General features: G+C 42.5%; 2 long non-coding RNA genes across 2 annotated transcripts; both read right to left on the bottom strand.

The window, feature by feature from the left end:
* Window positions 1-23,904: 23,904 nt before the first annotated feature.
* On the bottom strand, window positions 23,905-28,032 carry LOC119704534. Its single transcript, XR_005257995.1, has 3 exons — window positions 27,850-28,032; window positions 27,528-27,573; window positions 23,905-24,774 (listed from the first exon to the last, which is right to left on the bottom strand). It is a non-coding gene; the product is annotated as an uncharacterized LOC119704534 (long non-coding RNA).
* Window positions 28,033-59,007: 30,975 nt separating this feature from the next.
* LOC119704661 lies at window positions 59,008-62,283 on the bottom strand. Its single transcript, XR_005258017.1, has 3 exons — window positions 62,132-62,283; window positions 61,131-61,192; window positions 59,008-59,761 (listed from the first exon to the last, which is right to left on the bottom strand). It is a non-coding gene; the product is annotated as an uncharacterized LOC119704661 (long non-coding RNA).
* Window positions 62,284-72,089: the final 9,806 nt, after the last annotated feature.

Below are 72,089 nucleotides of genomic sequence, written 5' to 3'. Positions count from 1 at the left end.
GGGAATGGCTTCACACTGACCCAGAGTAGGGATTGATGGGATATTGGGAAGGAATTCCTCCCTGTGAGAGTGGACAGGGTGCCCAGAGCAGCTGGGGCTGCCCCTGGATCCCTGAAGTGCCCAAGGCCAGGCTGGACAGGGCTTGAAGCACCTGGGACAGTGGGAGGTGTCCCTGCCATGGCAGGGGTGGCACTGGATGGGCTTTAAGGTCCCTTCCAACCCAAACCAGTCTGTGCCCCTCTGGTTTTGAATTCTTAGCTCTGCAGGGTCCTGCTGTGCTCAGTCACTGAGAATTTTTATCCTTTTTTATCAGTGTTGTGGGGCATGCAGGAGCAGGACAGACATGTCAAGCTCTCTTCCATTTTAAGTATTATTTTATGATTATTCACAAGCCTCAAGGGCTAGATAAAACAAAAGATCAATTTAATTTTCAGGAAGATAAAATTGTGATTATTTCTTTATTTAGCTTTGTGTACCACTCTCCTAAAAGGATGGGAGGAGATGCATCTTGCAGCAAACCCACCTTAGGTGTTCCTACACCATCCTCAAAGCTTTACCTCTTCAATAATTTTTAAACATGGAAACAGAATGACAGACTTGAAACCAACCAAATACACAAAACGTAATCAACATTTAACTGTGTGGACTGACCAGGCAGAGCAGAATCCATTTTCTCCATGTTTTTCCCCTGGAAGCACTGGAGCCAGCCAGTGACAGCAACATTCCAGCTGGCTGTGGAAAGGCCTCCATCCAAGCAGACACACACATGTGCTCCTGCTGGGTGACACATCCCCCAGAACGGAAGAAGAAGAAGAAGAAGAAAAGCAAACCTCATTTACAAAGAAGCCTCAGCTTAGGAGGCAATTTGAAAGATTAGAATGAGGAAACATGTAATCGACAAGGCTGGTAATTAGAAATGATTTATTGCCTTCCCTTGTTAAGCCTATTATTAAGACAGAATATTTTCCTACTCCTACTGCTCCCAACGTATATAAAACCTCAATTATTTATGTCTTTTGTTCTTTACAAAAAGTGCAGGACAACCTGGTTTAGCAACTTCCACTTAACTGAGAATCAAAGCACTGTTAGCTGTATTTGCTCACTAAAAATCTTTCATGAAGCCAGCAAGTCCGAGGAATTTAAAAAACCCAACTTTATTCCCCAGTGAACAGCAATCAACTGCTCTCTCTCTGTGTCTGCATTTTCTGTGCTACCAAAGAAAAGTGTTGCCCAAAATGACTGTGCATCTCAGCACGCTTTGCCTGCAAAGCTTAATTTTTCCTGACACTTGTCCCAGGGTAAATTTTTCAAAAGAGGTTGCCTTAATTTTAAAATTGACTTTTAATGATACTCATATTTCAAAAGGCTGGATTTTAAATATACTGATTTTTTTGGTGTCACTTGGATAAATTCATGAAAGGACACAAGCCACAGGACTTAAAAAAACAAGAAAAAACTCAAACCCAACCAGAACCAAGCACCACAATTCCCTGGCTCCATGCATCACTGTCCTTAACTCACCACACAGCCAAGGCCCCTTGTGTAAAGACCTCATAAATTAGGATCACCTTCATAAATTAGGATTTTTTTTTTCCTCAGCTAGCAAAAAAATAAAAAGGAAAAGCTGGGGGAGAAAATATCACTTCCATTGATTTGGCTGCTCATTGTTAGTCAAAGGCACAGGAATATCTGCATCAATTTTCTTACCCAAAAGAGATTCAAGTCTGTATCTCTGCTTTTTGACAGGTTTTAACCTCTTGGTCCCAAGCAGCTGAAGCCTGTTCTGGTGTAAGAGCAGCTGTCAAAGCTAAGCAATTTTACAAGAAATTATGAAATGCTCAATAGGTTAAAATCAGAGAGCAGACACAAGCAGAGTTCTCCAGCACAACTTCCATGATATTTTTGTTAGTGGTGACGCCCATACTAAAAGCCAGTGCATGAAATTTTAAATGCTTACCTGAGAACACACCTCTGCCACAGCCCCCAAACTCCCTGTGAAATTCCTGGGACTGAATTCAGCACTGTTTTCCTCCAGCTTGTGTCAGCACAACTTCACCAATTCCAAGTGAACCCAGCTCAGAGCTATTTTTCCCAGCCGGAGTCCCCTGACAGCTCCATCAGCACAATAGCAGGTATTTTCCACTTCTGCACAACTTCCCTGCCTGCTGAGCAGCAGCCTCACAGTGCTGCCAGCTCCTTGAAACAATACAAACTGTGGCATGCAGCACACCCCAGCAGCGCCCAGGATCTGCTCCATCATTCAGGTGTTTGCCTCAAATCAGCTGAAGAAATAAATGCTACCTGTCATGGACTTGCCAGTGCTTTCTGCTGAAGTTTCCCTGTGCTCCCACTCCACTGGGCTGCAGGGAGTGGCTGCAATAAACCAGTGCTGGTGGGGAGAGCCCTGATACAGCACCTGAACACACTTTCTTTGTTTAGGAGAACTGATGGGGATGGAAAAGAACAAATCACTTTTGGGGACCGAAGAGCAGGAAGCTCAGAAGCACATCATGCTTTCAATCATGAAGCCATTCCAATTTAAAAAGTACTGCCTACAGGGCCTGGATCTCTGGTCTTGTTTTTTGGGGTAAATGATGTGTATTTCATCCTCCATGCATGATTCTCATACATAACATGTATGCTAAATATCCTTTAATGCCATCTCTTCCCACTGGCCACAAACAGCCCCTCCATGACCCCACCAGCTGCTGTGAGACCATTTCCCACCTCTCACAATGAATCCTCCCACCACAAAACCATCAGGGATGAACCAGTCCCATCAGAAATGCAGTCTGTGGGGTCAGCACGAGGCAGCACCACACAAACTGTCCCTTTCCATGGAGTTTTCATCCATTACAGGGCTGGGAAACCCACTCAGGTGGGAAAAATCCCCTCCATCCTTCCTGGCATTTGAGAGCTCCCAAAGAGAGCTGCAGAAATGGGAACTGCAGTAAATCTGCTCCTCACCATCTGTAGCTCATCGCTGAAATCATCCCAGCAGGATCAAAACCAGTAAGGAATTGATGAATTTAAAACATTCTTGTTATTCCTCACCTGGACACAAACCCTTTCTATGTCACTTTTCCCACACTGCTGATTTGGTGATGCACTCAAGACTTGGCAAGAAAACATCCAGCAATATTTAAATAATGTTTAAACTAGTACCTACTAAAATTAAGAAGTAAACATTTCTGTTTCTCTCTACTCCACAGGCAAATGTATATTTTCACAGATAAGCCAATTATTTTAAATTTGCAGATATAAAAGCATTTTACAAATCATACCTCTGTACCCAGCAATTAATTCGAGGTACTCTCCCTGTGCTCATGCACTACAATTATACACTAATAAAAGATAATTATCCCAGTTTCAAGTGTCAGAAGGTTACTTTTCTCTTTTTCAACCTAAAATACGCTTTGTTTTTAAATGTAAGGCTCTGAATGGCATTTAATATGATCTAAACTCATTTCTGGGGTGTCCTGGACCAATAATTTTGTTCTGCAGCAATGTTGGAATAGGAACATGTGTGTTTTCTATCCCAGGCTGCTGCAGGCTTACATTTTTTCTAGTTTTTATAAAATACCCCTCTATGACTTTTGTGATTTCACAATGCAGAGGTGAGAGAGGTGCTGGCCTGAATTGCTGATCAATGAGGGTTAATCAATATGAAAGTTTCAGGTTAATAAAGCATATGGGAAGAACAGGATTCACAAGTGAACTGGTGTCTCAACCCTGTAAAACTCTAATTAACATTTCTCACAAGACTTTTATGAGTTTAAGTAACAAAAAAAAAAAAACCTATCTGGAATAGTTTAATATTACTAGACATAGAAATATGAAATATTAGCAATACTTTCTGCAAGCAGTTCCCATATGATACTGCAGATTACAAAGCCAAAAAACACCATGATACCAATATCTGACAGTGTGAGTTCCCCAATTATGATCAGTGAGCACCATGCTGAGAAAGGATGAGGCATTGAGAGGTTTGTGTCTTGAATGAATGCACTCATCAGACAAAGTAACTTGAATTTACACAGCTTTTTTTGGAGACTTGTAAACTGTATCAAGATCCCATTTGCCAGGTTTAGGGTCTGGCAGCAGAGCCCAGCTGCTTTCCCTATGGAACTCCTGGGTTTGGGAAGGGTTGTGCCCACTGCTTGAGGTTTTTACAGGGAATTTAATTGAATTAACCCTCTCACAGGTGCTTACCCAATCCCATCCCCAAATGCAGCTTTAGCAGCACACCCTGTGCTGGGAAATGAAGCAATTTCTGCTGTTTGAGAAACACCTCCCGAGTTTCCCAGCCCTGGCAGCTCCAAGCCATCACTGCCAGGCTGCCCTTTCCCCGTGGTGCCTCAGCACAGATCCCCCTTTTCCTGACTAAGATCCCCCTTTTCCTGACTAATGACAACTGCTCAAGATGGGATGTTCTTCCTGCTCATTTTCTTTCATAGGTGGCTCTGTTCCCAGCGCTCTAGTGTGATTCAGCCTCGCAGCCAGGCTGCTTATATTTCTCCTGGAGATTGCAATTATATTTCTAAACTATTCTTTGTGTTGCTGCGAGAATCAAACAAAAGGGGGGGAAAAAAATGTTAACGTTTCAATGAAGGAAATTTCCATAATATGTGGTGGCTGTCACAATCTTGCTGATAGAAATAATTACTCCTCCTGATGTAACTACACTAAACCACTGAGAAATGGGGATAAAAACTGTTACCCATCTGTGCAAAGCTCTTTCATACATGCATATGAAAGAAGAGCTAAATACAAGATTAGAATACTCTGGGATGTGCAGCAGGACACAGATCCCAAGGTGACAGGCACTCCTTACCTCAGGCCCTGAGAGGAAGGAGGAATTACCTCTCTTTTTAACAGCTACAAAGGATATTGGTGATTCGGGATAACTTTTCTTTGGCCTCCATGTGATCCACTAGATTATGCATGCAAATCCCCAGTTCTGGCTGATAAACTGAAACAAAAGCACGCTCTGCTGTAGCACGAGCTAATGATATTTTTCTGAGTGAGAGAAACCCACATTCTCTGCAGACAGCACACATTGTTTGCAGATAAACCACCGAGAGGCTGCACGGGTGAACAGGAGAACAAATCAAAAATTAAAGAGCATTTCCAGGGGTGCTGGGGTTCTGCTCTCACCCAGACACCAGCCAGAGGACAGATCAATTTATTACCAGGTGCATCTCTGCTCACTTCAGGATATGGCTTGTGCAGCTGCAGAATTCAGCGTGGTTGGAGGCACCTGGGCACTGCTGGATTTGCTGTCTCAGGCACTTGTAAAGGTTTCAGCAGCAAACCTGCCTGAAAGCAAAGCAAATCAGCAATGAGGCAGCAGCTCCTACAGAATTCCTGAGCAAAGCTGAATGTGGGAAATGAGTTAAAAGTTAACTCAGAAAACATGGCTGAGTCCCTGAGGGCGCGCAAGGGGTGCCATAAAGACATCAGAGCATTGCAAAAATGGGAGTAGAGAGACAGTGATTGCTGAATTACAGAATCAGAGAGTGGTTAGGGTTGGAAGGGATGTAAAAATCCCCTTGTAGCAATCCCCCTGCTGTGGGCAGAGACACCTCCCACCAGGCCAGGCTGCAGATCTGTTCTGCTACGACCTAAGCCAAGACTTAGTGTTAAACTACTCTATAACTGCACGGCCAAATTAGAAAGGGCCCCCAAAGTTAGAAAAATTCCACGTTTCCAACTCCACGTAGCTACAGGCAATCTGTTGTGGAAACTCCTGCACTGACTCCTCTGAGCACAATGACCTTCCCTGCCCAGTGCCAGCCAGAACCCATCAGCACAGCCCAAACCCAGGGGATATTCCAGCCCTTCCAGGAGCCACAGAGCCCTCACACCACTCCTGACCCCTCCACAGCCACCCCAGCCCAGACAGCTCCAAACTCCTCCCAGCAGGAGAGAAAGCTGAACAGCCTGGATTGCCCTGGGGGGGAATTGCACCTGCAGCCCAGAGCAGCAGTGAACTCCTCATGCAACAGCAGAGCTGCTCAAACCCTCCCTGCAGAAAACTCAGCCCAGGAAATGATGGCTCAGGTTTTGGCTTTTCTGTGTTTCAGGTTCTGTGCTGCTTTAGTGTGTGGGTCTGAGCTTCACATCAGGGGATGCTGAGCTCTGCACAGAGCAGGGAGACAAAACAATTCCTGCTCCAGCTGGGCACCAAGGACAAATGATCCAAAGCTCAGCCCAGGAGCACAAACAGTGTGGGCTGCAGAGAGAAAAACAAGCAGGGTGGGAGTGCCTGGGCTAAAGCTGGAACTGGACAATGAACTGCAAGGTGCAAATGGAGCAGAGCTGAGCCAAGGCAGAGACCCCGGGAGCGCTCGTGCATTTTGGGACCATTTGGGTTCCTCTTGGGGGCAGCCCTGGCTGGGCTCTTGTGCTGCCCAAGGTGGATCCATGGAGGAGATGCTTTGAATAAATCCCTGCTTTATTCTGGAGCTCTGCCCAGCCTCTGCTCCAGGGCAGCCTGCACAAGGCTAAGCCCAGGCTGCCATCTCCAGACCCCCACTCTGACTGATGGGGGCTTCTCCAGGGCTGACTGCAGGAAATTTATCACTTTTTGGGAAAAATCCCTAAAAAAGAACTCAGATTTCCACAGGGTTTTCAAGGAAGAGGGGGACGTGTAGGAGCAAGAGTTACTGGGTTTAGAACTTTGGGTGCTCTGGTCACAATTTTATTAAGCCTGACCATCATGATGGCACCATGCACTGAGCTGGTTTTTTAGGGATTTTCCCTTTATCACACATGGAGGTTTCTACAGTGGACTTTGGGTCCATCATGGTCAACACAAGCTCCTCAGAGCAGTGCAGGAGAAAATGATGACTTTGGTGACCTGCTGGCCACTCTGGGACATCCCAATGAGTTTTCCCTTCCCAGGGGTCCTGTGGTGCCATTCCTGAGAGTGGGAAATAGTAAAGGTAAGGAGATTTCCAGAAAGCTGTAAAAGCAGGCCTTAGAAACAGAAAGAAAACTTAAAACTAGCTGCAAAGTCTGAAAGTAGAAAAGTTACAATAGTACAGCAGGCAAGGACGTGAACCAATAGCTTGAGCTTTAGGCTTGGCTTAGATGGACCTTAAGACTGCAGAAAAACATGCTCAGCAAGACAGGAGGAGGTTTTAAGCTTGATAATGGAGCGTTGTGTGTTGTTAATAGAGAGCAAACAGCGTGGGTGAAGCAGGTGTAGGTGTGCTTTTAGTGATTGGCTGGAACAATGGTCTGTGAGCTTGAGCAATGTGCCATTGGCTGGAAAGATTTGAAAATGCTCTGGAACAAAGAAATCTTTACCTGCTGCTGGCAGGACGTGAGCTTTGCCATCTTCCAGTTGTCTCAAGCCTGTCATGAGGCTGATGCTGCAAGGAAGCTCCAAGAACACATCCCAGCAGTCCCATTCCATTCACAAAAACACACCGAGCAGGGGCAGCAGCAAGGCTCCAGCCCCACATCTCTGAGCCTCTCGGGCTCCTCCTCAGCCCTGTGGCTTGGAGGATGCTGCCACCAAGAGTTCCCAAGCCATAAGTGGCACGGTGACAGCTGCTGTCAGTGAGGACAATGAAAATTGGCAGATTTAGCCGAGTATGAAGCATGACAAATTGCAGGAAAGCAGAGGGAAGGCAGTGCTCCACTCGACTGAGGAGTCAGATGACATTTGCAGGGAAGCTTGTGGGAATTCTCCAGACAGCCTACAAGACGTGCTAAATGTTATTTGCATTAGAACAAATCATAAGGTATCGACTGCAAAATCATTTCCCTTTAATGAAGACTCGGAGGGAAAAAAAATATCAGAGTCAATTAGGAGACTGAAACTACAAATATGTTGTGCTTTACACATCTCTGAAGCATGAAGGAGCCAATACAGTGCATTTGATAAAAATGAACAACAAAATTGCTGACTGCATTCCTGAGCTCATGCCACACTTAGGAGGCTTCCCCTCCTCTCCTTCCATCTACATGAGTGGTACATTTCCCAAAAACATGTTCTTCTGCATGAAAAGAGAGATCCCACACATGCCTGTTGTTTCTTACCACTGAAGGGGAATTGTCACTTCATCTGGTCTCACAGAACAACCCAACTGCACTGCACCAGTGCCTCACAAATCCACGGCTGAAACCACGACCTACATTTGCTCAGCATCCAGAGGAGGGGCCCTTTTATTTATGACAGATTTGGGGGGGTTCTTTTACTAAATGATAAATCGGTTTTGTTTTGTCTGTTGTCTGTTTTCTCCTTTCACAATATTTGGTTTCTGCTGCTTTGGAATCTGAACATAATTCTGATTTTTCGTTGCACTGTTGTCAGGCGACGAGTGAGAAAAAAAATACAACAAACATTTTCAAGTTCTACCTGCCAGCCTAAAAGAACTCTGCAAACTGATATTGAAGAAGGATTAATTTTCCCGCAAAACACTTTTAGTAACACTTAAACAGTGCATTCCACAGCTCTAACAGAAACCAGAATGCATCTGAATTTCAGCTCGCATTTAAAAAGCAGCACAATCAGTAACAATGTTATGCTATTTCTTCATGATTTACTAAAAGGCTCTATCTAAAAATTACCTTTTTTTCTTATCAATTTGACTGTCATGTAACTTACCTGGAGATAACCAAGAGAAACGTTGTGGGCCACCCACAGACATCCCTTATCTCTCAAGTTTGAGCTGTTCAGATAAGCTCAGGGGGTGACAAGGTATTCCAGGAGTGTCTGGATGCAATCCTGTGCTTGAGCAGGGAGGGAGGTGGGACAGAGGAGCCCCTGGGTCCCTTCCAGGCTGACCCCTCCTGTGATTCTGTGACAGCTCTGCTGCATTCTGTCCCCCTCCTTGGCCCGTGCGTGGCAAGAAGTGACCATTACAGCACTCAAAGTGACATTTTTAATTAGATACCACACTTTTCTGAGCCAAGCAAGTGACCCAGAACACCTCAGCGACAAAAGTGGCATTTTATTGTAACATGAAACCAGGTGAAAAACATGACTCTTAATTTAAATGTCTATTTTTTTTCCTGTTAGGTAGATTTTTAAACACTTAGCTCTGAGGGATGGAGGGTACACAAAGGAAAAAAAAACAGATTGGGAGTTTTTTTTCTTTTCCTTTAAATTATTTAATCATAAAATATGAAGTTATTAGAGACCAATTCCAGCACTTCTTTCCTCTCAAATTTCCCACCATCCAGTTGAGTCACAGCACCTCCATCCTGCTGGACAGGAGGATTTCTTCCAATATTTCAGAGCAAGGAGTTTGAGCTGCTTTATAAAACCCTGAAAAACTTCCACATTCCTGTGGTAGAGCAGCCGAATAACAACAGAGGCCACTGGATTGCAGGAGAATTAAACTAAACCCTGTGAGAGCTGGGTGTCAGGGAAGATAAAAAGCTAAAAAACCCCTCAGCATCCCTTTTCCACCACCCCTGGTCACACAGGCACAATTCCCAGACCTCACACACCCCAAGGAAGCTGCATCCACACAAGGGGGGAAGAAAAAAAGCTCAGAATCAAGACTATAAATGTTCTATATACTGGAATTCTTTACTTTTGAAACTCACTTAAAATAGAAGCAGATGGTTCCAAATCCAATGTCTGTAACAGCTGTGGATGGAGGGAGGAATTGTCTCAGGCTGGAAGAAGCAGGAAAGGAGAAAATCATTGGGAAAAACCCTTTCTTAAAAGTTTTCAACAACCTAACAGAGTTGGAGAACATGATGTGGACAATAATTATACATTAGGAACACTGGAGAAGAGATTTTTTACGATAGCAACCCACACAACAGGCTGTGTTTGCAGCAAAAAAAAAGAAAAAATAAATAATAAATCAGTAAATGTTGAACAAATTTTCATCCACCTTTCTACTCCTCACATACAAACGCTGCTGTTCCCCCCAGAGACTGAGGCATCTGCAAGCTCTGCTGTACATGAGGGGGAAAAAATAGAGCAAGACAGTCAATATTTTTGATAAAAGAGAGTTAAAAGGGAAATCTGAAATCCCTAATGTTGTCCTCCATGTCAAAGAGGAATACTTTTATCTTCCTAGAAAGATTACACCAACAAAAAGAAAATACTCCAAAGTCGTGATTTCTCAGGACTTCCAAAGATAAGGTGGTGAAAAATAAACTTTTGGCAAGATGTAGGAAAAAGGTTATTGCTGTGTGTCTGAATTCATCTGCAGCTCAGCAGTTGCCAGAAAACACTCAAGGTTTCAATTAATTCTTTGTTTCCTGTTGAGATAAGAATGAGCTGCAAGCTCTGCCTGGGTTCCTGGATCTGGGTAGAATCTGTGCTCAGTGCTGGGGTGGCAGTGGGGACAGAGCTGAGCATCCTCTGCTGAGTGAATCTGGGTGAAATCTGTGCTCAGTGCTGGAGTGGCAGTGGGGACAGAGCTGAGCATCCTCTGCTGAGTGAATCTGGGTGAAATCTGTGCTCAGTGCTGGAGTGGCAGTGGGAAGAGAGCTGAGCATCCTCTGCTGAGTGAATCTGGGTAGAATCTGTGCTCAGTGCTGGAGTGGCAGTGGGGAGAAACCTCAGCATCCTCTGCTGAGTGAATGCTTCCCTGGGAGAGGAACAAGATCCCCCTGCTCCTCTCCCCAGGACAGGATTTGCCATCTTGGATCATTCATTATTTTTCTAGGGGTTTCTCCTCCTCAGGTTTTTCCTCTGCCTAAAACCGCAGAATTTCCAGGCAAAGCAGGGTGACAAAAACTGGAGTTTAGCCCAAGCAGATGGCAGTGAAAGAGCAGTTACACCATGCCATGGAATAAAAGCACAACAGGGTGATTTCAGGCTGCTCAATTCAAACGTGGACGGGGGTTTTCTTGAGAAAAACTGTACTTCTTCAAAATAAAATACTCTCAAAACTCACTTTTCCCTTCCACCCGTTCTTCACCCATCCTGAATTCCTGGAGAATTCTCACACACCTACAGATTCATCCAAAGGAAAAAGCCAGACCCCTTCCTAGTCATAAATTTTGCATTATTAACTCTAAAATTCTAAGTGTCTTAGAACACTGAGCAGCACAACAGCACCTTGAAAAGGGATGTGAAACTATCAATCCACAAACAGTGGAAGGTCACAAATATTAAAATAAAAATTGAATACTCAAAATCTGCTGCAAAACTTGGGGGGAAAAACCCACAGAGTTTGAAACAATTTTGATATTCCCTTTCAAGAATCTGAATTGATGGAAACAAGGTCGGAAAAAAAGATGGAGTTGAAGTCAAACTTCAATTTTACAGGCTCAATATGTTGCAATTTCTTCTGAAGTTTTCAAGACAAGAACTTCAATTTTTTTAACTAAAAACAATCTCATCTGTCAACTGCACAAAATATTTTTTCAAGATGGTTGGCTGGAGAAACAAATCAGAATAAAGTGGCTGTCATCAGTAAATCAGCTTTGACAGAGCAGTACATATCCCCAATCTTCCTGGGAAATACCTGTTAAATTCCCTTCTCTCAGGAACTGTTTTTCTCGAGGAAGAAAAGTGGCCAAGGTAAGAGAAGTAATTGATGTATTATCCATGATTATCTCTCATTATTTTCATCCTTGCTTAACGTGCCTCTCCTTACTGCTGCTCAGAGTGATTGAAACCACACACAAATCATCTCTGCCTTCCCCCAGACACCCATCCTGATAAAAACAGGATTTTCCAGCAACAGAATATCAGGGAGAAAAATCTCAATAACCATCAACCACCTGAAGCATGGTAGCTCTGCAAATAAGATGTTTAACAGCAAGGTTTCTGCTGTTCTGCACAATCCTGAAATAAATGTAAAGTGTATTTATTGATTTTGCAGTCGACGAGTCGAAGTCGCTGTTCCAACAGAAGAAGCTCAAAGAAAAATATATTAACAAAGGAAAATACAGCAGATATTTATATTTACTTACATTTCTGAAAGTCAGCACTACAGGCACGGGATACTGCTGGTTGAATTTTAATTGCACCTTATTAAAAATGCTACCACTGATGTAAATACCCCTGAGAATGAAGTTCTTTAACACGCAGGGCAGCACAGCTCTGCCATGGTCTGGTGCCAAGGCAAAAGTCAACAGTTCTACAGAGAAAGGCTCCAGCACAGCTGAAAACACAAGTGTAAAACCCAAAAAGAACCTGCCATTTCATCTGTTCAGACTCTATCAGCTACAGAACATATTTTAAATTTTTTCTTTGGTCAATCTACAAGCTGTTCTGCTTTCAGGATCTCTAAAACTCACTATGCCACTTCAGAAAAATTTAATAAAAAGAAAAAAGGTTTTAACATCTCCTCTATATATTAAAAGCAAATATGAACTTTCTCTTTAGAGGTGTCTTATATCAGATGAAGGAAAAGAAAAACAGTTCAACAGCTTCCAAACAACACCAAACCCACACTGACAGCTCTGGATGCTCCATTGGGAAAAAAACTGGGAAAGGATTTCATCTTCCTGCAGCACCATAATTCCACCAGATGCCAACATCATGTACTGACCTTGCACAAAGAAATCACAACTTAAAAAATAATAAATCAAAAAAAAATAATAAATCAATAAATCAAATAATTCAAATAGAAAAAAAACTCTGTTCCTCACTGAAATATTGGTCAACCCACCAGAACCTGAACTCTTAAAAGATAAAAAGATAAAGGAATGGTTCTCTCATTAGCATTGCTCAAAACCAAATTATAACCAAGGATTTTCAGTTTTGATGGGGTGTGTTCAACGTAGACAACTTCATTATCTTCACAACATGTGCTAACCTTTTCTTCAATCCCCAAAGATTAAAACCAGGCATCAGCAAAAGAGCATTTGCTCTTTACCTCATTGCTGAGGTCCCTGATCTCAGGCACTCAGTCCCAAAGAAAGCTGTAGGAACAGGGATAAATCCCTAAAATTTACCTTTAGGTCACCTCCAACACCAATCCAACGATTTGTGTCACATATAAATATTTCCTACAGCCATTTCTTACTGTTTTGGAATTCTGATCTACAGGAGAACTGTCTGGGTCCAGCTTCAGCATTCAGGGGTGAATTGGGGTTTTTTTGTGGTCTGATTTTGCCCTCTGCGCCCGAGGCTCTGGCAAAGGCAGTGAATAATCCATTCACTGATGACAAATTCAGGTTCCAGCTCAGTGCAGCCCAAGCACTGGCTGTGCTCAGCTTGCTTTGAGGTCCAGCAGTCCTGCAAAACACTCAAACTCTCCATCTCTCAGAATAACAAAACCACCAGCAAGCTGAATGGTTTTCATTAAAAGAAACCTGAATAAAAAGATTTTGTTCTGAATGGAGGCACTGCTCTCCTATGGACTTGTTTTCATGCCTTTTTTTCCCTATTTAAAGAGAATTCACAATGCTCCCATTTTCTATTTCTTCCTGCAAAACAGATTCCCTGAAACTGAGCAACTGAAATAAAAATTAATTAAACGTTGGACTAAAGTGAGATTATCAAGGTTTATAAATTCCTTCCTTTGGGATAGAGGCTTCTGCTCAAAAACATTTAAAGAAAAAAACCCCTAAAACTACACAGCTTTTGTATTAAGCTACTTATCAAAAGCTTTTCAGAGAGGAAAATGATAATGCTAAATGAAACTCATGGGTACAGTTTATTCATTTTATGGAAAAATTTAAATAAAGAGCTGCAGCTGGGTCATGTGGAAGGGACTTTGTGCTCTCTGTGACCTCATTCAGAAATTCAGCAAACGGAATGAGTTGAATGATTTTGGGGGGAAAGAGCAAGTTCTTGTATGTTAGAGTTGTTCTTCCTTAGTTTTCTCATTTGCACTCTCAGAGGCATCACCCAAGAACAGGCTACAGGATAAAAGCACCAGCTGGGATCACCAAGTGAAGCACAGGCCATGGGATTTCCCTGAACTAATTTTAAATTCCCCAGAAACTCAATTTGCCTGAATTTATTTTCACAGACTTTGATAAGTGCAAACAGCAATTTATTGATTGAGAAATACTAATTATTGTAAGAAAAAGAATGGGAAAAACTGCTGCAAGGTGCTTTGTTGGTGTATAAAGACTCCAACCAAGGCCCAGGTGGGGTTTGGGTATAAATCTCCACAGAATGGCAGAGCACACATCACATTTTTGTCTCTGCCAGAGGTGGGATAGAGCAGGAAAGCTCTGAAAAACACAGTCTGACTGTGAAGATTTCAAACTACGAGAAATGGCAGCAAGATTTTATTTTAACTCCCAACAAACGAGGTGGATGAGAGGCTTGCAAGGCACGAGGAGCTCATCCCAGTGCCACTCATCAAAGGCAGTGGCAGGATTTGCCAAGGAGGCACTGCAGCTGGAATTGCTGAGTGGAAGTGTTCTCAGACTCTCTCTGAAAGCATCCTCAGACACCCCAGCTCCTTGACTGCTGCGAGATTCAGGCTCTTGCTATTTTATCTGTGCACTTTGAAAGTCAGAGCTCAGCTTAAAAAGGCAACATTTTGTGAGATCCTGCAACCCATTGGCAATCAGACGTCTGGAACTGTGGCAGTCAGCACAGTGCAAGACAGAAACTGGAGCTGGAGTCAAGGCAAGTGCCAGGAATTCCTGAGCTGAGAAGAGTTCCTGTCACAGTAATTGAAAGCAAAATGGGTCCTAGAATAAACCAGGGAAAGCAGAAAGTGAGCGCTGTGAGGTGACAGGAAGAAGGCAGCCTTCTAAAACTTGGTGTGAGCAAGAGCATTGCACCTCCTCATCTCGCACAAGGTTTAATTCCTGATCCCTCTCCAAAGCCATGACAGAGGTCACCGAGCAGACACAACACTGAGATCAACAGCAGAATTTATCTCCCATGTCCTGTCCTGGACTGGAGAGGGCTCCTCTGAACAAAAGGTCCATGACTTCCTTCCCCATCAATGGCAAGGCCCTGGCTGAATCTTGTGGGAGCAAAACCAGCCCCAGAAAGAACCCAAAGCTCTGTGGCCCCTTTATGTTATCACCTGCCCCACACCTGCTGGGAGTGAGCAGCAGCCAGTGTCTGCCTGAGGAGCAGTTTGCCAAAGCTTCTTTGATAAATCCCAAAGATAACAGTCCCCTCTCTCAGATCCACACAGCCAACAGTTAAAAAGGAAAAATTTAGTCCCTGCATTGGTGCCTAAATACCTCAAGAGTCTGCCAGCCCCTTTCCCTGCACCATGGATGATCCTCTTGGTTTTTCAGGCTCCACTGAAATATTCTCAACACTGAACCACAGGTGAAAGCCAAATGCCAAAAAGGGACCTGCATTATTTCCTGGGGAGAGAAAAAACCCAACAAACCTGCATGTCTGAAAAGCAGGAAACAGCCCCAGGACTTAACCAGTGCACCTTGCCCAAAACATCCCCTCTTTGAGAACTGCCTCAGTACCTGGGCACTGCAGCGAATTCTCTGAAAATGAGCATGTCCCTGTCCTGTGGCCCTGACTGCCCCGTTAAACAGTTTGGCTCTGGATGGGGCTAAGCCAGTCCTCTCCTTCCTTCCCTTCCCAGTTCTTGATCTCATCTCTGTACTCCAGCCCAGTCTGGTTCAGCTCTCCTTGTCCAGCTCTGTCCCCCACACCCAGCTCCAATTCCCATCTCATGCCTCGATCTGTTCCCATCTCCCCTTAGCAAAATTTTGATAGAACTGCCAGAAAAAAATGAGGCTTATCTTTACTAAATTTGTTTTGCTGTGACCACAATGATTAATTCTGTCCTTAATCCCATTCTGAAAACAATCTCTATTTATATTCTCTGTTTTTATCCTGGAGAACACTCCTTTATTAAAAAAGGAAACACCAGAAACAAACAATTCAGGGCAACCCTTTTAAACTTAGATTTAAAGAAACCATACATCCATGGACATAAATATTTTCTGTTTATCAACTAGGAAATTTTTCAATTACTTTTTTTTATCTTTCTTCACATTTTGACTTAAGTGAAACCCAGATGCCTACATCACATACATACATATATATATATATATATAATTTTTTTCTAATGTGACACACAATGTACATTGCTAACTACTTAAATCTATAATCTTCCAGCCCCTGCAAAGCTGTTTCATCCTCATTATTCCAGATTGAGGTCTCCAGGCACCATTCCTCCACCTAACTCCACCAGAATTTAGCTTGGCTCTCCAAATGCAGAACCCAATTGTTCCGTGTCTCCTTTCTGAGTAATGCAGATCAAATGAAGGCAATCTGAGTTGGAAAGCTGTCACACCAAGTGAAATCTGAATAAACTGGCAATGTCTAAAAATGAGCTGGCACCTCATTGAAAAGCCTCAGAATATCTCACATTATGTAACACGTCACCGGAGCAGACGTTCAGATCCGAGCTCCACACCAACCTCTAACCTCAGAGTGCATTTTCAGGGCTCTGGAGCTGCATTTTGCACTGACCCTTTGCTTCCCAATCTCATCCCACACCCTGCTCCCCCTCCTCAAGTCAGTAACATTCACAGTTCAATTTTGCCTTTTATCATCTCTGACCTCCTTTGCCAGAAGACCCTTTTTTTATCTTTATGTTAACACACGGCCAATGATCCCTCTCACTGCCAGGTAATTTCAGTGTGGATTGAACTGGATTCACTCCAGAAGGGAAAAAAAAACCAACAACAACAATTTAAGGAATAAGAGCCAAGATTTGGATGGAGGAAAAAAGCTTACAAACCTTTTTATATTTGAACAGGCACAGATGTCTCTTTCTTGTGTAGGTACAGAAATGATTAGAATTGGTCAAGAACTTCACAGGAAAGTTTTAAGAAACATTAATATTAAAACAAAACATTCAGAAACTTGTGTAATGTAAATGCTCCAACCCAAAGCTATTTCCCCCTTTTTACACATTACCTGATATTAAGGATTTTCTTTCTTAATCTGCTTCCAGTGGGGTCTCAGCAGATCCACCTGTAAATACAGAGGGGTTTGTGAAACAGCTGAAGTATCTCTTTATCTATTTTGAGCACAGCCACTTAATAGATCAGAGAGCTACACAAAAAAGACATCCAGCTGGTTAAAAAGGAACAAAAGCATCTCATTCTCAAGTAAAACCATTGCTGTGGTACATCCTCTGACCACTAAGGAAATTTTCCTACCATCTAAAATGTCTCTGGGACGTTTAGAGTTCAGTGCCTCTCACCCAATCTGCCCTGAAAGGAAACCCAGAAGAGTCTGCAACAGCATATCTGAGGGCCACTGACACATTTTCCCTCTGCAGAACAATGACATGTGTGCAATATGCATTAAGAGGTTCTGGTATAATCAGTTATTGGCTCACAGAGTAAGATACGTAGCCTTCCTCAAATTTCCCCCACAATTTTGGTTTGATATGCAGGCTGAATCTCTCTGATGTTGAGCAGATTAAACATCTTTACCCTTCTTGGGGTTCTTGACTTTAGGTCCTGCCCATGCCATCAGTGCAGGAGGAAGCTGCATCCTCCCCCAGCCCAGGATGGGATCAACCCCAAAGCCTTTCCATTGATTCCATTAAGTTCTGAGTTATGACTCAGCCAGGCCCTACCAGCAATTTCAGAAAACACATCACAGGATATCATTTTTATTCCCTGAAGTACATCACTATTTTAATCTGGAGTTGTAATTGACTCCACTTTTAAAGGAGGTGATAAAACGCTCAGGGAGTTGTTGTGCTACCTCCAGATAAGCAAGCCTGGCAATATATGAGGGAGATAGCCCAGCCAATGGCTGGGGGAATGATTACAAACACATTAGAATGATCCTTTGCCACATTGATCTGTAGTTTTATTTTATGCTATCTATTAATCTCTGAGCTGCAGCATGTTTTGAATCATCTCGGAGGGACTGGTCCCCCTGGCCATTGCTGTCCCCCCTTCCTGCAGGGTCCCTGCCAGCAGGGCAGCATGGGGCACAGCTGGTGGTGTGAACACGATGGGCAGGACTTGATTCTGACCCCGCCAGGGCTGCAAAGGGAGGGTTATCAGGGCTGATATTGTTTCCTGCTGGGTGAGATAAGGCAGCAGAGCTCCCGTCCCTTTTCAGCAAACACGCGTCATGGTTGGTGACAGCAAAGATAAAAATCCTCTCAAGATAGGGACTCCTTGCAGGGCTTGAAGGGATTCAAGTCCTTCCAGGGCTCCAAGTTGGAGTGAAGGTCAAAAGCAGCAAGCCCTCAGGCAGCCCCTGCCTCTGGAATTCAGAGGAGCCTTCACAGCCACCTGAAACCAGAGAGTTTTTGGAACAACAGGCAAAGGCACTTGGGGTGGGACATGAGACATAGAGAAATGAAGCAAATGTTCCCTAATCCTAGCCAATCCATAATTGTGTCAGCTGCTGGAATGGGATTATCTCTGCTTGCTTCAGCACCTGCTGGACTAGAAACCTGCCCTTTGCATCACAGCCATGCAGCAGAACTTAACCTTTATGTTCATCTTTTCCATGGATCATTTGGAAAGCCCTCAAAATTAGCCATCATTTCAGTGGCTCACAGAAAACTCACCTCCTTCATCATTTGTCTTCTGTGAGGCAAAGATTAATTCCTTCAGGGAGAAAAACAACATGCCCCAGGAAGGTGTGATCAGACTGCAGGAATATTTCCTCCTGAACGCCACCAATATCCAAAATTTCTGTTTATATGCATTAAATCACTTCCATGGCTGGGCATGCTTCAGCTCCTCACTGGGGAGTTTAAGCTGAAATGTACAGATTAAAATGAAAACTATTCCTGTTTATCCTTCCATGCTTTTATGGTCATCAGCTCACCTCAATATCTGAGAGCTTCACCAAAGGCTCTGTTCTCTTGCCTCCCACTCAATGGATGAATTGAGCTTTATCTACAAAGAACCCAATCACAAAAAAAAGAAAAAGTTAGAGGTTCATTGTGTCCCAAAATCTCTTCGATTTATCGACAAAGCCAGTCTCTGTTGAAGGCCCCACATCCTGGCAAAGCAGTTCTAGCAAATCAGAGGAGCAGAGAATTCTCTTGCATAAATAGTAAACTGCACAGAAATTGCTACGATCATGGCAAACATCACTTGGACTTCTTATCGCATCACACATCAAAGCCATCAATTACAGGCCAGAGATTTCTAGCAAATGAGCCTTAATTAACACTGCTGCCTCCAAATTTCCTTATTCCTGATCATTCCCAGCTGCTATGGGAAATTAATTACGGCTTAAATCTTGTGGTTCTTTCTTTAGCACTTGTTGCATGGCAACATTCATTTTTATGTATGAGCTTCCCCCTCCAAATGACTTTATAATAGTCCTACCCAAAAGATGAGCTGTTAAACTCCTAAGCACAGATATTTACCCACCTTGGTTTGGGGTTTTTTTGGTTTTTCACTCGTAGGACATGAATTATTCACCCATAAGAGGGGCTGTAATGTTCTGGTTGGTTCCAGGCATCAGTAAAATCAGTCAGAGGATTCAACTGGTTTCTTTTAACAATCAGTTCCACAAGTGAGGAAAGATTATTGGTTATTTCTAAAGGATATTTATTACATTTAAATTTAAGTTTTGATCAAGAGGCAGTTTCCAGAGAGAAATTGCAGATGTGAACTGTCCCATAGAGGTGACTTTTCCTTCCTGAATTATTGGTTCAACTCCCCACAGGATGGAGCAGCCTGACCAAATCCATGCCATGCCACAAGCAATACTGATCAATATTTTTGCTGATTTCAGTCAGAACTTCCCAATGCATAATAAAATAAACCCCAGAAGAAAAACAGCACATATCCAGACTATAATTGTGTCTCATTTTGAATGAACTGCAAATACCTTAGTTCATATTAGATCATAAACAGCCACCAAGAGGAACAATCAGCACCTTATTTTACAATATCAATTCATAACCCACAAAGATCAGGATTTCTGATTAAAAAACAAAGGAAATTCTGATCTTCAAAAGAAAAAAAAAAGTATTTCATGAGATACAAACTGAAACAAAATTGAAAGAATATTGAAAAAACCACAAAGTTCAGATGAAAGGAAACTTTCCTAGCAGATCATGAACAAGCTTGGAGTTTTAACTATGGCTCTGCAGCAAAAATGCCAAGGAATAACATCAAGGTGACAGCACAGTTTCCTTAAAGTTTTGTTCTCTTGTCACAACCTCCTGTGAAATGCCAGTATTTTCTGACCTCACCTGAGATGACAATGGACATGATTTAATGCCATTCATTGCCAAAAAGATCACAGCAACATTTAAGAATGTGGGTTTAAAGTCTAGAAGGATAATTACTAAAGTGAGGATTAACTAACTGAGGAGTTAAAATGAGAAATAAAAAACCTATAAATTTTTATCAGTTATTAAATAAAAGCAACAAGTTTTACTAAAAGCACTCTATGGCCTAAGTATATAAATAGATTTTAAAAATTATACTGATTTTATGCCTTGAGATTCCATAATTCAGACATGGCCAAGGATTAAATCTTAGATTTTCCATTCTTTGCTCTCTCAACACTAGAATTTATTAACAGGCACAGAATCTTCTCCATGTGCTTTAAAGGTTTGAGCAGCTCCTGTCCTTAGACTTTGAAGCTGTACCAGAGCTTCCCTAAGAAAGGCCTAAATATATTTTATCCTTCAAGAGAACATTGTATTCCTCTGTCTGGGAACCTCTGACCACCAACACCAGAAATGTGATCTGAGTCATAAAAATGTAATATTCCAAGGTGAAACAGATTCCAGAAATCAAGGGAGAAATGCAGGATGATAGAGATCACAGGATCTTCACATCTGATTTCTGACAACATTTCAGGTGCTCCCAGGCTCTCCTGATGGAAGGGGGAATCCTCCTGCAGCTGCATCCATGGGTTCTTCACTGAGAAACACCTACTGGAAAAAATATCAGAGAAGATGAGGCCAGTCTCTCATGAAGGCTCAAAAAAACCCCTCCATTTTCCTCAAAAAAAGTGCTGAATTAACAATTTTATTATATCATCCTCTCATGACCATGTCGTTTTTTAAAAGTATTTAAATTATTTTTGTCTATGTCAAAACAACAGGCGTTTTCACTTTGCCTAATCACTATTCCCTTAATATTTGAGTTTGCACTGACAAGACTGCTGGATCCAGAGAGAGGAACAACCAGTTTTTCTCTCTCCTGAAGACATTTTTATTCCAAAAGATAAACTGCACTTCAAACTGCCACTGTAGCACTGCAATCTGTCAGCACATGTGAGGACCAACAAACCTGTTCCCAAAAGGAGACGGGCTCAAAATGGAAAACTCACACCTCAGTGGCTATTTTTAATTTAACTCTTTCATGAGGTTTTAAATCAAACCTCATTTCAGTGAGATTTGAAGACATCCAGGAAAAAGATGTTCCAATTTTGGAAAATTCCAAATTCTCATTAGCTTTTCACAGGATTTCATATTATGAAACTGTCAGCAGCCCTGTGGAGGAAACATTCACACACACATTTATTAAATGTGACCTCTTTTTGTCTCACAGAGCCTTTAAATGTCCCTGAGTCTGCTCCCTGCCAGTCCCCTGGCACTGAATTTGTCCTGTTAGCTAGCAAATCCAGCCACACTCATGCAAACAAGTTTTCCTTGTGCTGCCCCTGCTAGTCTCAAATAATATATTCAGAGTAAAGCAGGATGAATTATGTGCAGAGAATAAACAAGAGCAAACTCTAACATATCCATATTCAAGCATTCAAATCAAGTGTGAGAGAAAGCTCCTGCTGGGAGGTTTTTTTTTTTTTCTCATTGGAACCAACTGCCCCATTTCAGTAACATCCCCCAAGTTTCCAAAGGGATGTGGGAACAAATCCTGAAGAGCTGAGCTTGGATTCAAGCTAAGCTTGAATGTTGTGCTGTCTTGGTTTGGAAAGCCAGGTGTCTGCTAAGGAAGGCAGGAGCCTCCCCTGAAATGCAAAATGTAAAACCCCTCCCTCTGAATTATTACAATTCTGAAATTAAGGGGCTCTCAGGAAAAGATATGGGAGTAGGAATAACAGTTCTTTACTAGGAAAATTAAAATAAAAATGCAATAGTACAAAAAAAGGAAAACAAACCACTGCCAGAGTCAGAAGAGGAGCTGACCCCCTGTGTGTCAGGCTGGTGGCAGCAGTGCCATTCCATGGGGGCTCAGCCCTCCTGCAGTGCCAGCTGTGGCTCTGCTGGAGCAGGGATCCTGCACAAGGGGGGAGTTTTCCTCTGGAGCTCCAGGGCTGCTGGAGATGGGCCTGGTCTCCCTCTGGGAATGCAGGGGAGGAGAAAGCTGCTCCTCTGGGAATGCAGGGCAGGAGAAAGCTGCTCCTCTGGGAATGCAGGGGGCAAAGGCTGCTGTGCTGTTCCAGGCTCAGATTGTATCCAGGTAGGAATGCTTGGCTCCTCCCCTGGGCGGAGCATCTCCCCATGGGATGGTGGAATTTGATCAGCCATGCAGGGACACTCAGTGGCCATGGACAGCAGAGATCTCCTGGAGGGAGGATTGGCTGTGGAGAGATAAAGAAAACTGCCCCATGGACAGCAGAGAACTGCCCCAGCTCTGGCAGATGACAAATAGAATACACACAAATTTTACAACCCAGGGCGTGTGCTCATCCATCACTGGATGAGCACAGCTGGACAATGGAGAGCCAACACTCCCCCTTAGGATAACCAGAGCTATCTGTTCTGCATGAAGTTTATGGGACACAGGGTTTAAAGTCCCAAAAAGTGAGGGATCTGCGTTACCTGTGGCTGACAACTCGCCCAGGGCAGCCTCATGCCGCTGAAATCCGCGGGACAGCTTGGCACACACCAAGGCAATTATTTGTGTTAGCACAGGCACTGCCAGGAAGGCATTAATCTGGAGATGATTAGAACCTGCTGTTTTCTTTGTGAATGATTTATCTATTGACTGTAGGAGTCATTTATTGATAATTTACAAATGGAGAACACGGCGCGGCTCTGCCGGCTGTTGGCAGCCACTCCCCGAGCTGTCCCCAGCAATGCGCTCCAGCCACGTCTCTCTGTCATCCCTCGTGCTCCAGAGTCAAGTGGGAGGTGTCCCTGTCCACGGCAGGCTTGGAATGAGAGCAGCTTTTGATGCCTTAAGATTTAGCTTTCATGTTTTCCAGATTCTGCGACTCTGAACTCCACGTGAAGTGCCAGCAGCTCTCCTCACAGCTCAGTCCCACAGAACAATCCTTTTCCAGCCCCAGAACCAAGGACACCGCTGCAGCTTCAGCCCCAAAAGTGCAAACAGCAGGGAAGGGAGGAGAGCAACCTGGGAGGGTGGGACTGCAGAACCTGGAGCTGGAACTGAACAATAACCCCAACATGGAAAGGGACCAAAACTTATAAAAGAGTGAAAACTCCTGACGTGCCATCCGTCTTGGGTCCATCTTGGGTGTAGCCTCAGCCAGGCTCTTGTGCTGCCCAAGGTGGATCCTTTGAAGGCCTTTTAACAAATCCCTACTTTATTTAACTTTGCCTAGCCTCTGCTCCTGGTGGCCTCTCCAGGCCTCACTTTGAGGCCCAAACCATTCCATGACTTTGAACCACGCCCTGGGCTTGGAGCCTCTTCACCCCGCACCCAAGATCTCCATTTGCCCAAATCTTACAACCCAACTTCAACAGGAACCTTCAAGGGAACAGAACAGAGATACAAAACCCACAGCAAAATGGGAGAATTCCTTTGCTGTGCTCAGTAAATGCCTGTGTTAATTTATCTTCCTTTTTATCTTCCTCTCACATGTTTATGTGGCACAAACAGCTCCTGGAAGAGGTACAAAATTTAGGAGAAGAGAGCCTCCTACCTCAATCAAAAGAAATCTATTCCATGACAAAGGAAAAAAGATGAAAGGTATTTGTGTTAGCAATAAAAGAACACCAGTGCTAAGATTTTTTTTTTTAACTGTGAAGGACAAAACAGAAATCATATAAAAGACAAAAATAAACAGAATTAATAGGAACTCAAAGCAAGGACAAGCTGCAGGTCCCTGATGGTGTAACAAATTACAAAGCAGGTAGAAACTAATGTCAAGAACTATTTATTCATCTCTATAATGGGAACAACTTCAGGCAAGGACAATAATCACAAAGCAGGAAAGTGTTCATTAATTAAATGGAAACAAATCAGAATTGCTCAGGCACAGCTTGCCAAGGATCCTTTTGGCAGGCAGAGATATGCAATGTTCCTCCTTGTGCTCAGAACCTTTTGCATGACAAGAGCTTGAAGGGAGTTTATCAAGGCTCCTGCCTGCACAGGTAGCAACAATGGGTTTGCTGCTTTGCAAATCCATCAAAAATGGAAATATTGAAGACCTATATGTCTGAAGGGCTTAAAAAATCTCAACAGTGAATCCCAGGCCATGGTGAAACCCTTAACTAATTGAACTCTTTCATGGGGTTTTAAATCAAACCTCATTTCAGTGAGATTTTCAGGCAAAAGTTGTTCCAATTTTGGAAAATCCCAAATTCTCATTAGTTTTTCATGGGATTTTCAGACTAGTGACTACCAAAGCAGGGTCTCTGTGCTTGCCCATCCCCTCTGATCCATCAGTTCCCACTCATGGCACCAGATCCCTCACCAGATATTTGGGGAACCTCTCCACCCCTGTACCAGCACCATGGATAGCATTTAAATTCTCTTAAAAAAACTAAATACCCATCTAAAATTGTTAAATTTAATATTTCTCCTGACTGGGAAGGGAGATACAAACCAGATCTTCCCTTTACTAGAACAGGCATAATTTTATTACAATTTCTGATATTTTTATATAACATTATTATTATTATTATTATTATTACTACTCATAACGGTTTCCTTCTTTGGTCGGTCCATGCAGCCACATCCTGATCTGCTCTCAGAGCCAGTCCTTCAGTGACCTGGAGACACACAATCCTATTTTTGGAGCAAAGATAATAAACATTAGGCAAAAAAGAGGAATTTCTGGAGATAAGCAGTGCCCCAGCTGGGGGCTTGGGCCATGAGTTTGAATCCCACTGCTTGAAGTCTACAATTTTTGGGAATGTTTAGAATCTGACCCTTTGTGGGCATTTTCATCAGCAGAGCTTCAAGGGGCTCAATCAACTGCAGCTCCTGAAACACCCAGGACAATCTGCATACACAGGGACAATTTATTTGCAGGGTTTCAGCTTGTCACAAATTAGGAGGGCTGAGTTATGAACTCCTGGAGGCCCTGATGTACAGAGGAAACCGCAGTGAATCCCTAATGGCAGCCCCATAAAGATGATGTGATAAATACAACATTAAAAACGCAACAGAGGCATGAATCTGCTCTAATTTAAAGAGCTGCCATTAAATACAATAGGGCTGCATTTTTTCTTGCTTTTTTTTTTCACTACTGCATCAACACAGAATGGTTTGGGTTGGAGGGACCTTCCAAAACATGAAAACTTTCCAAATTTTAGGAGATTCCTTCCTTCCTTTTTTCCTTCTTACATTTTCTCTTTGCAAATATATAAAGCAAAAAAAAAAAACAAAAACACCAATCTGGGAAAACCACATCAGCTATTCCACACATCAAAATGTCTAAAAAAGAAATAAATCACTCTCCACATTAAATACAGCTTCCCTTTTTTTTTCCAACTGGAAGCCTCTCTGTTTTTTTGTTGCACCGTGAGTTTCACACAGCTCAGTGTTGACTCCACAACCAAAAAAGAAAAAAATAGATGGGAACATCAAGATTTCCATAATTCTCCTCTTTATTCTGTGAAGTCACTGTAGGAGTTTCATAGGGAGGGAAAAAGTAATTTCTGAAAAGTGAAATGAATGCAATATTCATGGGGTGATCTGACAGACCATGTTTGAAGAAGCATAAAATTATCTGCCTATGAAGGTCAATTAGTTTTGACATTAATTTTGGTAGCAGAAGTTAAACCATTTTTTCCTACACCAGTGACAATATATAAATATATATATATATATATATATATATACACACACACAGCAAATTCTAGAAAAAAAATACAGGAACATTTGCAAATTGCAAAACATTTTCATTATTATTTCCATTTACAAGGGAACTGGAACATCACTAAATACTTTGATATTATTTCAACTTCAGGCAATGAGCATTGCTGGCACATTCCTGGTGGGGATGGGGCCTGGTTATTTTGCAGGAGTCAAACCAAGGGCCATTTAGGAAAAGTGCTTAAGAAACTGATGGAAATTAGAAGTTCTTTGGAACCGAGCACTGAAAACCATAATGAAATCTTATTTCAAATTAATTACACTTTTTAATCAAAACAGTGGAGATGGTGCCAATCTAAACACAACGAATTACAACAAAATCTGATGTAAAATAGAAGTACTTTAAAGACTTCCATGGAAGGGAAATAATTTATCATTCTGCACGAGAAATTTCATTTTCTACTTTAAAAAACATGACTTGCCAAATGAATCCAGCAATAACTGGAAACAGACCAACCTCCACAAATGAATGTTTTATATTTTCAAGTATACTTCAGTTAATTACAAAATTAATTGGCCTTGAAAATACTGGAGAGTCTATATTTCATCACCCCCACCCCAGGCGTGTGGGGGGACATTTTTAAACAAATCTAGTTCTCTGGTCTGAAAAAAACCTGCAGAAAATAGTGTGAGTTTGGGAGGGGGCTTTGTGGTTGGCTTTTTGTTGTGGGATTTTTGTTTGTTTGTTTGTTTTGCTTTTTTTGTGGTTTGTTTTTTGGTTTTGTTTTTTTTTTTTAGGAAAAAATAACTGTAATCTTTGCAAGAGCCCAAAACTGCAGTTTGAGGCTCTAGGAAGAGCCAGCCCCCCAAGAAAAGATGGGAACACACATGACAACAATATTGCCAGCACACAGTTCCTCACTTCACTTCACTCTTCACTTTTAGGATCTTTTCCCCACAAATTTTTATCAATTCCTGACTGAAATTCCCAATAGGGGAACACTGCAGTCCAGATTTGAGCATTGCTGCTGATGTTTTCCTGAAGAGTCTCCACTGGAAAGGGGCATCCCTGGCAATCAATCAGCACAGGGAGATTTTTTTGGATTTTATCCCAATGCTGCTCTGCCCAAAGCTCCATTTCCACCCCCATTTCCCCTCACAGGACACAGGATCCTCCCCTAGTTCTGGAAAATAAATCTGCTCCATCCATTCCCAACACACAGAATGCAGGGAGGTAAGGAAAGGCAGGAATGGCTTGGAGAAATTTATGAATAATTTTTACAAAGGAATAATTTGTGGGATTCTTTCCAGAAGCAGAAATAAATATAAGGAATAATTTACCATTGCTCAATTTGCCATAACCAGCTGAGGGAGCCTGCCTTGGCAGATGGCGTTTCTGATCAACAATTCCCATTATTCCTTCAAATTTAAAATTAAATTGTTCTGATGCCTATATTAATATTGATTTCTCTTTCCTCATGTCTTGTCAATTTTAATCTCAATATTATTTCTTTTTATTTTATTTTTTTCTCTAAAAAGAAGTCACCATTGGCAGAAAATTGAAGTTTAAAGCAGCTATGTCCTAAAAATAACCAAACCCAAACCATTTGGTCACTCCACCTGCCAAGGTGGTCAGATGGGAAGGATTTTCTCAGCCCAGTGTCCCAGCATCCATCCCGCTCCCTGCCCAGCATTTCTGTATGGAATATCAGGACTCTCACCTGTGTTGTCACTCAGCTGTCCCATGGTGCCACCCAGGCTGTATTCCTGTTAAAGGAGCAGAAGGAAAAGGTTGGTAACAGCTTTATAATGTATTTACCACCCCAACAAAGCCTCACTCAAATAACACCTGGTTTCTGGGCAGAAAACTGAACCCTCAGGAACTTGTAAGATAAAGAACTATAAAACTTCCAGTCAAGACACAAAGAAAAAAAAAATAGAAACACACATTTCTAACCCCTCTGGTTTTACTCAAACAGTAAATTAGACCCAGCCCATTTTGAGCAGAAACACACCAGCTTCCAAAAGTTTATTTTTACAGACCCACAGCTTCTTTCAGCTTTGGGGAAATTCAAACATCTGCTTATCCTGGCCGAGGCACTCGGCATCCTGCTGCCAAGCAAGTGCTCCAGTCAGTGCCCCGTGGTTTCTGCCTCTCCATCCTTCTGCTGGCTGCAGACAAGCAGAGCTCCAGGTTCCCTTTCCTGCCTCTGTGCAAGCACCGGGCTCGATGGATGCTGCTGCTATTATTAGGCTGCCCTGGTTCCCCCTGAAAGTCCTCCCACAGCTCCCAGCAGGATGCCAGGAGCTGGCAAGCTCGGAGAGCCTGAAGGCTGTGCATCTGTTCCGAGACTGACAGGTAGCACAGCAAGTTAAAAAGCCCATAAATTTGCAGCAGGAGGCTCAGCCTAGACAAAAAAAAAAAAAAAAAAAAAAAAAAAAAAAAAAAAAAAAAAAAATTGCTGTTTCAGTTTGTTTTCCTGAGCACTGGGTCATGCTCTGCCATTGCTGCCTGTCAGGGCAATGCCTCAGGTTTTGGCTTTTCTGTGTTTCAGGTTCTGTGCTGCTTTAGTGTGTGGGTCTGAGCTTCACATCAGGGGATGCTGAGCTCTGCACAGAGCAGGGAGACAAAACAATTCCTGCTCCAGCTGGGCACCAAGGACAAATGATCCAAAGCTCAGCCCAGGAGCACAAACAGCGTGGGCTGCAGAGAGAAAAACAAGCAGGGTGGGAGTGCCTGGGCTAAAGCTGGAACTGGACAATGAACTGCAAGGTGCAAATGGAGCAGAGCTGAGCCAAGGCAGAGACCCCGGGAGCGCTCGTGCATTTTGGGACCATTTGGGTTCATCTTGGGGGCAGCCCTGGCTGGGCTCTGGTGCTGCCCAAGGTGGATCCATGGAGGAGATGCTTTGAATAAATCCCTGCTTTATTCTGGAGCTCTGCCCAGCCTCTGCTCCAGGGCAGCCTGCACAAGGCAGTGGGGAGCCCTTCCCATTCCCTGGGCTGTGGATCCTCCTGTGCCCTGTGGCAAGTGTCCCTTCCCTTTGTCCCCTCTGGGGGATGAGGCTGGCACAGAAGGATCAGAGATGCCACCTTCTGTCCCCCAGGCATTGATTTTTCTGGAAGTGTCTCTCTGCCTGGGGCTCATCCCAGAGTTTTTCCATGGGATGGGATCCAGGGGATCCAAACCTGGAGCTGGATCCTGACTCAGGTGCTGAAGTCACCAACACTGCCCCTGTCAGCAACAGCTGGGGCTGAGCTCAGGGGACACCTTCCACTGGAACAGGCTGCTCGGAACTTGTATTTTTAGGAAATCATTTTATGGGAGAAGCAGTGGAAAATGTCAAACCTTGATAGGACACACCTAACTCAGACTTCAGACTGGGGGACACCAAGTATTTGGTGATTTTAACAGTGTGGGATCTGCATGACTTGAAGGAAACCAGGCCAACCTAATCACCAACTTGCTCTGCTCTAGCATGTCCCTCCCTAATTCCACTGTAAAATGCAGTTAAAAGCTTGGAAAGATCCAGCTTTTGTGTGTTTTAGAGCTGATGACAAACCCACAACTCAGCCTTGAACAGCCCCATCCACACCAAGTCCTCCCACCCTGCCACAACCTGCAAGCAGCCAACAGGCTGAGTAATTAGTATTTAGCTAATTAGTAATTCTGAGCGAGGAGAATGGGCAGGGAGATCTTCATGCAAAGCAGCCCAAGTCTAGACCCTGCTGCCTGGAAAAGTGTCATGAAAATAAAAATGAAATCCTAACCACTCCCAACCCCCCTGTCCTCAAAGGTGTATTGCATCACACTCCAATTTATTCTGGTATTTATGGTTCAACGAGGAAAAAGAGAACAAATGCATTTAGAAGAGTAAATGCTGCCATTCTGAAGCTTTTCAGTTCACAGAAATGACAAAAGTGGGCTAAGAAATGCCCACACCTGCTCCAACTCCCAGAACTTCCCTGTCCCACTCACTCACTGTGAACCAACAAATTCAGGATGATGACCTGGGCTGTGAAGGAAGGGAACATCCAGGCAAGGATCACAATCATTATATGGGCACTTCCCAGACACTTTGCTCCCTTTCCTACCCCACAAATCCATTCCCAGGCTTCAAAGGCAGATGGAGAGTTCTCACCTTCTAATTGACTACTCGTGGAACACAGGGTGAAGAATCTCAAAGGAGGATTTTTGTAGCCTGGTAACTTCTCTTCAGCCTGTAAATAATCATCTTTAGAAAGTGACCAGAGAGATCTCTGAGAGACCACAGCCAGCAAAGCACTTGAGAAAGTCCTGAAAAAAACCCCACTCATGAAGCAGGCAAATATTCCACTCTGCTGGTGTTGTGAGCTTTGCCTTGACTCCTCACCCAAAGCTGGGATCCGTGTGCCAAAGGGAAGAGGTGGCTTCAGGCTGGTGCTGCCCTGGTGATCAGGGACAAGGGGACACTGAAATCCAATGAAAGGCTGGATTAAAGCCTGCAGGGACAATTCCAGTGGCTGCACTTCCACATAAATCACCACACCACTTCCACTTTCCCCCCTAAGCTGCCATGCTTCCATCCTGCAGCTCCTCTGAATGAACTCCCCACACCCTTGCACAGCAGAGATTTATGCTCCAACTGTTGCACAGTTTCAAATAAACTCAATTATTTTTTTTCAGCAGCCTTCAGCAGGGTTTGGACCTGGCCTCTATTAAAGCTTGAGCTTTCAGTTGGTTTTACTGCTTGGGTTTTTTTTCTTTCAGACTAGCCATAAATTAAAGTTTATTAATTGGTAAGAAAATGCCTTTGTGTGTGTGTGTGTGTGATGCTGTGGCTGATTTCAGGTCACTCCTTTTTCACACAGCTTTACATTAAGTCCATTCCTGCCTGCTCAAACAATTAAGCATTAATTTTGCTGGTTTTTTCTCTGTTCTATAACAAAAATGCCTCGTTCACCCCTGGCAGCAGGTGTCAGAGTGCAGCCAGTGGTTCCTAGGTGGGAACCAGTGACTGCTGACATGGACACGGTGCCTTCTGCTGATCCCCCCAGTTAAACACAGGCATGTATTTGCAGTTTGTACCTGCCAACCTCGGCAATGCACTCGTGCCACCTATTGGCAAATAACAGCAGAGTTCCCATTTCTGCTGAGAACACCTCAAGGAAAAATCCCCAGTTTGGAGGTCCTGAGCAGCCTGCACATCTCCTCATCCTCCACAAAAACCAGCAGGGTCCACCGTGGATCCTCCAGAATTCTGAAAACATTCTCCTGAGTCAAATTCCTCATTTTTTAAATTTCTGTTTGGCAAAAAAAACCTCCAAGGGCGCATCATCTATGGGTAGAAACACATTTAAAGTGATATCCAGGTTTGTCCATTCATTTCCAAGTATTTCTGTTCTCAAAACACTTTAAGAAAATGCAGACTTACAGACATGGTAAGTTTGGCAAATAGAGCAGGGCTCTCCAATCAATAGAGTGCCTCTGAATATTCTCTTGCAAAACAAAATGCAGTGCCCAGGCAGTTTGGGGAGTCCTGCTGTTCAAGAAGAACACGACAGGAAATATTTACTGCTGCCAGCAAGGCAACAGACAGGTTCTCATTACCTAATGACAGAAACTGAGATCTCCTTTTTTTTGTTTTGTTTTTCCTGTTAGTGTATTTTTCCAGTCCAAAAGGCTGAGTTAAAAATGCAGTACATTTATGAGCACGTGTATAAGGAAAATGTGCGTGGTATCTCAGAGCCCAGGAATACCTAACATATGCATTTCTTTTTTCATTTCTTCTGAAAACTGATGTAAAGCTGGCTTAAAACCCAGTGCTGTGTGTGGTTGGCTTCACTCTGAGTTCTTTTCATCCCTGATAGAAGCATTTCCTTCTGCATAGGATGGTCATCCATTTAATTGCATGGTACAGAGAAAAAAAAGCAAAGGAAAACTCAGCTGTGGAGATAAATCTCAATAGAAATGTGATGAGTGCTCCTGCCAAGAATCATTTGCAAAACTTGCTATTCAATGCTAACCATCAGAAGTGGGACATCCACGAGCCCATCTGGGGATCTGGAGATAAGGAGCTGCTATTCAACACCCAGAGCAGTTTGTTCCTGGCCAGGAGCAAACCCACCACTTTAAATCCTGGTAACTTGGGAGAAAAAAAGCATTTTTGAGCTGCCACAGTCACAGAGCCTGAGCTGGGGAACCCAGGGCCTTCAGGCCCCACTCACAGCTGGGGTTTGGGCTTTTGGAGCTGCTGAGCTGAATACCTGACAAACCAGGAGACCAAAAGAGGGGGAAATCCAGCCTGGAAACCACATTTAACTCTTCTCAAGGATGGAGCTGTAGAAGGGAATTCTAATGCTGAGCTTGGGCCAAGAGAACACAAGTGCCAGTGTCTCTTTACATTTCTTTTCTCCAGCTAACAGATGCATTTCTATGTGTCTCCAATCACACTGCAGACTGTGGAATATTCCAGTTATTCTGCCTTTTTTTTTTTTTTTCCCCAAGGATTTCCAAAATTCCCTTAGGGCCTTAGGAAAGAAGAAAAGGGAGAAGTCACTCTCTTTCCAGATGAAGATATTTGGAAAAGTCTCTTCAGCATCTGCTGTCAGCTCTCTGGTGGGAGGATGAGCAGACCTGGAGTATCTTACCCCCAACCAAACCCCAACATTCATGAATTAAACAGAGATTGTGCTGAGATAATGCTCATCCTTGGATAATGCCACTTCTTCATGTGCAGCAAGGCAAATTGTAGCTTAATTGTTCATTATTTCAGCATTATTACTAATTCATTCATACAGGATTGTCCTCCATCCAGTCAAAATGAAAAAAAACCCCAAAAACAGTTAAAGAAAAAAAATGTACTAAGATCAAAGCAGAGCTGCTTCAGTCAATCCTTTCACTCAAGAAAAATGTTGGATCAATAAAGAAAAGCCTAAAATTCTCTGTTTATCTATCAGCATTAATGTGAGGCTCTGAGAGAGCTGCACACCCCTCAGCTGCAAATCCTACAAATGTTCAGGCAGCTCATGTTCAGCACATACTGCCCTGGACTGGGTTCCCATGGCAGCAATCATTCCTGAAGTTCCTCAAAGAGGAGGTCCCAGTGCTTTTCCCTGTTTTTCCCTGCTCCTCCCATCTCCAGAATCAGCCTCTGGTGACTGTGCCTGACTTTCTGTGCAAATTGATTTTGTGCCTTGGGACAGGACCCTTGACAACTTGAAATCCTTTACGTTCTGCTGCTCTGAGGCAGCTCTGCTTTGCTTCTCCCAGCCAGGGCCATTCCTGGCCCCCAGGTAACCAGCACAAGTTAGAAGGTTTTTATAAAGTAGCTAAGTTTTCTGAGCATGCTTTTCTTTCATCTCCAGCATTACCTGGACAGAACAGCACAGTGGCCTGAGGCCAGACTCCAAGAAGGCTGAAGACAGAGAGAGTGTTGCAGTCTGAAGAGGTGTGGAACATAAAACCTGCTCCTTTTATCTGCTGCCTGTGGAGCACGGCCCATTCTGAGCCCAACACAGCATCCTTATGTGGAAACAACCCTCAACAGTGGCTACAAAATGGACCTTCCCCCTGCCCAGCCAGCTCCAGGCAGTTTTCTCTCTTCCATCCACTCTGTGACTTCTCATCTGGTGCTGTCCCTGCCCTGAGAAGCAAATGGAGGAATAAACATTAAATTCACAGTAAAGAGAAAACCACTGACCCAGCATGCCCAAAAAAACCCACAGCTGAGGGAGATCCAGCCCTTCCTCTCTGGCCTCGGCACAGAATCCCTGCCCCAGGCTTCTCAAGTTCTCAAGTGCTCACTCTGCCTGATGTGCCCAAAGCAGCCCAGAAGTGGCTCCTCTGCCACCCCTCCACAGCTCTCCTGCTCCCACCTGTGACATCTCTCAGCTCACTCTCCTGCCATCCCATCCTAAATCCTTCTGAAGCCATGGGAGAAGCCCAGAGGGATCTCGTGGGACACAAAGGAGAGCTGGTGCTGGGACGTGGGACAGGGATGGGTGACGGAGAGCTGCAGGAGGAGAGCTGCAGCCACAGTTGCATCCTGCTGCCCACAGATGGCTCCTCTTGATGCCTGGCTGGGGCTACCTAAACACAGAGGCCAGAGAAAATTAATTAAGAACTAAGAATAAGAATTGATTAAAGGAATACAAAGCAGTTCTATTGCCTGAAGCCCTTCAGGTACATTCAGGGCAGACCAAGCCCCCCAGGGGCTGCACCCAAAATGCACCACGGGTCAGGGGGCACACTTTTATAAGTTTGGCCCGTTTGCATTTTGGGGGTTCATCCTCCAATTCCAGCTGCAGGCAATGAAGTCACTGACCCCCAGTTTGCTCCCCCAGGTCACTTTTGTTCCCATCTCTGGGGCCTGAGGCAGTGAGGTGTCCTTGACTGCCAGGCCTGGAGAGGAATTGCTGTGTCTGCCCAAAATGGGAAAGCAGCAGCTGACACTGGGGGTGGAGCTCAGAGTTACACACTGAAGAACTGCAGGGTTACAGATGGATGGAAACAGAAAAGCTCAAATCCTGAGGCACCACTCTGGCAAGACATTCCCTGGAATTCCTGCCCATGCACTGCAGGGCCCAGCTGCCCCCAGCAAATTTTGTGTGCAAATTAACAAACAGGAGCTCTCTAATGGCAAACACTGGATGGATCCACCTCCCCAGCAATGCCAAATTTCACCTTTTGCAGGTAGAAGAGTTGAGAATGATCATAAAACTAATCCAGGCGGGCTCTCAGGAGAACAAGCAGTATTCAAATGCAATCAAGGCAATGTGAAGTCGAGTCTGTGGAAACTCCTGGCACATCTCAGAATGGATTGCTCAAATATGATAACAAGTACACTGATTTTTCTCTCTGAGGCAGATTAAGGCAGTTGCTCTCAAAACACAAGATTAATCTGTGCTTTGATACTTATTTGTTGCAGCATCGGGTGAAAAAGTTATGTGTGATAACACAAAACCATCCAGCTGGGCATTAAGAGCAAAAACATGCCCACTGAAGCAGTGCCATCCCATAATTTAAAATTAATTAAGCTTAGGCATCATCTTGGATGGGAAGAGAATTTACACCTGTAAATCTAATACTGAAAATCTGTGTTATTTTTTTATAAAACATCTCTACAATTATGTTAATCTTTAGTTGACTTGTGGCACCTTAACTTCACATTTCTCATACTTTCTGGACAGGAAACTTGAATATATTTTAAAAATGCTGTTAAAGTGATAGGAATTTCTTACAGGAATTGAAGATGAATGTTTTTAATCAAATACAAATAAAATACTGGGGAGATAAGCAGCAGATTTCCTATCAATTCTCTAGTAATTCCTTTAGATTTACTCAAGTGAAAGTAAGAATAAATATCAGCAGTAATCATTAGTCCTGGTCTTTTACTGACAAAATTCTACTGACTTCAAGGTACTTAATGGAAAAACAGAGAAGAAAAAAATAGCAGCCTTTAGTGAGATAATTTTATACATGGATGGACAGATGAAATAAAATTCCCCACCATTAAATGATCTGGGAAGTGACAGGAAAGGTTAAAATAAAGCAAGCAATGAATTCTTTTCTTGCCAAGGAAAACTTTGCTTTCAGAAAGATTTATGCCCGGAAAAGGGGGAAAAGGGAGTGGCTGGAGGAAAGAGAGGAGAGGCTGAGTTTGTGGCTGGAAATTCAGCAGCAGCTGAAGGGCTCAGCAACCTCTTTCCTGTCCAACTCCTTCTCAGGTGGAAATATTTCTGTAGCTGCACAATCAGCAGGAGCCCACTCAGCTCTGAAATCATTAACAAAAGAGGTTATCTCATTAAGAATGGAAAGAGGTCATTTGGATACAGAGGGAAAAAAGAGGAAAACAAAAGGGAAATGACAAAAGAAGGAAGAAAAATTCAGGAGATATATTTATTACATAGATTCCAATACAGAACATGCTAAAATAAAGAGACCCAAATAATTCTAGACATTAAATCCAGTTTTCCCTCTTCCTCAGCAGCCTCATTCACCTCATCCAGGAGGACAGCTTTCCTTTCCAGCTGTGCTCCAGAGCATCCTGACACTGAACTGCTCCAGGGGGAACCATTTTCTGGATGGTTCCTGAGTGGAGCCATCTCTGCTCATCCTTCCTTCCCAAAGGACACTTCCTGTCTCCAGCCCCATCTACAGTTTCTTTAACTCCACAAGCCCTGATCTTTGTGAAAATCACCATTAAGGATATCTCTGGGTAGCCAAGAGATTTTCATTAATTATCTCAGTAAGAACTAAAGAAAAAAGAGCAAAGATAATATATGAATAGAACATCACCAACAAGGCCTCTCCAACACTGTGATTTAAAAAAAGGTCTGACAAAAAGCCTAAAAAATTACCTTTAGAATTTATAACATTGATGAAAAAGCAAGTTGCATTGAATATTGAATTTTGGAATATTTGCAATTTTGAATACAAAAATTAGGTTCTTCTAAAAGTTATGACCAACGGCATTTTTTCCAGATAATTGATTTAATAACCAGGGACAGACATTTCTTGAATTTAGGACTGCAAAAGGGATTCTTCAGCACCCTGTATAAGTGATTTCTCTGTTGGAGAAAATACCTCACATTCTTTTCAAAGCAGAAGAAAATACATTTAATTTGAGAGCATAACATCTGATGCCACCCAAAGATAATAACATTTCATTTTTTTCTTCCCAGCACTTGATTATTTTTTCCACTAATATGATTTATAAACACAAAAACCAACAAAAAACCCCAGATTTAAAAGAAAACCAAGACACATCTTAACGATTACTTTGATAATGCTAATATGCCCTTTAAAATGGAGTCCAGCTGGGAAATTGAAAGGGTGACAAGTGGAACCAACTTGTATTAGCTTGGCATGAGACCAGTCACTGGCATGGCCTAAATGACAGTGACTGCATCTGGGAAGGGGTTGATAAGGAAATCCTGTTACAGTGCACTGCTAGATTATTATTTTTTCTTCCCCTCCTTAAATTACATCTTACATGATTTTTCTTTTTTTTATTTTTTGTCATTTCTTCATTTTCTGTCAACAAAATTGTTTCATTTGAAACACTTTTGATTAAGCAAATGCCTCAATGATAGCTCCCAGCACTCTCTTTTAAGTGAGGGGAAAAAAAGTCTTATGTAAACTAATCTGATCACTCAAAGACTTTGGCTGGGCATCCTTCCAGTCAGAAGTTTAAAATTTATGATAGTGGTTTACAAAGTACCTCCCAAGTGAAGGAAAGAGAGAGCATAAGCTCTTTAGATGACCTTGATCTCTTCAGCTTCACTGGAGGCAATCCCAGGGGAAGGATTCTCTGTTTCCAGCAGAAATCAGCCTGGAGAGGTCACTGATGGAGCCCTCGGTGTGTGCAGAGGTGCTGGGGAGGTAATCCCAGGGGAAGGATTACTGGAGGTAATCCCAGGGGAAGGATTCTCCGTTTCCAGCAGAGATCAGCCTGGAGAGGTCACTGATGGAGCCCTCGGTGAGTGCAGAGGGGCTGGGCAAGCACCAGGATCACCTGAGGTGCCTGAGGGTTGAGAGGAAGAAGAAGAGGGATAAATTGAGAGGGTCTTGCAAAGGCTTTGACTCAGCTGATCCAGCTCTGGTTACAGCTGGATCTGTCACGGCTGTTCCTCCCCCCCAGACACAAATCTCCATCTCCAATTAAGCTGTCCTGTGACTTCACAGGTCTCACCAGCCTGGCACGGCTGTCACAACTTTGTCAAGAGAGGTGGAGTGTTTAAAATAACCCTCCTGCTGCTGACATTTGTGTTTCTAAGGAATAAACACGATCCCTGCCACCTCTGACTTCCCCAGCCTTGCTCTGGCTCAGGGTCCATCACCTGAACATCGATCCAAGGAATTTTTAGTTTCTCCCCAGTCAATGTGCTGGGCAATGGCAACATCAAAAATATAAGCAGGAAAGCCAGCAGAGAAGAAGCAGGTGAGTCACACAAATTCCAAATATTGGGGTTTATTTCATCATTGCAGTGGCTGAATTGTCGAGAAGCAAAAATAAAATATAAATTATCCGAGTTAAAAATATGGCTGACTTTTCTCCAGGCCTGTGGGTTGCATGCAGGCTCCTCAGGAATTTCTGGAACTGCTAGACAATTTCAGTCAGATCTGCCAGATTAAAGGTATAGAACATAGTTATCTTCTCATTAAAAAATTGATTAAAAGGCATATAAGAACACTGCAGCATGTTAATGCAAAGGCGCCGCGTTCTGCATTAAAAGATGCAGAGCAAGTTTGCTGAAGAGGCTGAAGCATCCCAGAAGGATCTTTAGCCAAAGCTTACCCAGGCCTCAAGATCCTTATCTTCTCCCTATCTAATGGCATTTTCCTGACTGTGCTCTGGAAAAACAGTGCTCCTGCTCCTTGGAGAATCCCAGGATGGTTTGGGTTGGAAGGGACATTAAACCCCATTCCATCCCATGCCACCTTCCACTGTCCCAGGCTGCTCCAAGCCTCATCCAGCCTGGCCTTGGGCACTTCCAGGGATCCAGGGGCAGCCACAGCTTCTCTGGGAATTCCAGCTCTCACAGGGAGCAATTCCATCCCAACATCCCATTAAACCTACCTCCTCCTTCAAAGGCTCCTTGCACTGGCTGGATTTTCACAGGAACTCTTGGACTTCTGAGCTTTTTAGGAAGTTTCAAAAATACAGGATAAAGTCGAAGGAAAATTCCAAAGTTCCTTTAAAAACATAAATGAAATTGGAACTCCTGTTCTGGAAATCACATTGCAGTTTCAATACTGCAAGATATTTTAATCTTCCTTTCTACTCTGTTTTTCAGTGTCGTGTTGAGTTCACCTTTCTGTGGGTAAAAATAGGGTTCTGTTGTCAGATGGATTCCAGTCACCACAGGACACCAATGTTCCCAAACAATCCCAAATCCTGTCAAAGTCCCTGGGAAGAATCTGAGGAACTTCAAATGGCCTGAATGGTTCAATATTTTGATCCACTGGTATTTTACCGAGCACCTGCTACAATAAGATGCATTTTTCTTTTAAACTGGGCAATATTTCAGCCACCTTCCAATCCATTTGGCCCTATAACTTCTGTCAGGTGCAAATTAAGGTAAAATATTACCCAGGCCAAACCCAGACTGCCTGGCTGGCTCTGACTAATTTTCCAGTATGGTTTTATGCAAATGTGCATCCTAAAGCATTGATTTAGCTAAACATGTGCACAGCCAACATTGCTCCTGGCTCCCCCAGTCATTAATTTAATATTCATTTCATATTCCCATGAAGTAGAGAAGTTATTTTACTTCACTACAGAGATTAAATGACTGACTTGGAGAAATTCAGTAAATTTGTGAAAATGCCAGGAACAGAATCCAGGTCTCCTGCCTAATTCCACAAAAACCATTCTTCCAGGCACCATGCACTGCAGCTGCACAGTGGAAATGCAGAAGTTAATTACTCTCAATTCTTGTCCAATATAATCTATTAACAACTTCTTCAGGATTGAAACTAATGTTTTGTCCTGGTACAAACCCACTTTTTCTTGTTAAATTCAACATTTCAGGTGTTTTGGTTTGTTGATAGAATTTTTATGCAGAACACCACAGCTTAGGTTGAATTTTTAGCCTATAAATGTTGATTATGTTGATTTTACGAGTCAAGCCTTAAAATAAGGCATTTTATACCTGGACAACAATTAAAACCTCACGTCACATTATTTGCTAGTTTTCAAGCATTAGGAGATGTCTCCTCTTCCGTGCAGCCTTTCAGCAGCTGAAGATTTTTACATCTATAAATATTTAAATCACCTCAATATGCTCTCCCTGTACATGAGCTGCTGCTGCAGCTACATTTGTTTTAGTTTTCACTCTGAATAAAGACAAGCCAGCTGATTGTGATCTTTTCCTCCTGGTTCATTTGCCACATGATTTTAAAAGGGACAAAGCAAACACACAAAGCTGACAAGGAATATGAAGCTTCCTCCCCACTAAACCTGATTAAAGGAAGTCGTCCTGAAGTTAATGTCAATGGAAATATCATGGAAACATGACTGCTTGTGGTATTTCCAATGGAAATACCAAACAAAGAGCTGTCCAAATACTACTTCTCCTGTAAATATCATGAGGATATTTGCTGCTCAGCTCAAAGGCAGGAGGATAAAATGGAGAAGAGGAAGGAGAGAGCAGAGCAAGGAAAGCAGAGTGGGGAAAGCCGAGGAGCAGAGTGGGGCAGAGCCCTCCTCGAGGATACAAAACAACAGAAACAGAGGAAGTTCTCAGTAATATAATCTGACCTTTAAGGGTTGGATAGGATTCAGAACTCCTCAGGAAATGAGTGAAAAGGAGGCAAGCACAGAAGACTGAGCTACAAGACCATCCAGCCTGGTCTTGAACAACTCCAGAGAGCTTTCCAGGCTCCCCATCCCTTAAGTGTCCAAGGCCAGGCTAGACAAGGATCACCCGGGATAGAGGAAGCTGTCCCTGCCCATGGATGAGCTTTAAGGTCTCTTCCCACACCAATCATTCTGGGCTTGGAATCTCAGACACTGAGATGGGAAAGGCACACTGGGAACCGAGGTGAGAATGAGATGGAAGAAGAGGCATTTTAAAGCTTTTCAGAAGTAATGTAAATGACCCACACTCTCCTTGTCAAAACACCTGAACAATCCTTACTGAAGGCACTGATTCAGCCCAGGAGACACATTTTGCTATTTTCATGCATATGTATTTTTTAAGTGTGTATAAATATATACATAAAGCAATTTTCCTGACAGTGTTTTCTTGTCAATGGAAATGCATTGCAACACTTATCTTGATCCATCCTCCCAGTACATTATTCCAGAAGCCAAAATGTATTAATGAGAAAGAGACTGTACAGCCCAAATCCTTGTTGATTTTCTCAGTCCATCCTACACACGATAAAATTAGCACTGGGCATCTTTAGATGCATATTTACAAGTTTCAGTTTTCAGCTCTTGTAAAGAAACAAGACAAAATATGAAGAACTGAGGCTATTATTTAATTTCTTTTGACATCAATCTTTCCAGATGATTGATTCTGCCTTTTTTTCCAACACAATTATAAGCATACAAGAAGTCTAGAAAAACTTTTGCAGTGTAAAAAACCTGCAGAGTGAGAGGAAATCCCATTCACAAGTGAAAATTATTTGTATTCCACTGCTGTAAAAATAAACTGAGTACTTCACCAGTTTTGTAGCATGGATTAATAATGCATAAATGTTCACAAATGGCAGAGGAAAGCTTCAGTAATTTCAAAATCCTGATCAGTCAGCATTCCATAAAATGTCATGAAGGAAGAAGGAAGCTTTGGAGAGTGCAATGAACACTCTGCTACTGAACAATTATTTATGACTCATATTGAACTGATAAAAAATTATTCATATTAAAGTTCCTCCTGGATGTCTCACACACATGCAAAAAAGTTCTGCATTGAGGCCAGAGAGTCTGAAACATCACAGAACTAGAGGTGGAAGAAGGATGAACTCACAAAGTGGTTTCACAGAACGTGAAGAACTGAGAGGAGCCACATCTTCAAACTGCCCAGAGTTCTGCTTCCCACCTGCTAACACAGGTATAAAGCAAAAAAAAAGTGATATTTAGCTGCCTTGCTTCTTGAAAAAACTAAACCCAAAGTTAACACCATTTACAAAATAAATATGCAGGACAAATTAAGGATGTATACTACATGAGTATGTAATTTGAACTATATATACAAAACGAATATGCATTGCAAATTAAATATAAATTAAATCAAATCTTATCATTTCCAACCTCACACTCTTCCAAAATAGATAAGACCTTGTCACCCTTTAAATGTATTCAAGTACATGATACCTTCAAAAGAGCTTCATTTATCAAGCCAAGATGAAAAGAAATTTACTTAAATTGGAGGTTTTGATGGGGTTTTTGTAGCTGCACCAAGTTGAGAACATAAAGCAGGCAGCAAACAGCTCAGAGATACACAATCACCTTTGGGATTCACTTGGCATAGGGGTTTTATTGATCCTGGTGTTATGAGATCCCATTTAAGACAAGCCATTCCATTCTCAAGTCCAGACTTTGCTGGCTCAATAAACATTTCTGTACTTTCACACTCACACTGCATACACAGAGCAGGAGCAGCTTTTCCACACACCCTGGGGACTGAGCTTCATAATCTGCTGATTGAACTGCCTGCTCCATTGATCCAGGCAGATTTCCCAATAAAAGAGGTGCCTGTTGTCCACATTGAACTGGGGAGCCCAGTAATGGGAATTCCCCTGGGATGAGGCATCAGCACCTCCCTGATTCAAACCACAGAGGGGCAGAGCCCAATTAACATTTTCCAGGGCACATTCAGCTGCTGTTTTTCCAGAAGGAGAGGTTTAAAGATATGCTCTAAGAGCCCAGGCAACTGCTGGAGAGTTTTCATTTCAGCACAAGGATCCTGGCGCATAAAACCTTCTAGAGTGTAGTCTTCTCTTTAATCAAAGAACTCCCAGACCTTCTTCTGCTCAATACCTGCCCCAAGAATTATTATTATTATTAATACAAATAGATATGGACACACACAGCCCAGCACTGAATCACACAATCATGGAATATTAAGGAAAATTAACATTTTCCAGGGCACGTTCAGCTGCTGTTTCTCCAGAAGGAGAGGTTTAAGGATATGCTCTAAGAACCCAGACAATTGCTGGAGAATTTTCATTTCAGCACAAGGATTTTGGCACATAAAACCTTCTAGAGTGTAGTCTTCTCTTTACTCAAAGAACTCCCAGACCTTCTTATGCTCAATACCTGCCCCAAAAAATATTATTATTAATACAAATAGATATGGACACACACAGCCCAGCACTGAATCACACAATCATGGAATATTAAGGAAAATTAACATTTTCCAGGGCACGTTCAGCTGCTGTTTTTCCAGAAGGAGAGGTTTAAGGACGTGCTCTAAGAGCCCAGGCAACTGCTGGAGAGTTTTCATTTCAGCACAAGGATTTTGGCACATAAGTCCTTCTACAGTGGAGTCCTCTCTTTGATCAAAGAACTCCCAGCCCTTCTTTTGCTCAATACCTGCCCCCTCCCACCCAAAAAAAAAATTAATTTTTAAAATTAACATAAATAGATATGGACACACACAGTCCAGCCCTGAATCACACAATCATGGAATTATTAAGGCTGGGAAAGACCTTTAAGATCCTCCAATCCACCCATCAGCCATGTTCCTCATTAAACCCCACCCTCAAGTGCCACATCCACTTGTTTTGCTCTGAGATCTCTGAGTTCTTAAAGCTCAGCTGTGCCAAAGGATGACATTTTCATATGAAGGGGACAGGAGCTCTCCTCCAAGCCACAATTCAGCTCTCTCTGCAGGAATTGGCTTCAGCAGATGGAATTACATCAATTTCCCCACTTTAATCAGCACTGTCAAATAAATTCAAGACATGAGTAGTTAATAGGAGAAGGAGTTGAGCTGGCAGCAAATCTAATAAATCAACCAGGTATCAGCTACTTGGCAAAAATAAACAGCTTGGCCAGAATAGTAACAAAGACAAAATTTGACAAACAGAAGCCTTAAAATGCATATCAGATTAAAAAAAATGTACACTGAGGACAAGAAAGGTCTGAATATTGCTGTTCAACTCTGCAAAGCAAACAACTACCTCAGTTATGAATGTTGTCATTAATTATGACCTTAAAAGTGTCTGTGATTCTCTGAATAAGGCTGGAAAAGAGCTCCAAGATCATGGAGTCCAACCTTATTATGTGAGACCTCTCATATCCTAATACTTCAGGGTTGCTGATGACAAAATAATACAGTAGAAACTTAATAAAGCCCTTTTTCTATAGGATAAAGCCCATGGAACTGACAAGGTGTACACTATAATTAGCAACCTGCACCTTCATATACTTGTTGCCTGAACAATAAGCTCAAAACCTGAGGTATCTCTCCACATGTCAGCAATCCTTTCACCAGCACAGCTCGCATACTGATGAATATTATGGAAATGAATTTACAGATAAAAAGGAAAAATACCTATTCTGATGCAAATCACACCCAGCACATAAGCAGTGGGAGTGACTGAAGCCTAAATGCCTCTTGTGCTTTTCCACAGCACACACACACACAAAAAAAAAACAGGAAAAAGCTGTCTGGATGTTCTCACTGCTGCTGACATGGAACCATGAGAAATCAAAAATTAAAAAAGCCCATCCACAACAAACAAAACATGGATTATTTGCTTTAGTTCCTGCTTGTTTAGTATCAATATGACACCAAGCAGCTGCCCCCGTGGTGAGGCTGAGGTTTGGAGCCTTTTAGGTGCTGTGAGCCTGACAATGACACTGCTCTGGGCAGCCTGAGTGCTGCTCTGGAGAGCCCAGTGATGCTTTCAGTGATGCCTTCAGCTTTGGGATCACCTTCTCCATCCCTTCCTCTGCCCCTTTCTCCTCAGCTTTGCAGGAGTCAAGTTAAAGAAAAACTTGGAGGAAAAAACACAGCCCCCAAAATGCATCTTCCATCCATTCATTGCAAGTAACAAAAGAAAAGTTCAGTGGCAACTCAGAAAAAGAAATCAGCAGTAGTGGGGAAGCTCCCCAGTATTTCTCTGCTGATGAGAGCTGTGCCAAAGCACAGCTGGAGCTATGAACTTCCCAGATATAAAAAAGGTGATTTTTTTACCACTTTGTACCTGCGTATTTCCCTCCTAAAAATCCTGGGGCAAAGCAATAAACTGCAGCTCATTTCTCCTGCAAAACCATCACTCCTGGCATTAGGCTCTTTCTCCATCCACATCTAAGAGTCAGAAGGAAAATCCAGAGGAAACTTCTGGCAAGTGGGGAGCTGGAAACTTCCAGAGCATCTCTGGGCTGGTGACAGCACCCAAAGCAATGGAACCTCTGAGGAGCCGAAGGAACAAACTCAGGGGGCAGATTTCATCCCCAGACACGTCCTGACCACTGGCATTGCTCTGACAGCTCTGCATCCCAATTCCTCTGACTATGACTGGCCCCAGGTGATGGAATTTACCACGGGAGGTGCTTGATTCCATTTCTAATTCTCTGTGTACACATAAACTTGCTCCAGCTAATTTAAGTGGGTACATGCCAGCCCAAACTCCTGTGAGGATGTTTCAATTTTAGACTAATTTAATGGATTATTACATTTTAAGCTGACAATGTTCCTGGCTGATTTACAATAACGTGAAATAAAGTTAGTTTATGCTGCAATAAGAGTGGCTGAGCAGCCGATTGGACCAGCTTAATGAAACTGATTTAAATTACACCTTAATTTAAAGAGGTACAGTAATGCATATAAACAAGCCCTGAGTGATGCTTTGAATATGAAGAGAACAAGAATGACTGTAAAGAGCTACAGACATTGCTGGATTGTTCATCTCAGCTTCCCAAAGCTCAGCTCTGGAGGGCTCAGCATGGAATCTGGCCTGGGAGTAGTCAAGGAGAATAAAATCAGCATAAGGAACAAAGTAATTAATCTTATTTTCTATGTGGATTGCCTTTAAATTATGTAAATTCAAAGACTCAGTGTTTCTCCAAAGCTACCTAAGAAAGGGGAAGGGCACACACATGAGATCACTCGTATTTAATCCATTGTGATGGGGGAAGTTGGCAAATTCATCCCTGAGAACTTGATTCTAGTGCTTTAGGAGTTTAATCTTCAATACCATCAATTCTGTACTAAAAAGCAATTAAAGAATACAAGCAAAAGTCACTGAGGTCATGTGTTTACTCTGTGTTAAAGTTACCAAATTCTGTCTTCTGTTACTTGTTTGGACAAAAGCAAAGTGCACAACTGTAAAGTGGGGCTGGTAGTTACACTTACAAAGAAAACAAAATATTAACAACTTTGGCTCAGTTTACTTAACTTACGTGGCGTTCCAAACGGGAGAAGTTGGTTATTAGGCACTTCTAGCACTTTTATGTCCCCCAAGATTTAGTTCATTGTGCTGAAATGGAGTGCAAATAAAATATAATAAGGAGAAAATGATGGTATAAAACATTGTGTTGCAGTGGGGAGAAGGAAGCCCAGCCTTATCTTCCCACTGCAATGCATGCTCCATTCTCTCCTTGGAATGGGCTCATATATAACTTTAAGAGTTTGGAAATAAAGCTTTCCATTTTATAATCTGTTTAATGTCAGCTGCTCACTATTTCATGGAGGGCGTTGTGACAGCCTCATCCTGCAGGACAAGACACTCCCACTCCCCGAGGGCTCAGCCCAAAGTGCTCACCCCAAACTCTGAGATTTAACACTCTTTACACTCTTTGACCCTAAATTAATACAACTTTTTGACAACAAATCAAACAAAAAAATGCAAATAACCTTACCCTTCCTTTTCAAAGACATGCAGCAAGTGCTCCTTGTTCTTGTTCTCTCAAATCTGGGCAAAGTTGCAGATACAGGGGATGACATTTTCATCCTGCCCTGCTAAGGGCAGGCCCCTGAAGGCTATGAGAAATAACTAATTAAAAACAGATGAAGACTTACCCCTAGGTCCAGGCCTCTTAAAAAAAAATAAAAATTGAAAAATCACAATTTTATTACATTCATGACTCCCAGAAGAGCTGAACTGCATGAAATTACAATTTTATTAAGTTGAACAATTAATATGTGCAGAAAAGCGAGTTTGAGAGAACAAATATCACAGCAAACTGCAGCCATCCTGCCTCTGTGCTTGAGCCTCCCACTGCTGCACTGCTCTAATCCAGGTTTATGGCTGCTTTGCATCAGCAGAGCAGCACAAAATAGCCAGGGCACATCAATGAATCTGGCCCAAGACATTCAGCAGAATGTTCCTGGGGTTTCTTAACCTCTTTTGGGGCCTGAAGAAGGGAGCACAAAACCCAGCAGTGGATTCACTGAACAGACAACCATTTGCACTAAAACTAGGTAACCCAGCAGGCAGAGCTTATTAACCCAAATTCCTCAGCACTCTCAGCCCAGGTGTTACCACAGAAAATCTGTTCATGCTTTATCAGGGCTTTTTTTTCCTAATTCTCTAGTTCCAACTTGACAAATAATTACTGCTGACTCCTAGCATTGCAGGGCATGCTGAAATCCAGACCACCTTTATTCCAGCATCCCATAGGTCAGATCCCAAAATTACCAGGAATGCCTGTTCTCCAGAGGGAGGGTGGTTTGCAAAGCAAGAAACCCCAACAGGTTCTTTTGCAGTTCCCCATTAGCACCTGCATGGGGATCCTTCAACAGGCTCAGAAGCCAAACACTTTAGCACTGACTTCCCACATAAAATCTGTCCCAGTTCTGACAGAAATCAAACTCTGACTCCCTTGGAGAAGTCCCTGGAAGAAGTTGAAGGGAGCACAGAGGAGAGAGCTGTGCCCACTGAACTCATCCGAACAGCACTGACACCCTGAGAGCAGAGCACAAAGAGCCACTTGTCCTTAAAGAAAAAAAAAAAGAAGTCAGAAATTAAAAACACTCGTCCTTTAAAAGAAGATGAGAGAAAATGAAAGCCCCTTCCCTGTAAAGGAAAAGGTGAGAAATGGATCTCCAAAGTGTTCAGGTGCCTGCTTTTAAACCACCGACTCACCTAAGGTCTGATCTGCAAAAGCTGCAACAACCTGGAAATGTAGTTATGGCAGATTACTTTGGAAAAATCATATTTTCACCACACTCCAATTTTGTTGGGTCATAGAAAGGGCTGCTCCTATACAGAGCTGTCCAAGGCTCTCTGGCAAGGCAGAACTCCTGCAGCCAGCCTTCCAAGGAGCCCTGGGGAGCCGAATTAAAAGTAGGAGACCTCTGTCTGTGGCTAATTAGGCAGCCATGTGAATGAAGATACTCATAAAAGAAGGCAGGACATGAGGGTTAAACCATCTGGGGAGCCTTCCCAACCTTTACAAGAATCCAATCTCCTCCTGGGAAAGGAAGTCCCTGGGCAGCATCACTGGGTGGGGATGGGAAGAGCACAAATCCCAGGCACCCACAGAGTCCCCAGGTGGAGAACAGAAATGGAATTAACTTCAGACATCCTGTCTCACTCCAAGATCTCAGAATTGCACCCAGAAAATGCTGCCAGACACCAGAGCCCTGGACAGAAGCTTTGTGTTTGCAAACTGGACACAGTTGCACATAGACACCATCATTTGTATTTGCTAAATTACTGAGGCCAATAAAGTTCAGTCTGAGATTATTTGTTTTGACTCTTCAGCTATATTTGGTTGCTTTGTTCTTTTTTAGATGGCAAACCTTTTGAGGAGGAAAGCAATTAGGGCAGAAGGTAAATCATCTTCCTAACATGTTCTGGGAGAAAACTTAAAGCCTATTCCTGTTGAAGAGCTGACACACTCCACAGTTTAATCTTGAAACAGATCCAGGGAGGTAAAAGAATGTCACAAGTTCAAGGGCTTGAGCTGTAGCCAAGAAAAAAGCAAGTAGAGGCACAGGCTGTGCATAAAAGCTGTGTCTTTCCTTTTTGTCCAAGGGGAGGTGAGGAAAAGCAGCAAAAATCCCACCAGCCTCAGTTTAGGCAGAGCTTTAAATATCAAGTGGCAAAAGCAATAAATTGATGTCTTCCTGATTTGAGATGTTAGAGCATTTCACATGCACACAACATTATTGTCAATACAGCATTATTGACACCATAAACGTGAATAAATAATCAGAGCAGAAGATAAAACAGTGAAGTGGAACAACCAGGCACAGTTTCCAGAAATGGTTTGAATTTGGGAACCACTGGGAGGTGTGGGATGTCTAGTTCTGAGCCCTCCCAAAACTCCAGCATCTGTCAAGGTGTATTTACACACAGCTGTCAGCAGGATGATTTAGGCCATGTTTTATCAGAATATCCTCAGGAACTGCAGGAGCTGAGTCAGTTGCAGGGGGACTGACCCCTCTCTTGGATTGCTATCACAGGAGAGGAAGGAAAACCACATACAGCTGGAAATTACAAGTTTTGTCCTAGAGCTGGCAATGAAATCATGAGAAAATTGCAAGTGGTGTCACTTTGGGGCCAAAGAATGGTCAGAGACTGGAGCAGGATGAGACACTGAAAATCACCAGAGTAGCTGTGAAATAGCACAACCAGCCCCTCTCTAAAGTGGCTTCTCCACTTTCCTTAACAGGTGGTTTCACTTCCGTCAGTGGAACACAAAAAACTCCAAAATTTTCACTTCTTCAGTTTTCACAACCCAGGATATCTTCAGTGCCCTCCAGCAGAGAAATGAAGACTACAAGCATTGCCTTTATAAAACACCAGTGCTGTCAGCTTTTCCAGCTACATGACTCCTGTTTGCATTTTGTTCTAGAAAAATCATGCAGCATCCCAGAGCCCTGCTGAATCCAGTAAAGTTCTGGAGGAAAAACTCTGAATTTAATTTGAACTGTGTATATTTGTGAGCTGCCACAGACTCAGTAACAAAGATAGAGATTTCTTTAGCTAGAAATAAAAAATAGAAGAGGCTTAGAAAAACAACTAAAAGAAAATCTGACTAGTCTTTATATAAAAAGATCCAGGAAATATTTTAAAGAGCAGCACATGAGACTTAAAATTTCTATTCAGAGGCATATAAGTGCATATAAAAAATATCACACATTGATTGGCCTTCTGTTTTTCAAAAGAAGTTTGGAGCAAGCTTTAAAAATATTTTACAACCACATGTTTTGGAAATAAGCTCCTCATGAAGCTACAAAAGATTATGGTGCATGGCCAGTTTAAAAATATAGGAACTCTCTGTTGAAAAAAAAAAATCTCAGCTGTTATTTAGGATGTCAGGCATTACAAAAATGACTTTCAGTGGGAAAAAGATGAACACCAGCAATGTTGTTACAGATAAAACCAGGGCATGGTAATGGATAAATAGGGTATCTTGGGGGTTTTTGTTGTTTCCTAGGTTTTAGCTTATTTGGAAGAGCTGTGCAGTTTGGTTTAGGTTCAATTAATTCTCATCTGCTTGTAAAGAAATCTTTGATCTTAAAGGAGTCCTTCTGTTGGTAAGAAAAGCAAGGACATGAAATCCTGTTGTGAGCAGCCCATAAAGGGTGTGAAATCCTCCTGGTGCCACCGTGGGCAGGGGGCAGAGCTGGGATTGCAGAGCTGCACTGCCCAGACACAGATCCCAATGGGAATCATGGGCAGAGCTGGGATTGCAGAGCTGCACTGCCCAGACACGGATCCCAATGGGAATCATGGGCAGAGCTGGGATTGCAGAGCTGCACTGCCCAGACACAGATCCCAACAGGAATCATGGGCAGAGCTGGGATTGCAGAGCTGCACTGCCCAGACACGGATCCCAACAGGAATCATGGGCAGAGCTGGGATTGCAGAGCTGCACTGCCCAGACACAGAACCCAACGGGAATCATGGGCAGAGCTGGGATTGCAGAGCTGCACTGCCCAGACACAGATCCCAACGGGAATCATGGGCACAACACCCAGAGCCAAAGAATTGCAGTAAGGTAAAAAATCCTAGAGAATGGCTTCAGAAACCAAGCCTGCTCTCCTGGAATCAGTGGCTGGCCTGTCAAGGGAGCCCTCTGCAAGTTCCCATGTGACAGCAATCCTGGTGGGAGCAGTTCATTGACATAACAATCTATTCCTGGGGAAAAACACCCAGCACCTGGATAAACTCTTCTACACCCTTAGAAAAATGAAAATATCTCTCACAGACAACTTTTCAGCATGTTCACATTGAGAGTTTGAGTGACCAATCAATACAGAATAACAACTTGTTATTAATAACAACTAACCAATGAAGGGATTGGCAAGAAAGCTCCTGACCATTGGAGTCACACTCAGGTCTGTAAAACTGGATAAAATGATGTGTATTATTATAACTGTATAAATTACAGTAATTATTATAACTGTATAAAATTATGTGTAATATGTGAATAAAGAATGGCCTTTTTCCACCATGAAGAAAATGGAGTCTGTGTGATTTATTCCCATACCAGAGCCCAGTCCTTGGTCAAGAGCTTCAATCTCCCCATCTCCCACAAAGCTGAGCAGGCTGTCATGCCAGGGCTGGAATTTGGGGCTTTGGGAATGCATTATGCATTGTTATAATTAAACTTTCTGTTGTGGATTTATCCAGCAATTGTTACTGCTCATTCCTTCACTTTGGAATTGAGCAGGATTAAAATGGCTGTGCAAAGTAGAGTTCCAGGGGGGTGGGTGGGACCTGCCCCACTCTGGAACAGGATTTCCCTATAATCTAAATCAACAGAGTCCCAATTATCCTTTTAATTGTCAGGACTCTCCTGGTTCAAACCCCACAAGACAAAACCCTTTTTCCCCTTCAATCACCATCCCTTCCTCACACACATCTTCCCCCAAAGCAGTGGAACAAATGATGTGTAGGGTTAAGGGATGAGCTCTCCAGGCATTTGTACTTTCCTGACAGGAAAAGGCATAAACCTGGAAAAATCTGTCAAAGGAGTATATTTAGGCCAGGCAATCACTTAGAAACCATTTTATGCTTTTAAGTATTTTCTATTGCTACAAAATGTTGTGCCAGTGAAGCAGCCTCAGCTCCCAGCCTGGCTGTTTTATTTCCAGCCTGAGATTTCCTGGGCACAAATAGATGCAGAAGAGAGCACAGCTGCTCTGGGTCATGCAGTAAATCCAGTGCTTTGGAGAGGCACTGGATTTGCTGTAAATGCACAAATTAACCCTAAATCTCAGGCTTTTGGAGCAGCCAGGACTGCTGTGGCTCTGACAGGCAGCCTGGCAAACACATCCAAGGTTTCTGAGCTGAGCAGGTCACTGACACCTCCTGCAGAGCAGCTCTGAGAGATGCCATTGTTCCATGTCCAACACCCAGACAAACACACAGCACCCTCAGAGTACCCATCTGAACAACAAGAATGGCTCCTCAGGGCATTTTTTAACAGCTTCAGATGAAAAGGATTAAAAAAAAAAACAAAAAAACCAACTTTCTAAGGGTAGAGCAAAGCCAGGAACAGCAGTTACACAATAATCCAGTTCAAGTGATGGATAGAAGCTGAATGCAAGCCCGAGCTGTGATAGTAAAGATGGATCAGACAAGAGCTGGAAGATTTCTTTTCAAACAGGAAGGCTCTTCTTTGGTTTGTTTCCCTGCATTTATTTGGATGGCAACAGGAGCAGGAAAATAAACTCACACTGTTTTTAAAATTAGAAAAAACAGTCAGAAAAAGGATAAATAGTTTGGCATAACTGCAGGATGGCAGCCCTCATGAACCTGTTCCATCAGTGGTTTATATTGCAAGTAGAAAAAATGAGCTAAGGGGAAGTTAAAATCAATGGGTCATACCCCTAAAAATGCATTTGTGGAATATTGGAGAACTAAAAAAAGTTGAAAAAAATCTCACCCATCAGAAAACTGTGAGATGGAGAATCAAGCTCTGTTTTTAGCTGTGCTCCTCCAAGGTCTCCAGGATTGGTCCTTTTCAGAACACATTGGTTTGCTTGCAAATCCTGAGAGGAGACAGATGATGCAGTTATTACTGTTCAGCACCACTCTGCCTCTTTTCTTTTTCAAGAATTCCTGATAATCTGTCCAGAGCCTTGGTCACAGGCTCTCCAGGAGTTCCCCCAGCTGGCACTAGATGGGGTGTGATGCTCAGCATCTTCTCATCACAGACTGATCAGTTCTTTTGGGGAAAGGAGAGTCAATAACGAGATCTCAGCCCAACTGAAACAGTTGGACAGCTTAATTCAGGAAAAAAACCACAGCCAGAACTCTGCATTCCCACTTCTTCCTAAATATTAATTTGATCACTTTCCCTCTGGCCTAAGGTGGGTGTGGTAATCTCAGGAAGGTGACTCAGAAATGCAAGAAGGGAAATCCTGCACTGCTCTCTCACACCTCCCCATCCCTTGGGAGGTTTCCCTACCAAAATATGCTACCAAACCACTGCTATTTTCCAAAATCTGAAGGAAAAAAGAGTGTGGTGAAAAGCTTTGTTTCAAGTTTTTATAGTTACGATGAAGATCTGAAAGTTAAGAAAAAGCAACCATTGCTATAAATCTCCTGGCCTTGAAAGAAACTGCCAACAACAAACACAAATGGTGAGGTTTAACACAAAAAGAAGCAGCTGATGAATTTTTCTAAATATTAATGCCACTTTTCAGTCCCCAATTCTCCTTCTTAGGTCTTTGTACACCTACAGAAAGATCCCCAAAAAATCAGCCCCACACAGAAAATCACATTTCTTCCCTTACCTTCCCAGACTCTTCAAATCTGTTTGAAGCAGATAAAAAAGAAATCTGACATTACTTTGAGATCACTCACCTGTCACTGGAAACTCAAGGACTGAAGTCACTTTTTAAAACAGTTTTAGTTCTTTTTAGTCAGCTGTTCATGGAAATTTAAATTTCATTGTAGTAGAAACTTCCATCTGAACTATTTGACTAACAATTTTCTCTTTCAAAAGACTTAAAGAGGGAGAAAAGTTACCTTTGATTAGTTTTTTAGAAGTTCATCTGCAAGCATTCTTTCTTTTTGAACAAGAAAAACCTAAAGTTTCCATGACTGCCAGGCCATTTTAATGAGTTAAAGAAAGATTTCTTATAAATTATTCATTTCTTTCTTCTCCTATTTTTTAGTTTCTTTTCTCCTTACTGTATTATATTGCTATTCTATACCCTCTGCAACAAAATCCTTAATTCAAAATAACCACATTTGACTTTTTGACTATAAAAATACAATAAACCAAGTGATTTATAGAATACCCCCTGCAATTCCATTGCATTGGATTCAATTTCATCCTTTTTAATTTCTTTTTTTTCCTTTGGTGGGAGGATAGGCCAAAAAGACTGAAGAGGGAGGAATCTAAGACTGATGAAGGTTCAAGAAATGCCCAATAGCTTTATCTTGTCTCCAGCACTCTTTCAAGTAAAATACCTTTAATTTTCAAAAACCATAAAGGATCTGGCCAGGAGAGGAAGAAAAATCTCTGAATCTATCTAATGGTCTGGTTGTATCCTGAAGCAGGAGAAACAATAGCCTGGTAATTCCATCCCAGGGAAACAGCAGACTCCATTCCCCCACCCCTGATAAATGGATTTGTCCCAGCACTGATTTAGAGCCTTATTGGGACAAACAGATAAGAAGCATTTTAACCAACAATGAACGACTCCATTGCTTGTGGCTGAGTGGAACAGGCTCAAAAATGTTTCCTTCATAAACCAGTTATTAGAGAGACAATCCCAGACAGGGAAGATTTGACACAGAAGCAGCAGCTGAACAGTTTTGGTACATTTCAATGGCACTTATCAGTCCTTTAAAACACACCTATCAAACACACACTGTACTGATTATACCTTACAGGAAAGTGATCTCACCACTCCCAGGAGATGCTGAGCTGAATCACAAACTTATCTTGGTTCCTTGAAATTATCAGAAGGTGCCTAAAGCTAATAATTAATACTTAGACAACAATATCTTCTCTCCCACAAAGAAGATTATTGTGTCCCTTTTTTTTTCCTGGGGATTTGTGCTCATTTATATTCTAGGACTCATCTTTTATGAGAAACAACCCCAGCAGAGTAGAGGCTGCACACTGAGAAGGGTCTTAGAATGTCACTACTGAACTATGTAGGAACTAAGAGCCACAAATGCCCAAAGGTCAGAAAAAAGGAAAAAAAAAAATCTTGAACAAGTTCCTGAAGTGAGGAAAAGAGAAAATCATAAAAGTGTCAAATCTTGTAAATCTATTTATTATGATGGTCCCCGAGGCTGAGGAATGGGGCATGAAAAGGAAACAAAGAGCTGAAACTCCCAAGAGCTCACTCATTATATATTAAACATGAGGGCAATAGAGTGATAAAACTTACACAAAGAGTCAAAAAAGAAGGACAAAGGATGGGCAAAGGATGGGCAAAGGATGGGCAAAGGATGGGCAAAACCCTCACCAGAACATAATTATGGCAAACAGGAACCAATGTCCTGTGAGGAGCAGTTTCATTTATTGTTGGGTTACCACAGACTCCTGTATCTGAAACAAGTCACCCCATGAGCCCCCTTAAAATAAAAAGTTCAGATTTATCCCAGTATGACTACCCTGAATTAGTTAAAACCTGTGTCACCTCAGGACAGCCCACAGGATCACACAGAACTGCAGAAGAGCTGTCCCTGGTTTTCTGAGCCTCCTTTGCTGGGTCATTTGTGCATCATAAACAAAGGATTACAGGGACATTGCTCCAATTCCAGTTCCTTCTGATGCCATTTAGGTTTTGCCTTTTTTTCTTTTATATTCTCTGTATTCTTGACACCTATTTGTGACTGTCACCTATTTTATTAGTGGCTCGTTTTCCCAGCACTTTTCCATGGCCTTTCCTGAGGCAGAAAGACAAAAAGTTCCAGAGCTCCAAGCCCCAGGGGTGCAAGGCCCCAGGGCTGCCCTGGTTCTTGCTGGGAACCAAGGCTGAGAACAACTCTTGGAGATCCATGCCATGGACAGAGCCCAGCCAGAGCCAAGGAGGATCCAGAGAAGGGGCTTGACCTGGGGGGGAATTGCATCACCACTTGTCCTCCTAATTGGTGCTTTTCATCAATTATGCTCATTTCCTAAAACCTATAAAATGTACTCACTCCTGTGGGGGTGGGATTTTGTGGACATCTTCCCATAACTGCCCCTGAAGGCCTTCAAATAAAGATCCCCTTTTCTATTACCTCCTTACTACAATCACCTCAAGTTTCATTTCCAGGAAAAAGGCAACACTTCAATGGCTTTAGGTCATCACAGGACAGAAAGGCTGGGAGAAGGACCCCTGAGTGACTGTCACATCTTCTTCTGAAAATACTGCATTGCAAACCAACATAAACCAGTAGCCTCTATGCCAGAGAGTTTTGAAGTCCTTCCTATGCAAATAAAAGCTTCACTTCTATGCCCAAACAGAGAGCAAATCTATTTCTGTGAAGCAGATTAAATTTCTTTTGATTGCTCACCAGTTGGGTTTTTCTTTTCCTCTCTGTTCCCAGAACACCTTTTTAAGAACTGGACGAAGATCTTTCCTTAGATTTTGCACAGCATGTACAATCCTTGCTTCTTCACATGTAATTTCCCAGTTTGCTAATAAGTGCCCAAACACCTCTTTGAGATGATCTCCTACAGTCAGACAATCAGAGCTGTTCCAGTTTCTCTGAGCTTCACAGAGCTCCTCTATTTAATTAACTTCAAGTGCTGTATTCTCCAAGGAAGCAGAGGGAGAGTTTATTAGGAGGTGTGGTATAAATTACACAGTAATTTGAACAGAGTGGAAATCCAAGACAGTTTGAGTGCAAGAAATCTCTCTGTAACACACCTACTCCCTGAGAGGCCAAAGGGCAGAACTTGGTTTCCAGCTCTTATTTAAGCCCCCGAGGAAGTGTGATCCCTCAGCATCTCCAGCAATTTGATCCATTAGCAATGCATGCCAAGCCCAACTCCCAAAGGCTTTGCACAGATTTTTAGAGCTTAAATCAAAATCACCATCCAAAAAAACCCACCCACATTCTCACTCGTTGCCTAGGTGAGAAATTCACCAAGTCTTCCCTTTTGCCTGGAAGATTTTAAAGTTGCATCTGAAGGAGCCAAGCCTGAGGAGCAGATGAATAAATCCCAGAGGGGTCCTCACACCCTGGAGACCCCAAATGTTCCAAGCAAGACAAGAGCAAGTGGATTGGCTTTGAACAATTACCAGAGTATCAGATGATGGCTCAACAATTAAAACAACCCTCCAGGGAAGGGAAAACAGGAAGAAAAAAAACAATCTCCCTGCAGAGGATTCCAGACCACGATGTTCCCTGCTGCTGCTGCCACCCAAGCGAGCATCCTGCAGAGCAGGAGAAGGAGAGGAAGGCAAACCATGCCAAATTAATGTGCCACAAGGACAGAGTGCAAAATTCCCAGTTCTTTTTGAAAGCAAGGACTAAAGCTTAGCCACCAGACCAGCAGCAATTTGCCCCTTTGGAGGTGGGAATTTCTACTTAGGATGGAGTGTGTAGGAGCCCAAGGTCAGGTTGGTTGGGGCTTGCAGCAGCCTGAGAGAGTGGAATTGTGGAGGTGGAATGGGATGAGCTTTAAGGTCTCTTCCATCCCAAACCATTCCAGGATTCTCTGATTAATACTGGCAATAAAAAGCAGGTTTCAAGGCATCTCCTTCAACCCTAATTTTAAAAGCGAGCTCTGTTCAATACTTCCAGAAATTATGCAAGCAGAGAGAACAAGTAACACACACCAAGCCAAGTTCACAGCCTGAACAGCCATGAAAAGCAGCACCATCAAATCCACAAACACAAATTGTTCTTTCAGCAATCAGCTAAGGAGAAATACAAAAAGTTTTGCAACATAATATGGCTACATTCTGGTGCATTCATGAATCCTATCAGCTTCCCTTTTATTAACAGGATTCGTTTTAACTGTTGGTATTAACATGACAACAAAATGTAAATGATTCGGGAAGACTTTCTCAATTGCTATATAATTATAAAAGGAAAAAAATTCTCTTGTATCAAGTTCATTATTAAAAAGGGTAAGTAAATAAATCCATAAAATATTCTGTTAGTTGCTGAGAAACCTCATTGTTGATATGACAACCATGGCACAGAAAACCAGATTACAGCTTCCTTCAGATCTGTGGGGATTCTACATTTTCATTAAGGAGAGTGGTTTCTATCTGCTATGCTATAGTGACACCTACAGAAAAAAAAAACCAAAAACATTTAAAATGGGAGTCATGGGCAGGAATTGGATTAGAGATCATTTTTAAGTGCTGCAGAACCATAAAACCACACTTGTTTGTGGATGCAGTAAGTATTGTTTAGAATCCAGCATGTAGGCTCTGCAATTCCATCTGCCACTCTTCCAGGACCCAGTTTATACACGTTTTCATGGCAGTCATGTCAGCAAATCACACCAACAGAAAGTTCCCAAGCAAAGCTGGTTATTAAAATTGCTGAACCCATACTGCTAACATGCCTTCGGAGGCTGGGATTTTTGCAGTTTTCAAAGGCTCAGCACTTTTCCCCTGTGGTGCTGCTGAATTTACAAAAAGGAGCATCTCCAGAATCTCCTGTTGATTGTGCATTGTTGCACTGATGTTGTGCAACTTGTTTTCTCTTGAAAATGCACTCAAGGCTTTGCTTCTGCAGAAGGAAGAAATATTCCTTTTTTCTAGACCTCCTTTCCTCAAAATTAAATGCTCTGGAAAGTCCTGGCACAGCTTTTATGGTTGACAACACCTTCAACATCAGAAGCCATCTACAGAAGTCTCATTCAGTCAATATTATATTCTTGAATTCTCAAAGCCTGACACACAATTTCCATTTTCCTTTTCAACCAAACGATGGCAGAACAACCTCCTCTTTTTCCTGTTCTCTAACACCATAAGGCATTGGAGTTGAGGAAGACTTTAATGATGTTAAAGGCTTCAATGAAGGAGCCCCTTCCTTTGAAGGAATGGATAGAAAATCTTAAGAAAAGCCTTCATTATATTTCCCAATATGAAATTAATATTAGTATTGCAATTTATACTTTGTTTTCAGTCAGTAACAGCTCCACAACCAGAGGAGAAAGACTCTGTAAGGTTTCTTCTCCCCTACATTCAACATCCAGATAAACTTAGGAGCAAATACCTAAAACCAGGACTTGGACCTAAATATGACACAACAAACAGCTCTTGGAGCTGCCTTTATTTAATCCTACCCATTTAACCTATTGCTTTAGGATAAAATTTTCTCAACTAACATGACCTCAAGTTGTGCCTGCCCCAGACATATTTGTTTGCTAAACTGTACAGATGACATTTATTTGCACAGATCAGCCACTCTCAGCACTCTGAGCAGACCATAAGGACTCTAAGCAGGGCTTGACACCAGCCTTAGGACTGCCACCATTCCAGGCTGCAGCAAAAAGCCTCTGTGGAGCTCCCTCTGAGTCCCTAAATAAACATAAATAGTCACCAGAAAAAGTTACCAGCCATACAAAACTGGTTTATTACTCCCCGCACTTAAATGTTTATTCAAACTCACAGATGGTTCTTTCTAAATCAAAGGAGAAATGAAAAGAGACAAAGAAGCAGAAATGTTGTCTCAACTCCTGGAAGAGATAAGGGTTCATTCTCACCTCACTCCCCGCACAAACTGAGCTGGAGAAGCTGCAATAAATAAGGAGAATGCACAGCTACTTTGGACAGACACATCTCCTGTAAGGAAAGGCAAAATTTTTTTGCTGTCAAAGCAAGAGTTAAACCCAACTCCATTACCTCTTCCTTAGAAAGCTCCTCACATTCCACCTCCCTTAAATTGCTCCCTGACTTAAGTAATCATCTCCTTCAGGCCCTTAAGCAACGACTGGAGCTGGGTGAGTGAAAACCAAATTTCATCAGTACCAGCTGAGGTAGCACAGGAGCAGCAGAGGTGTTTCTGGCAGTGTATAAAACATTGGCAGTTTAGAAAGGTAGGAGCCCTTTCCCATCTGACAGGTTTTTAATATTTCCACTCAGCGTGTCTGAGCGCTGCCCTAGGCATCCCAAAGTTTGCTGCACGACATCACTCATTTCAACAATTCTATCAGACACGAAAAGCAAAAATAAAACACATTAAAAACTATCAAGGCAGGCAAACTTGTGCTTCTGGGGAATCCAAATCCACACTTCTCTCCTTGTGAGAGCTCTCACTGCTGTTGCTGCAGCCAAGTGTCCAAGTGGGTGTTCCTAGAAAAGCATGGAGGTGGATGTGGCCAAAAATGTAAGCACTGATGGCCTGAGCTGTCCATCCCACATCATCCAGTGGTGTCTCTGAGAGGGGATTTTTCATTTGCTCCAGCAGCTGAAGAGCTGTGGCTGGTTTTCCATCAGGTGGCAGGGCTGCCTTGAGGCCCCTCTGTGGCTCCTCCATCACTGATGTGCTCCTGCTCCAGCTTCCATGATTTGTCCAACGTTTCACCTGTGCCCAGGTGCCTCGTGCTGCTGAAGAGCCAGGTGCAGGTTTTGTCCTCTCCTCACCCTTCTCTGCAGCCAGAAGAGAGGCTGTGCAGTATTCTCAGGCAGCATCCTGCAGTAGTGGTGAAATAAAATTGGAAAATATCTTCCCAGATATCTGACTTTTGGAGCACATCTTAAATTGATCATATTTGGGTCATTTTAGGGCAGTTTTGCAGGTGACACCCAGGAAATCAGAACCTACAGAACATGCTCAGTCCTCATTCTTTGCTGTAAAATGAGATTTACACTTTGATTTGCTTCCTTTTGCTCTTTATTTTGAGGCTTTGGACTGTGGAGGCAGGAAAGGGCTGGATTTAGGCTCAAGAAGCATTTGGACAATGCTCTCAGGCTCAGGATTCACTGGAATTTCAGGATTTTTGGGGCAATCCTGGGCAGGTTCAGGAGCTTCACTCAATGATCCTGTGGGTCCCTTCAAACTCAGGCTATTCCATGATTTTTTTCAGGAACGAGGCTTTCAGGTTTCACTGTCTGTCTGTAGGGAATTTTTGTGTCAGAGCAGAATTTCAACCAGTCCCTGTTCTTTTTGTCATTCAAGATAAGAACAGACTTATTCAATTCAGGTCACATTCCTTCCTTTTATTTCATTTTCTTTTCACAAAACAGAGTCTCAACTTCCATCTCAACACTCAAAATACACCATGAAAATGTGCATCACTGATCTAAAGAAATGCACATGCAAATTCATTAATTAAGCACTCCTAAACATAATCTCAGTCCAGGAAAAGTCCAAGCACAGCTTTTCACCTCTGCTTTAGGTGCTACCTGGACATAAACACAACATCAACCCTTCAACAGTGCATGGGGTAAGGGCAGAATTTAGATTTCTGCTCAAATAGCACCTTTAAAGTTTAATTTCTCCAATTGGCTCAGACACCTCACGACACTCCAGCTATTAAATCTGAATATAACACTTACAAAAGCCTCCCTCTGAAATCGCCCCCATTTCTGTTACACACAGATGCACAGTCACAGAGGAAACAGAATTTGTGCACGTGATCAGGTCAGACACAGAAAATTCAGTATTGCATACTGGCCACATATCTCAGCTTTCAGAAAGCAAATGTCACCCACACCTCACAGAACAGAACCCCGACAGATGGGCTTGGCCATGAAAAAAAATCAAAAATTACATCCAAATAAGGAATATTTTTGGCCAGCAGGGCACCAGGTAAGTCAGAGGAGTTGAGAGGCCAGGCAGGAGCTGATAAAGCTGATATCCAATGGAGCCTGCTCTGGTATCTCAGCACCTCCCTCCATCCCTGCCCCTACAACCACCTCAGGCCAGCCCTGAGCAGGCAGAAGCAGCTGAAGGTGTTGGAATCTGATGGAACAGAGCCAGAGCAGAGCCCCCCAGCATCCCTGGCCTTGGCACTGCAGGGCCTGGGATACTCCTTGAACAAAGGGAAAAATGTAAATACCTGAGCTGGAGACCAGAGGAGCAGGGCCACATTGCAGGGGACAACATCCCCTCCCAAACTGCCTGAAACGAAATTTAAACAGTAAAATAATTTTGTCTGGATTATTAAATCAAGAAAACACTGCTGATACCATCACCAGGAGCTAAGGACTGTTTTATTTTACTGTCTAAAAGAGCAGTCAGCCAGTCAGCTTCTTTTACTTATCATTTTGCATGCACTGGGACACAACTTCACCTTCACAGGACAATGGCAGCAAACACCACAGCATGAAAAGCAATTCTCTGAGTTCAGGATTCTTTCCACAGACCAAAACTCCTACCAAAAATCAGGATTCAGTAACTCCAAGGGCTTGAATTAAGCACCCAGCTGTTGTGGTGGGCCCAAGATCCTGAGGCAGTCCGAGGGAATCATCTTCCACAGACAAATGAGTGCTCTCAAGATTAAAACAAAGAGCCACAGAATAAAATTGCTCACAGGTGGCCAGCAGCAAGCTGGATATAAATTGGATTACAGGATTGTCAAATGTAATATCAACTGTTCTCTAGCAAATGAGCAAAGAAGGTCCTCTCCACTCTTCTGTGTGCTCAGGAAACTACAGAAATCACATCACTGAAAAAAATACACAAATTCTTTGTAATTTATTGAATAGCTTTAGATTTGTAACATAATGCAGCACTCAGAAAGCAATGGAAGATAAATCACTCTTTTAGCTCAGACACAGTGTTTCCAGTTACTCAACTACTGCTCAAAGAAATTATTTACTCTTGCAGAAAGCTGAACACTGGATAGTAAGAAAATCATTTAGCTTCCATTTACTAACTTAAAGTTCTGCCACATGTTGCAGAAGACCATTCTGCAGCTAATTTTCTTAATTTTAGATATATTTCAGCTTCAGTCTTAAACCCCCAGTATTTCAAACAACTTATTTGAATGTTCTGTGCAAGCACTAAGCTTTATTGGAGGAATAAGAAACTACACAGCAAATTTCCCCCCAAATTTACCAACTTCTGCTGGGGAGAGTTTCATTCTTCCTTTCTCTTTCTCAAACTGTGCCATTCTTGATGCTCTGCAGTCTCATTTTCCTCACGCATCTTTGATCAAAAGCATCCAGATGTTTCCTTCTGGCTCTGCCAAGTGCCAGATTTCACTTTTTTGTGAAGTCATAGAAGTTCTGAAACAAAGGAGGAATTTTATGAGCATTATACAGTCAGTCTTCAAGGAACCTCAGAAGCCATTTGCTTCATCACATGGACTGGCTGCATTAAACCTCTCCTAAATTTAATTACATTACTAAACAATGGAGTTAGCACAGCTTTTATAGCAAACACAGCTGGAGCCATAAAAAGGTGAATTAGTCACATCCCATCCTAAGGACCAAGGGGAATCTCCTGCCAGACACTATCTTTGATCAGTTTAGCAAAGTTTTAATGTGAGGTTTTAATTGCTACCTCTCATTAGATAAAATGACTTGAAAGAAAAGCACTGATGGAGAGAGAAGGTCCTTACAAACTAAAAATGCTGGTTAGAAAGAAACATTTCTGACAGTCAAATTAAAACCAAAGTTAATCTGGAAGTGGGACAAAGTTTCCAGCTTTACTCTTAGAGCAACAAGGTTATGGAAGCACCTCCCAAACTCTGTATAAATGGCAAAAAGAAATTAACTAATAAAAAAAATTTAAAAAATTAAAAATTACATGCTGCCTGCAAAATAAGGCCTTTCCTGGAGAATTTCCTTCCCAAAGAAGAGAGAATTTGAATTCTTCTTCCACCATTCCATCACCAGTGAGCAGAGCAGTGCACAAGGTGGCCTCACTCTGCTCCACAGGGAATTCCATGGGTGGCAGCTCAGTTGCCACTCAGCCACATCTCCAGGGAAATCAGACAAGGATTATTCCCAACCAGCAAATCCAGAACTCAGCCATGACTTTGACTAAGGTTCCTTCCCACCCACAGCCAGTCACTCATTTATCAATATTCTGTTTCCTCAGTCACACAAAAATTTCTGCAAGCTCCCACAGCCAGTTTTAATTAGAATATTCTGAGTCATTTTGCATCAGCAGCAAATTGTCACCTATTTACTTCCTTTTCCAGGCCACATTTATTCAGGCCTTGGAATTGCCTCCACTTGAAAACCTGTCCTTCAGTTCCACTTCTTTTTAACAGAAAATTGAGCAAGAGTTTAATAAGAATTGAACAAGAGTTTGGATTAAAGATTGGTCTTTTTAGGCATTCATGTTTCCAGTAAGTTGTGAATGCCTAAAAAGCCTAACTTTTAACCCAAACTCTTGTTCAACTTCCTAAAAAGCCTTTATATATATATTTTTGAGAGGCTTTTTGGAAAAATCTTTACATAATATGTAAATTACGTCATCCTCATACTTGTTAACTCCTCCTAAAATCTTCCAAGTATTGTTTATCTTCATAAAAGTTACAGAGAGAACTCCCCAACAACTGTTTGTCCATTCCTCTGAGCACCTGTATTTTTTTATGCTGTGCTAAGTCAGATTTGAATTCAGCTCCACACTGGAACAAAGGCTGGGGTGAGAGTTCCTCCCTGCTGCTCCTTCTGCACCCAGGCAGATCTAAGTGGTGTCCCACAGCAGCAGGCTGGTGATTTCACATTTTAATTCCCTTACAAGCACTGGGTGAAGACCATCTGGTCTTTGTGCAGTGCTCCTGCTCAATTTATTGATTTGTCTCAAAACTCGAGGATGCTGGAGAGAATAAAGCTGTTACAAAGGTCAACCCAGTCCAACAAGCCCTACAGAAAACACATTTTGCAGGATCATTTACCTAGGAAAACTCAACTGCAGATGTGATGCCTGCTTTTGTGGGGTTTTGCCATCATTCTGGTGGGGTTATGTGAAGGAACAGAAGGGAATCTGACCAAAGTCATAATACTAAAGCTGCTCTATAGCCCAAAATTGTACTACAAATCATTTGCATTTATTAAGCAATTTACTTTTATACACACACCAGCTGAAAACACATGAACACAGGGTTAAGCCTCTATAAATACATCCCTGCTCTTACAGTAGGTAATCTTTCCATTTTAAATTCACTTTCCCTATAAGAAATACACAAGTGTCCCTCAGTTTCAGTCATGCACATTCTCTTTACCAGTACGATTAAACCTACTCTGGTTTTCTCTGTCTTTTCTTTCCCAGCCCCCCTCATCTTGTAAAAAATATCCTGGAACTCAATTTCATCTACTGGAGACTGCACCAATTCTAGTTCTAAAATAAGTAAACCCCTCATTGGATGGAAATGGACACACCTGAAGTTGGAATTGTGCAGAATAATGTTTTGTGCATCCTGCAGGAGCTTTTAGTTCCTGCCTGCCACACACACCAAAGAACAGCAGTTGATTATTTGGGGTTCCTGACCTGAGCTGGATCCCAGGAATTTGGAAGGGAGCAGCAGCCTCCCTGCTGAGGGCTGCCAGCCAAAGAGGGGCAAAAACAAGGCTGGAGCCAGGCCCTGCTGAGGGACAGAGCTCAAGGCACTGCTGAGCAGCAAGGAATCCAGACAACATCAGCAGAACCTTCCCCTGGCTGCAGCAAGGGCTGGCTGGGGTAAAGGCCTGCACACCTCAGTCCTGGAGGTCAGAAATTTCTGTAAAAGGTGCAAAGACCAGAAGTCTCACCAGTAAAGTCCAACTCTGCTTTGCAATCAGCCACAGGTTTCTGTTCTCTCCTCTCCCTCCATGTGTTCATTACCAGCTGCAAGGGGAAGGAAAAGAACAGGTGAAGGTGATGCCTCAGGTTTGGCTTTTCTATGTTTCAGGTTCTGTGCTGCTTTAGTGTGTGGGGCTGAGCTTCACATCAGGGGATGCTGAGCTCTGCACAGAGCAGGGAGACAAAACAATTCCTGCTCCAGCTGGGCACCAAGGACAAATGATCCAAAGCTCAGCCCAGGAGCACAAACAGCGTGGGCTGCAGAGAGAAAAACAAGCAGGGTGGGAGTGCCTGGGCTAAAGCTGGAACTGGACAATGAACTGCAAGGTGCAAATGGAGCAGAGCTGAGCCAAGGCAGAGACCCCGGGAGCGCTCGTGCATTTTGGGACCATTTGCGTTCATCCTGGGGGCAGCCCTGGCTGGGCTCTTGTGCTGCCCAAGGTGGATCCATGGAGGAGATGCTTTGAATAAATCCCTGCTTTGTTCTGGAGCTCTGTCCAGCCTCTGCTCCAGGGCAGCCTGCACAGGGCATCAAAGGACAAGAAGCAAAGTTTGAGCAGCAGGGATAAAATGCCCCCTGTACCAGAGGATACAGGAAAAGGAGGAATTGCAAAGGCTGATTGGCTTTATCTTGCAATGCACTGCACTTTGATCAGCACTGCTGGAAGGTGAGGGAGCCAGGCTGGTTGGAGAGCACAAAGAGAGCTCAGGAGAGTGTGGGAGGAATCTGGGCCAGGTCTCAGTGGTGTCCAACACCCACAACAATACTTTGCAGAGAAGAGTTTGGCAGCAGGAACCCAGGTAAAGCAGTTTGGCTGCTCGCTGTCAATGATTCCTGAAAAAGCATTTCTAATCAAACCAACACCTTCACTAAGCAAAACAAACAAAGCCACCTACAACACTCTTCAGCTATCTTCATTTAATGTGAACCTCAGAATGGAGCAGCTGCCACATTCAGGTGACAATTTGGTTGATGTTTTGACACATCATTCACACTCAGAGCATTGTTCTTCTCCTGGAAGCAAACAGATTTTTGCTTTAAATAACCCACTTCATGCAGTGATACCTGCAGGCACAAAGCCTTGGGTGTCACTCATGAAAAGAAACATTTAGTTGAGTTGTAAATTACAAGACAACGGAATTTGAATCAAAATGAAGAGTCAAATATTGAGTGGATGCCACCAAAAGGAGAAAAATATTTTTTTTTTAATTAAGAAGAAACAGCAGTAGCAAAAAGCAAGATAATTAGAATTTTCAGCATGTTTTTCTTCCAGCACTTGTTGAAGCCCTGGAAAGAGTCACTGGCAGGAGCGAAATGGGCACCACCACCCAGCTCGTGCTCTGCATCCTGAGCTGCAGTGCTGCAGGACACTTGGAAACAAAAACTCTGCCAGAAGAGGACTCACTCATGTCCAATTTAGCCTCACCATAAGAAAATAAATGCTGCCAGGAACAGGCATCCAGCTCCTGTATGCTATTTCTGTCAGGAAAAGAAAATTCTGAGAATGCTTCTTTGTTACATTTAATTTAAGCTTGTGCCTATATCCATATTTAATGTCTCATTTTGACTCCAATCCTCCTGTCCAACACTGAAATCTCACTTTTGAAAATCACTCCAAATTGACAGAGAACATTCCCACCTGAAGCTCATGCCAAGCCTCACCAAGCTTAGTTCTCTTCCTTTGCTTATTTCCATTCACACAGAAGAAATCAGATATTTTTTAAAGGTGTTTGAGCTGAAGGCCTGTTTCCCTTTGAGGACAGAGTCACACAACAACAGCACAGGCAACAATGCTGGGAATAGAACAGGGGCTCCCAAAAGGGGGAAACAAACCTCTGAGCCCTTTTAGCCTTTCCAAGGCCATAATCCACAGAATCCCAGCATGGTTTGGGCTGGACAGGACCTGAAGCTCATCCTGTCCCACCCTGCATGGCAGGGACATATTCCACTGCCCAGGATGCTCCAGGCTGGCCCTGCTGCCTGCTCTGGAGGAAGGGTGCAAAGGAGATGCCATCAGGGATTCAGAGTGGAGCTCTTCCCCCTCCTTCCCAACAGATTTTACCTGGAAAGGACACCCGGCCCTGGCCATCTTCCTTCCCTGGATGAGCTGTTAATAAACACCACTGCCCTTAGCTGCTTTCTGCCTCCCCAGCCTGCAGGAACAGAATCCCAGCAGCACCAGGAATCTCTGCAGTGCTGTGACAGTGATGGCCCTGTGCCTTGGCAGAGCATTTAACACCCTTAATACCTCGGGGTGAGCCACAACTTTTGCTCTGTGTTTAAACTGATCAGCTTCTGAGGCTGCTTTGGCTTCTGAGAGCAGGTTTTTTCTGATGACACGCTGAGAGCACAGCTGTCTGGGCAAGTAATCTGCAACTAATAAAACTCTGCAGTTATTCCTTGTTCTGATATTTGACTAAATGGAAAAAAAAACAACAAGCTTTTGTTGAGCAGCAAGCATTCTATTTTGTTTAGAAAATTGTCAGGAAAGCAGCCTCATCATTCTTCAGCTGCCTTATTAAACGTAGATGCCATGCAAAGCAGGCCTGAAAAACACCCTGCAGCCAGATCAAAGTCCTGGAGTGAAAAATAACCCCCACTGCTGTAAATTGTCTGTCTGATGTGATTTTCTAAGCACTCCCCACATGCTGTGCCATAAGCCTGCTCCTGGTGCTGCCTCTCAGTTCTTACTTGTGGAGCTTTGTGTTGTAGGAAGGATGTAAACACCAGGGATGTTAATGTAGGAGTCAAACATCCCCATTTTTACAGGTTCAGTAGAAAATGCTTGAGGGAAGAGGAAGGCAAATGGTTTACTTGGAGATGATTGGGATATTCAAAGCATTGTACACATAAGTTATATAAGCAAACTCATCAACTTTCAACTCTTGAAATTACACTGCCAAATAAATTCAGGTAGAAAGATTAACATGGAAAATATTCTCTAGGAAGCTATTTTGACTTGCCAAACAGACATTATGAAGCATAAGAAATGTTATGTGGTGATGCTTTCCCAAGAAAGTTCAGCAAGTTTTAATTTGTACTGCAGAAGGGAATTGCAGATAACTATAAAACACTGTCTTTTGAAGTGCTGTACATTACAAATGTCGGGTAAATTATGAAAAGATACTTCATGGCCCCAGTGCAATTCAGAAAAAATAAAGGGTAACCATCACATTCCTGTATTGGTTTTTGATGAAGTGAACAACATTTGAAACTCCTCAGAACATTAAATCTTCTCTTTCACAAAGTTTGTAAAACGCCAGGATGATTTCAGTACGCTTTAAATCCAAGTTATGATCTAATTTCAAAGATTTTCCATGAGAACAGGTCTTTGCCAACCAGGCCTAACAAATTATTTGTAAAATTCAAGCTGGCTCAGTAACAATAATATTCATAATGCTGAATTTTAGTTATCATTACTGTCAGTTAATCTGTCTTAACTTTGGCCTGGGCAATGGTGTCATGTTTGAGCCAGTCCTTAAACCTTCAGCCTGTTCCCTGATCTAAGCAGTCCTTAGACAGCAGAAAACAGCTGAAATTGCTTGAACACCTCTGTTCACAATGAAAACAAGAAAACTATTCCACAGAAAGCAGATTATTGGCTCTACATTTCCTACAAACAGAGCAAACTCTAATCTCTTTGATTTAGCAATGATTTAGGATGTTGGTTTTTTTTTTATTTTATTTAGGATGTCTTCCATATTGGCTATGAAGCTTTCCAGCTTGAAAACTAAAAAATCTCAGCAGCTTGCTTAATACTGACAGGGAAATTCAAGTTTGATGCTGTGCTCCATCAAAATTGAAAATGTGGGGGGTTTTTTTCCCCACCCATTTCCATCTCAACTGCACACAAGGCACAAATCCAGAGAGGTTTTGGACTTCTCATCCCTGGCAGTGCCCAAGGCCAGGTTGGACAGGGCTAGGAGCAGCCTGGGACAATGGAAGATGTCCCTGGCCAGGGCAGGGGTGGAAGGAAAAGGTTTTTAAGCTCCCTTCCAACCACAAACACTCTGTGATTCCATGACAATTCAAAGCAAGTCGTTTGGAAAGTGCCACATGAAAACCATTTTTACATCCAGCTTGAGTTTTCCACTTTTGGCTACATCACAAGAGATTAAATATTAATTTCCAACCAATCTCTTATTAAACACTACATCTTCCTGCATGGGAGATATTTGTCTACCTACAACCCAGCTGAAGGTTTTATTTCCACCCACATTAATCTTGGAAGCACTGCAAATAAGCGCAAGGAATTTACAGAGCAAAATGTGAGAACTTCTGGGCTGACAATGACAATCCTTCCTAGCAATGAAATTTTGCACGTCTGGGAAGTTATTTTAGTAGTTATGATATAACTTTAAACAAGAAAAGATGGACAGGGGGTTGTAAAATTTGGGCAATTTAAAAAGGTTTTAAAGCAGAAGTCGAGCCAGCCAGCAGCTCACCCTGGGCTCAGAGTCTGTTCCCTGTACCAGAACATTTGTTTGAAGATTATTTCCTGAGCTCTCTCTTTCCCAGGCAGTTTATTAGCCTGAACCCTGTGTCCTACACCTGAGGAAGTTTATAGCAGTTGAAAGATGTTGGAAATTATTTCCAGGAGCTCTTCTCTTAACAAGCCATCCACAGGAGTGCAGCTCCTGGCACTCCAAGCCCCTCTTCCCAAATCCTGGCTGTTCCAGTGGCTGAGCAGGGGCAGGCACTGGATCCACTACAGGGATGAGCAAAGACTCTGCATCAGAAAGGACATTCTCTAAAATGGATCCCAAAGTCATTTCAACTGTGACAGCAACAATGTCACTGAGAACAGGATGTGCTGTTTCACTGGCAAGCCTCCCACAGGCTTTATCAAGAGCAGATTGGGGCTGTCCCTGCATGTTCTAAGATTTCATCATCCACATTTTAGCCATTTGCAGGATCTGTGCTGAAGGGGAGGCCAGGATATTTGCTCTTTACCAAGTAGTAAAAAGTAGGAAACAGAAATCAGAACCCTGATCTCAGCTTCCATTTTGATCTCCTTCCAAAAAAATGCACAATAAAAGCAACTCATTCTTTAAATGGATACAAGCCCTAAAGGTCACCTTAAAAATACAAAACAAAAAAAAACCAAAAAAACCCCCCCAAAACCAAAACAAATCACCAGACAGGAAGAAAAAAATGGGAAGGGATGTGCAGGAAAGGAAAGGTTGTATCTATACCTGTAGCTCTTTCTGATCTAGAAATTATTATCATAATAATTGTTCTCTCACTCCTTTCTCACCTGATTGTGAGGCCCAACATTTCTGAAGGCTGGGTCATCTCACCAACTACAAGAAATGCAGCAGAATGAAATTTTAGCCTTCATTAACAGGTTGGCCAAGAGAGAAACAACTTGTCCAAGCCTAATGATTGGAATCAGGCCAGATGATGTGATTCCTCTCTGCCTCAAATGTTGCTCTTTTTTTTTTTTAAATAAACCCTCTTGGTTCTGTTTGTAGCTGGTGTTCTTATTGTGACCATAAAAAGTGGTTTTACAGCACTAACAGCTAAATGCAAATAACAGCAGCTGTGTTTCAAGCAACATATGATGTATCTATTTGATAATTTAATAGCAACTCTAATGTAATATAAGTAGGAAAATTAAATATGGTAGAAGAGAAAGTATATTTGTATTTGGCAAGCTCCAGCAGCCAGACAAAAATAATGCAACAAAGCATGATTTTTCCAGGCTGTTTCAGAGTACTTTAAGAGAAGTGTTCCCATTTTTCAAACTGAGCCACATTCAATTAACTTTTCTACAGGTTTCCCTGTATAAATGATTCAAACTTACAATAAAAAACATAAAATAATTGTCAGGGCTCTGGTGCAGAAGCAGCATTGGTAGAAATGGTTTGTGGGCACCACACCATGGGCCACTGTATTTTGATAACTTTTCATTGCTCAATTTGCAGCATTTTCAGGTTATGAACAGGATTTTGGTTCAAGCATAATTCCCAACTCACATTGATCCTTATGAAGATGTTTATTCAGAGTTCTGCATCCACTGCCATTTTTTTATGGCACAGAAAAAGTGGCTACAGCAGGAAATTATGGAAGGCCTCTCCCAATGAGGAGTTCCTTTAACCAAAAATCAGCACTTCTGCAGTAAATGTAACACAGGGAGGAACCACTGCAAACAAAGGAAAACAAAATAAAATTGATGGAGTTTTATACTAATTCATCTTGCAAAATAAATATTAGAAAAAATGTAGAAGTACCACAAGAAATGCTGCCCCAAAAAAACAATAAAAATTATGTTTGTATTCTTCAACACAAACATTGGGTAATTTTTGTTGCATTATGTTCAGAGAAATATACGATAGACACACACTGGGCCAAATCCTGAAGGATTTGCTGAGGAGTTTTTGTTGGGTTTGGGGTTTATTTCCAGATTTTTACTTAAACTAAAATAGAATCTAATTCATACCTAGCAAGGTTTCACAGCTCATTCTGCTGAATATTCGTTCCTTAACCCCTCTGTTGCAGTTCCTTTGAAATCAGCATTTGAAATCCCTCAGTTTTACTGAAATAAATCTGAGTTTTTCTTTGAGGGTCTTTACATCCCTCAATATATGGGATTATGATTTTCATCTGAAAATCTTCCATATTTTTCCAACTGATTATGGAAAATCAGTTTTGGTTTTGAAGGCTTCCATTCCTTAGGCTTGTTAACACATCTGTATTATTAACATAAAATAGATTATTACGTTTCCATCCCTTACCAAAAGTGTAAGCATATTAAACAACCTAATTAATCCTAATTAACTAGAAAGTCACGGAACAGTTCTCTTGACCAAAATAATTTAGAAATGCCCTTGTGTTGATGGCTTGCAATTTGCAGGATTCATTTTTGAAATGAAAAAGACAGATGTATTTGTCTCTGATGCAAATGGTCTGGATAAATTAAAACTAATTGGGTTTATGTGTTCCTGATAATTAAATGAGATGCATGTAAGCTATATTATGATGGAGGAAAGAACAACTCTTAATTTTTATAAATTAAATGCAGCAAATGACAGCATCTTAAAGTCTGTTAAAGGGTAAAACCGAAGGGTAAAACAGAGCTCTGCTCTGGAGCAGGGAGCTGAGACCTTCACAGTGTTTTCAGTGGAATTCATCCCTTGCTGGTTGAAAAGAAACATCAACAGGAAAACTTCAGTTTTCACTGTCCAATCTTGGCCCATCTCCCTGTGCAAAGCCAGCTGAGAAACGACCTGGTGGGGTTTCTTTTCTCTGACTTGGAGGAGGGGCCCTTGTACATCAAAA

The sequence above is a fragment of the Motacilla alba genome, chromosome 9 (assembly GCF_015832195.1).
Source record: "Motacilla alba alba isolate MOTALB_02 chromosome 9, Motacilla_alba_V1.0_pri, whole genome shotgun sequence".
NCBI lineage: Eukaryota > Metazoa > Chordata > Aves > Passeriformes > Motacillidae > Motacilla > Motacilla alba.
Note: the sequence above shows the minus strand (reverse complement) of the source record. Positions and strands in the feature narration are given on the sequence as shown.